This window comes from Pongo pygmaeus, chromosome 2, assembly GCF_028885625.2.
Source record: "Pongo pygmaeus isolate AG05252 chromosome 2, NHGRI_mPonPyg2-v2.0_pri, whole genome shotgun sequence".
Taxonomy (NCBI): Eukaryota; Metazoa; Chordata; class Mammalia; order Primates; family Hominidae; genus Pongo; species Pongo pygmaeus.
Window position 1 is genome coordinate 62276274 of NC_085930.1, and position 69245 is coordinate 62345518.

Consider the following 69245-nt stretch of genomic DNA (forward strand, 5'->3'; position numbering starts at 1 on the left):
ACGGCTTGGTCTGGTGCTGTGGCACCTCCAGGCAGACTGCAGTGCGGGGGGCATCAGTGGGCATCTCATGTCCATGAGCTGGGGGCAGGGGTGGGGGGTGTCTAGCATCCATGAAACCTTGGGCAAGTTACCTCCCTTAGCTGCAATGGTTTCTTTCCTTTTCAAAGGTGTTTAGTTTGAGGATGCTACATCAGAGATCCCCAGCCTCCTATGACCCTCAAAGGGTAGGAACCTCCCTCCTGCCCACAGCTGCCAGGTCCTCAGAGCCCCAGATAAGGATTATAGTTGGTTCATGGAAGGTGGCCACCTTCTGTGCTGAGAAACGACTCTGGAAACTAGAGATTTCCTCCATTGGCAAATACATTTCTAAACGTCAAGGAGGAACTGAATGTTAATCAGACATTAAGACAGGCTGTGGAATATTTAATGACATAGAAAGATGTTACTGACATATTGTCACATGGGGGAAAATCAGGTTGCAAAATGGTGTGCACACCCTGATCCTGAGTTCACTCCTCGGCCCCGCCCCATCCAAGCGCCCCATGCGGCTGGCGTTCTCAGAGACGCTCGCCACGAACGGTTAGGGCAGCTTTTATTTTCTTCACGCTTTTTGTGCTTCCTACATTTCTCTGGGAACCGCGTATTCATTCCAGAATCACACCCACCCCCCTCACCCTCAAAATGCTATCAAATGTGCTGATAACTTAAATTAGAAAATCTGCTGCTTAATAAGAAGGAATCAATGCTCAGAATAGAAAATGTGAAAGATAAAGACTATCTTTCCACACAGAAGCCACTGTAGGAAAACGCTATTTTTAAAGCAAAAGGTTGTTTACTGTTCTCCTCACTTTTCTGTTCTCATTAATTTTAGAAATGGTATTTGTGGGATTTTGTTTAAATTTTATGAATCTTTTGTCCTAGTTCTTACTCTTGATAAATACATATGTAACTATGTTTCCTTCAAAAAAGCAAGAAATTAAAGGGAGTTGCTGTACCTTTGGAGCTGGCTCTCGAGATCTTTCCCTGGGGTTGGGGAGGAGCCAGCAGGGCTGGAAAGGGGTGTCTGCATCAGGTTCTTTGTTCTTGTGGGCAGGGGTGAGGAACAGCCTGTACTGTGGGGAACAGAGTTTAGGGTTAAACTGGGCTTGGGGGTTAAACTGCCTGCTTCCTTGTCTGAGAAATGAGCTTAATGCTACGTATTTTTTAAGCTTGATGAGAAATTCAGGGTAAGTGTCAGTTCCCTTTCCAGGGTGGTCACCTTTGGCCTCCCCGCCCATTTTGGGGACCACTGTGGAGACTGGCCCAGAAGGAGCATGGGACCTGGTCCTCATTCTGTCCCTTCCTGGTTGTGTGACCTTGAGAAATGCCTCAGTTGCTGTGTCTGTCATACAGGGATGCTAGCACGTTCCTGATGGGCTTGTTAGAGACGAGGTTAGGAGCAGGGCCCACCCAGTTGCAGGCAGCACACAGCAGCTGTGAAATCTTCCTGGAGGTCCCGGGGTGTCCTCAGAGCTTAAGGAATGGCAGCTCTGTGCTGGGCCCACAGCACGCACGCAGCCTGCACCGTCTCGTTTCATGTCCTGGCCTCTGACTGCCTTCTCAGAAGCTAGTCAGGTGCCTGCCCAAACCTCAAGAGTGCAGCTGAGACAGGAAGGACGGCAGGCTCCCTCCCTCCTCTCTCTCACAAACTGGTAAAGAAACTGCCCATTCTCTCGCTTGGCTATCTTGGGACAAAGGCTGGAGCCCACAGTAGGTTTGTCCGTAAGGCTTTTATTATAAAGAAGATTCCAGAGTCCCGGCTGCCCCCCTCCAGCCCCCATGGGCTCTGAGCCAGTCCCAACACTGGCTGAGTTGGCTGCGAGGGGCCTGCATGGCCCATCGGCCACAGAGGGTCGCTTCTGGCAGGAACGGAATGGGTGGTGGTCTCAGGCGCCAGGGGCGCTCTGCCAGGTCTGCCCGCTCTCTGGAACAGTCATTTCCAGTGTTGCATGGGGAACCTCTCGGGACCCCTCCCCGGGTCCTCTGCGCAAGCGGCAGCTATTCACAGTTGGTGCATGATACGTTTTTTTAATATATAAAAGCTTTAAAAAAAAAAAAGTGGTGCTATCTTTAGAAACACTTTCAGCAAGATCAAGTAGCCCAGCTACAGCCTCGGTGCATCTTAACCCCTCTCCTTTCCCTGGAGACGGGGCTCCCAGCTCCTGTGCCCCTCATCCTTCCCCTCCACCCTCCCTGCTCCTGGAGAAGCCCACAGAGCACCCCATGGCGCGGGCACTGCCCACTCTACCAACAGCCGCCCAAACAACAAAAATCTGACACTACTTCAAACTGTCTGTGGCCAGGATCCTCTTTGGGTGAGGGGGAAGTGGAGATAACATTTTGGTGGTTGAAGCAGAAACCAATCAAAGGTCAGTTCAAGGAGGGCTCCCTGCACCAGTGTGGATGAGGTAGAGTTTCTGGGCTGCAGCCTCCGGGCTGGCGGCCTCCTCTCCCCCAGTTTGTGCTTGGCCGCCTGGATGCGCGGGGCTCTCGGCAGCAGGACCAGCTGGACGTTGTGGAGCAAGTGGGTGGGCACAGTGCAGGCCGTGCTGGGCAGACGGGGGAGCCTGACCAGCTCTCTGGCCTCCGTCCCGGAGACTGATCTGGGGACAGGTGGGAGGGGATGGAGGTGCCCAGGATTCAGGGCTGGGGCGCCCCTGACTGGCTGAGAGCAGCCCCTCCTCCTGCCCCCGCTCCAGCCGTCTCTGCTCAGTATTTCCCAGCCTGAGTCACAAGCACGGGGTAGAAGATCAAGTTGAGGCCCAGTGGGCGTCCGTTTCTCCCAGCAGCAGCCTGACCAGCTCTCCATGTGTCTCAGGCCTCGCTGTAGCACTCGTAGATGTTGTCCTCCATCAAAGCCACCACTTGCTCAAACTTGTGCTGCAGTTGTGTCCTCCGGGCCGTGGGGTTGGCCTCCAGCGCGGCCATGATCTGAGGGGAGCAGCAGAGTCAGCTGGGCCATGGACAGTAGCCCTGCCTCAGTTCGTGGGGGAGAACACACCCCTGAACGTCTACCACGAGTGACATCCGTCCATTAGGGGCAAGCACCCTTAGATGTGTGTACTTGAGTAGGAAGCTCACCTACCCCGAGGGCAGGTGCCTCACCCTGGGGCACTCACCTGTGGCCGATACCTCTTGGCGTACTTATAAATCTCTGCCATGGCCACATTGGTGTTGAACTCATTCTGGTATTTCTATAAGGAGGCAGGACGGGGAGGTGGTTAGCCCAGCGGTCAAAGCTGAGCCGAGCCCCAGCAAAGACAGCTGCTTGCACACAACCCCCCAACTCCCCACGGCCCCCACAGAACAGTTCAGCGACAAGGCCCCTCAAGTCCCGCGGACAAAGACGGCTTCCCGGACCCTGAAGTCCAATCTCCTCTCCATCCAGAGGGTGCTCTCCTGCCCCTGCGCCTCAAACTCTGGGAAAATGCATGACGAATTTGCAGGCCAGCAAGAGGCCACAGCCACCTCTGAAATGCCCCCTGCGCTCCCTGCCCTTACTCCAGTGGAGGCATTGAGGCCCAGCCCCCGACCCCCGATCCCTCAGCTCGTCAGGCTCCCACCCCCTCCGCCGCCGAGCCCCCGCACCCTCGACTCCTCGGCCAGATGGGCATTCATCTCTTGCTCGCTGAGCGGTGTCATGTCCTGGATCTGCTTGTAGTAGCGCTGCACGATCTTCCGGTACTCAGGAATCTCCTTGGCGTAGAGGAGCTTGTTGGTTGGCGAATCCTGGGCAGAGAAGAGTGAGGGTGTTAGATGGCTGCTGGAGAAAGGACGGATCTGGTCGTTTTCTGGATGAGCCCTCATCCCTCCTGCCACATAAGTGACCTTAGCAGGCCCCCAAGGCCCAAAGAGTGCCACCCGGTCACTGAACGTCCCCGCACTCAGCCGGCCCCAGACCAGGGGCTCCTCACTGTGCTCGGTCTGCCCCGCCTACTTTCCCCAGGACTGTTAGGACAATGATGTGGGTGGGGAGGGGCCCTACTTCTTTTAGGGGGAAAAGTGCACGGGCGTGCCAGCTCTTCACTGCATGCAGCCCATTCCACGTAACAAGGATATGTCCTTCTCAGGGTGATAGGTCTTGGTGGCTAGGATTCCTGGAAGCCTGAGTGCTGGCTCAGTGGAATATTTCCCACCACATGCTCCTAACGCCTGAAAGAAGTGCCAAGAACACTCCCAGTTCTTTGTCAGTCATGGGCACCCTGCCTTCGGAGGCAGTACGTGAGAAGCAGTGGAGCGATGGCATTTTCTCTTTCCCGTGGTCCGTCTCTGAAATGCATGGGCTAAATGCAGGGCCATGCACGACCTGGACCAATCCTGCAGTGCCAGCTTTAATGATACAATCTCATCCCTGCTCATAGCAACCGCGTGCTTTCCTGCCTCCCTGTCTTTGCCTGTGGCGTTCCCTCTGCCTGGAAGGCCATCCTCTTTCATCTTCAACCTCTAAAGCCAGACACAGCCTTGTGTGACCCCAACCCACCGCATGAATCTCAGAGCTCCCAGCCACCCATCACCCCTCTGCCCACCCCTTCACTGAATGCTCGCTTGAATGGCTTTTGACTTTCAGGGGCTGCTGCCCAGAGCCTGGCCCGGTTTTCAGATGATGATGTGCCTGACCAAGCAGGTTGTCCACGCTCATACTGGCTTTCCCACACCGGGTTCTCAGGCCCATGTTCAAAGCCAGTGCCAGGCACAGCTGCAGCAGGTGCAGTTGGTCTGCAGCGATACAGAGTTTCTGATGGAAGGTACTGGCTTCTAGGTGTCTCCCTGTCTGAATGAGTCACTCATCCCACATCCCCTAGACCTGAGCTCTTTTGGTTCCCCTCCCAGGAAGATCTCTGAGCTCAGCCTCAGAGAGTCGAGGAGGCCGCCCATGGTCGGCACCCCACTCTGGCCCTGTGCATGGGCCTGGCCTGGTCCTGGGAACAGCTGACCTTGCCCAGCTGCAGGTCAGAGATGGAGCAGGCGTCGATGAAGGCCTGCGCGATGACTGAAAGGCAGGCGTCGATGTGGTCTGTCTTGTCGATGTCAAAGACAAACTGGGGGTTCTTCAGGATGTTCACCCAGAACCGGAGAGGAAGGCTGTGGGGTAGGGTGACAAAGGCAGTGAGGGTAGGGTGGGGTAGGAAGCAGTCGAGGGACAGTTGTGGAGGAGAGAGCTGGCTTTGTCCCTCAAGGGCCTGAGGTTGAAGCCTTGTCGCAAGATGTGACCTTTGGGAACCTTAGTTTGCCTATCCCTGGCCAGCTGGGGTGGCAGTGGGGCTGAGAGCTGGGTTTCCTGCTGGAGCAAGGCAGGAGCTGCAGGGCTTAGCTGCACCCCCCAACCCCCTGCTGAGCCTCCAGCTAGGTCCTGGTTCTCATTAGAACCAGGTGCCGGCCCCCGGGCACCCCTGGCTCCTCCCTGAACCCTTGCAGGCAGCAGGAAGTCCGACATTAGCAGAGCAGCTGTGGCAGGGCTGTGGGGGGCAGGGCCTGGAGCTCTGGCCTTGTCCTCCAGAGGCCAGAGAGGGTGAGCAACACCCCTACCCCCACCTCAGGCCACTCAGTGACTCAGCAGCCTGGGCATGTATACCCCCAGAGCTCTAGGAAGCTGCTGCCCTGCACAGAGGCTCCTGGGCTGGTGGTATTCTTCCTGAGGGTCAGGCTGGGTTTCCAGCAACTTCTTGTGGGGGTGCATGATCCCAACAAGCTAAGGGGTGCCTCAAAGGAGGGCTACCAACTGGGTAAGAGATTCAGATAATGTAGGGCCGAGCCTGGCTCTACTGTCCCAGGCTGTGTGGTCTTGAGCAGGTGCTGCTTCTCCGAGCCTCAGTGTGCTCATCTGTGAAGTGGAGCTGATGGTGCCCGCCTGAGAGGGGTGCGGGAGAATGATAGTAAGGGCAACACCTAGACCATGCTTCTGGACACTCTTCTAGTTAATTCCCACCATTAACATGGGTCGCATTTTACATGGAGGGGAAACTGAAGCACAGAGAGGCTAAGTCACTCATCCGAGAACACACAGCTGGGAAATGGCAGAGGAGGGCTTGACCCCAAGCAGGCAAGGCCAGAAGACTAGGTTCTGAACCCCCTGCCACAGAGGCCCCAGTGGCACAGTGAAGTCCACACGGCGCCCCACCCGCCACCTGTTGGTCTTCCAGATGTGTAGGGTGTCAGGGTCCGAGATTCCCCTCTTCTCAGCCTGCTCCTCCAGGAAGTCGAAAAAGTACTTGACAGCCAGCGGGGGCTTGTCTTCACGGATACTCAGAATGGCCTTGAACAGGTCATCCAGAAACTTCTGCAGCGTGCCCTGCGGGGGAGTGGGGTGGCCGCCGTCAGCCCCGGGCCACGTGCAGAGGGCTAGTGGGCACCCTTGGTGGCTCTGCGGAGCTTGAAATGCCAGGCTGCTGAATAAGGAAGCCACGTGGCATCAGGCTGGTCACTGAGCCTCTCTGGCCTCACTTGCCTCCCAGAGGCGTTGAAAGGACTAATCAAGGCACTGGCACATGGAGTCGAGAACTGGAGGCGCCAGAGTATGGGCTGTGGGGTGCCGGCGCTGCCACTGAGCCACGTGGCCTTGGGGACATCACTGGTCCCTCTGGGCCTCTACTGTGCCCTGTTACATGGGCTGACATAGAAGTGTCTGTCAGGCATTTTTCCTGGCTGTGAGAAATGCCTCCTCAAGTGGGACCCTAAGCCTTCAGCCTCTTGCCCCTCCAGCCCCACAGGGGAAACAGGAAGAACTCACACCCCTCTCCCAGCCGCGTGTGCACAGCTGGCCCTGAGCAATGACCCTCTGGAGCTGGGGCTGGAGCCTTGTACCCACTGCACAGAGGGGAGACTGAGGCCGGACTCACCTTGGTGGAGAGCAGGCGGGTCAGGTAGATTTCCGGGAGCACCTTCTTGCGATGGCTCTGCCGGTGAGACTTCTTGGGCTCCGCCAGCTCGTCCGTAGGCAGCACCTGGGAGGCCAGACAGTGGTCAGTGTCCACACCAGGCCCCATCCTCGGCCGCCTGTGGGAGGTCTGGCTCTGCCATACTTCTTAGCACACAAGGGCTGTGGTTCCCTCCTGATTCTGGGCCCCATCCCTACTGCCCCACCCCCAGCCTTTCCCAGGGCCGGGAGCACTTTTCCCAGAGGCCCAGGGCCACAGAAAGCCAAGGCCACACCCACTGAGGGGCTGGATCCCCCGGGGCCGAGGTTGGGCACTCACCAAATGGAAATACTTCTCTGTGTCCAAGTCTTTCACTGCGAGAGGAAAAACACAATAAATAAACACGGGAGAGGAGAGGAGAGAAACAGAAATGAAGACAGAAAGATGGGGAGAGAGAAACAGAAACAAGACAGAAAGATGGGGAGAGAAACAGAAACAAGACAGAAAGATGGAGAGAGAAACAGAAACAAGACAGAAAGATGGAGAAACAGAAACAAGACAGAAAGACGGAGAGAGAAACAGAAGCAGAGACAGAAAGATGGGGAAAGAAACAGAAACGGAGACAGAGATCCAAAGAGACAGTCAGAGAGAATGAGACAGAGATGCAGAGACGCATGGGGAGACTGAGTCTGGGAGAGACAGAGAGAGAGAGATAAGTGAGATCCAGAGACACACAGCGAGCGAGACAGAGTGAGGCAGAGAGAGAAAGACACACACACAGTGACCACAGGGATGGAGGGACTTGGAGGGAGGGACAGCGGTGGAGAGGAACAGGAAGATGCCGCCACGGGGGAGGAGGGGCCCCAGGCAGGCGGGGGTGGGTGCCTTCGCCCACCCCACCCCTGAGCCCAGAGCTCCTGCCAGCCCAGATTCCCAGGCTGCTGGTAGAGACTGAGACTCTGCTCTCAACCTCAGAAGGGGACCCCGAGACCCAGAGGATCCCGGGCTCGCAGGCCTGGCAGCCAGGAGGCTGTGCCTGGGGCGTCTGAGGGTGTGGGAGGGGGCACTTGAGGCAGGGACATGGCCCAAGGCTGAGATGGGCATGCTGGCCCCCCTTCTGGCCTGGCTGCTGCCCAGACCTCCTGGAACTGCATCTCGCCCTCCCGGGGCCTCTCTCCAGCTGCTGCAGGAAATCAGCTTGAGGAGGCCTGGTGTGGGCCCTGCCCCAGCAGTACTGGGTCAGAGGAGGCTGGCCCCGCCCAGTCCCCACCAAGGAGGCCTCAGTTCAGGCCAGCCCTGCCTCTCGGAGCCTCAGTTTCCCCACTGGGGCATGGGATAGAAGCCCCTGTCCACACGCAGCCTAGACTCCCTTCCCACGTGCACCCGCACTACCTCGGCCCAGTGTGTTGTCCTTCTTGTCTATGAGACTCATGGCCAGGGAGGCACCTTCAGGGATCTGATGGGAGGGGAGAGGCCGAGGTCAGAGGCCGGAGGTCGGGGTGGAGGCATGAGGGTGGGGAAGTGGGGAGGGGGGCAGGGCTGCACCTTGTAATGGGCCAGTGTGTTAAGCTTCTTGCGGCCGTCTTCCACCACTGAGGTGTCATCCAGGTCCCGAAGGATGTAGCTCTGTGTGCTGGAGGCGAACCACTCTGGGGGACAAGGAGCAGGCCATCAGGGTCCGGGCAGGGAGCTGGGCCTGAGGGGTAGGTACCGGCCCAGCCACACAGGGAGAGGCCTCTCGCTCTCTCCATGTAAACTGAGGCAAGCCATACTTCTCTCTGAGCCTCCATTTTCCCATCTGTAAAATGGGGAGGGCAGGAAAGAGCTGGGGGAGAGTGTGAGGGTACAAAGAGAAGGTGCCAGGGTGGAGGGCACAGAGGAGGAGCTCTGGAAATGGCCTTGTCTGCAGGGCTGTTCATGTTACAATTGCTGATGAAACCCTTGGTCTAACCAAGACTCCTATAAAACCCATTCCAGGCCCCGCGTGGTGGCTCACACCTGTAATCCCAGGACTTCGGAAGCCTGAGGCAGGAGGATCGCTTGAGCCCAGGAGTTCAAGACCAGCCTGGGCGGCATAGCATGACACTATATTTACAAAAAGTAAAATTAGCTGGATGTGGTGGTGCACTCCTGTAGTCCCAGCTACTCAGGAGGCTGAAATGAGAGGATCACTTGAGCCCAGGAGGTCGAGGCTGCAGTGAGCTGAGATTGCGCCACTGCACTCCAGCCTGGGTGACAGAATGAGATCCCGTCTCAAAAACAAACAAACAAACAAATAAACCCTACTCCAGCATCCCTCCTTTAGGAATTAGGAAGCCTTTCCTGAAGGTTTTTTGCTGTTGTCTGTAGCTCACTCACACTACAGGACTTGTCTCCTACAGAGTAAGAGCTTCTTGCTGAGGGGGCCTCATTGGATCCTCTCAGTGTCCCCACATTCATGCACCCATGCCAGGTGAAAGGAGTGTTTCCCGTCAAGGCAGGGTCCAGCCCCAGCTGAAGCGCCTGACACGGGACCTCTGCCCCCATTCCCACCCACCGAGGTCGACGTCCTCTGCACGCGGCCACTGGGAGTAGGGCACATTCTTGCAGAAGGCCTCCAGGATCTTCTCCTTGACCTGCGTCAGCGTGTCGGTGTCCATGGCCCGCACGCTCAGTGAGTCCATGCCACAGCCCTGGAAGGACACGTTCAGGTTCTGCAGTGGGAGAGTGGGAGAGAAAGGTCAGTGAGTTGCTGCCATCACTATGTCGGTGCCCAGACAGCAAGGCCCTGCACAGGAAGGCTGGGTCAATGCTATAGGCTGCGACACACCAGCCCTGGGACCCTCCCCGCCCTGCCGACTTACCCGGGGCTTGGCCTCGATGTTCTCCCGCAGCAGCCACTCTTCATTGAGTGTGTAGCGGGCCTTGCCCGTGATGGCGTCGATGGAGCCCTTGTTGATTTGCTGCTTGATGGCACACAGCAGCAGGAAGAATGGCTCCCCCACTGTCTCCTGAGGGGCACGGGGGTATCAGGGCCAAGGCTCCCTCTGTATTCCAGCCCCCACGCCTTGGGCCAAACACCTTCACGCCCCCGTCCCCCAACCCCTCCAACAGTCTCCTTTTGGATCCTGGTGTCAACACTCTCCTCTCCAGGTTGTCTCCACGGACCCTAAGCTCGTGTTCATTAAACACCACCAGCTGTGGGTGGGTGCATTCACTGCATCATCCCAGCAACCCTTCTGGATACGGAGTATCATCCTTACTGTGCAGCCAACAGTGCCGAGGCTCAGAGAGGGCAAGTGACCTGCCCAAGGTCACCCAGCTGGGAAGCGGTAGGGCAGGAATCAGACCTGGCTCGGCTGACTCCCAAGCCTGTGACTTTCTACTAAGTGGGGGGCCCCAAGGGTGAGTTTAGGTGGACCTGGAACACCGATGTGGCCTCGACCCCACTCGCAGGCTGATGACCGTGGAGTCTCAGGAGGAATGGGGCTCAACGTCCCTGCTCTTGCCCATCTCCAAGGGTGGCCCTCCAGGCAGTGGCTCTGCTGGACCCACAGCCATGAGCTGATGATTCTCAAGGCCATTGCCCAGCAAGGGACCCAGGTGTTCCACTGGGATAGTTTTACTTAACTATCCACCAAAATTGATTTAAAGAAAAATTAAGTACATAATAGTATTAGGCAGATTTGGCAAAGATTACGAAGGCAGCCTGCCAGCCCAAGTCCTGGTCCAATTCTCCAGGTCTGGGGCGTGGGAGGCACGGATTCCCTGCTTTCTAGAGGAGAAAATAGGCTCATAGGGGAAGGCCTGGCTGAGGCCACAGAAAGAAGCCAGAGGAGTGAGGTCCAGGGTCCACAGTGGCCCTTGTGGTTCCTGATGGCCCACAGTGAGGCAGCCCGCAGAAGGTGGAGGCACCCCAGTGGCCCCTCCCAGGCCCTGCCTCTGCTCCACCTCACTACCCTCTTCCCCCAGGAGGAGCCGTGGGGCTCCCCCAGGCTACTTGGCCCTCAAGGCCCAGGCTCAGGGGCAGAGGCCCCATTTGACAGAAGGAAACCAAGGCCCAGAGAGGGCAATGAGTAGCCCAGAGTCACACAGCTGGGCTATGCCAAAGATCGGACTCAAGCCCAGGACATCCTGGCTGGGTGCAGTGGCTCACCCCTGTAATCCCAGCACTTTGGGAGGCCAAAGCGGGAGGATTGCTTGAGCCCAGGAGTTTGGGACCAGCCTGTGTGACAAAGCAAGACTCCCATCTCTTCAAAAATTAACAACATAAAACAGAACATCTGAGGCCCTGGTTCTGGGCTCCAGGCAGGCCTTTGCCTTTCTCCCACAATCCTCCAGGCAGCCCTCTAGCCTCTGCCACCATAGGGCAGCTGGATGGTGGGACAGGACAAGAGGCTGAGCAACCCTTGCTCTGCAGAAGAGAGCTTATGGGGGTGAATGCAGGAGGCCCTGGCTACCAGGCCTACCCTCTTCCTAGCCTCCGCTCTCATCCAGAAGATTCTTTGGCCTTCCTTCCATGAACACCCCCTCCTCCCGGCCTCTGCCCTCGTGTTGTACCCGATGCCTGGAGCACCCTCCCCATCACTCCTCGCCTGGCTCGCTCTCTTAGGTCTCAGCACAGGGTCGCCTGCTCCAGGAAGCCACCTTGAAGCCTCCAGACAGAGGGAGGCCTCATGAGCTGAGCTCTGCTGCGAGGCACTGGCACCCTGTATTTTGTTTCCACGTCTCGCCTAGCCTAGGGCTGGGAGAGCCTCAAGGGCCAGCCAGGGGCTGATTTCATCTCCTGAATCCAGAGCAGGGAAGGGTGGATGACTGAGAAAACCACGGATGGGACAAGGCCCCTGACACAACCTCTGTTATGCCCCAAGCATCTGTTGAGCCCTTGCAGCAAGCCAGCAAGGCCTCCCCGGGGCCATGGCTCCCCCCTCTGCATAACAGGTCCTACGGACCTGGCCTGTCTCATGCAACACTCCCTTCTGGCAGAGCTGGCCTGAGGGTGCCAGGGAAGGCCTGGGAGGCCGTGGGGTCACTGCCGCTGCGTCCCTGCCACGTCCCCCGCCTGGGCTCTGTCTGTCCCCAGGCAGCCTCACCCGCAGACAGCTGTACATGCAGATGGACATCCAGTTGGTGAGCATCTTCTCCACCACAGACTCTGTGCGCCGCAACATGAGCTTGGGGTTCTTGGCGGCCGAGGCGTCGATGAGGTCCACCAGCAGCTCCTTCATGATGCTGGTGTAGTACTCCAGCTTGCCGTGCAGCGCGATGGTCAGCAGCGAGGCCAGGCTGCACCTGCGAGCGGGAGGCAGGTGTCAGCTGCGCCTTGAGGCCCTAGGAGCTGTGGGTCCCAGGGTCTCAGTGCTGCCTCATCCCCAGCCCCAGCGATCCCAGGAGTGCCTGTGTGGGTGGGTCCTGCGAGGGGTGAGTGGGGCTGGAATCCTCCTGGAGAAACAGCCACCTTCTTCTATGTCCACAGCAACCACCGTGCCCCATAAGCCAAGGTCTTGGGCATCCAGGCCCAGGAAGGGCTGGAATATGGGGGTGTCAGGAGCCCCAGAGCCCCAGGACCCAATGCTGTGTGGCCTTGGACAGGCTCCTCTTCCCTACCCCACCCCAGTCCGTCACAGCCTGACCTGTCGCGCACCGCAAAGTCCTTCTGCTGCTCCAGCGCGTGGACAAAGACGATGAGGAAGTGCTTGTTGTTGAGTAGTGAGGAGAACAAGCTGATTCCTTCTTCCATGTTGGGCCGGCAGCTCTCAGGAATCTGTGGAAGCAACTGGTGATGGGGTGTCCAGAGGGGCCCAGTGTCCCTGCCTAGCCTAACAGCCAGTGCTTATGATGGCTGCTTGTATGCCTCCTGGGATGGGGAGCTCATTACCTTCCACGGTGGATGCCTCCTAACCTTTGTGACAGGGAACAATAGCTTGGTTGAATTGAAAAGTGGGGCTCAGAGAAGGGTAAGGGTGCCTGGAGGTAACCTGGCATCCCAGTGTGGGGCACTCTCACCTTCCATTTTCTAAGCAGGCGGAGTGGGTGTACAGGGGGGCCCAATCCTCTGTCTGTTCTACCTGGCCTGGGGGGGGCAGCACTTATAACACCCTGAATGGCTGCCTGAATGCCTCCTGGGATGGAGGGCTCAGTACCTTACAATGGCAGATGCCTCCCAACTCCACATGACAGGGATCAATGGATTAGATGAACTGAAAGGGGACCCAGTGGGGAGCAGGGTTGCCCTGAAGCAGCCCACTGTGTGTGGGTCGTGGGGTACTCACCTTCCACTCTCCCAGCAGTGGGTGGGTCTCCTGTGCCTGGGAGCTGCCCTGGGAGTTGAGGGTCTGGGAGGGCAGCACGTAACGCTCTTCATAAAGGGAGGAACACTGCAGAGGCAGACCCCCAGCATCTCAGCGGGGCTGGACACCCCCTGCTGGCATGCAAAGGTCACTCACACAGAAAGGGGCACTGGCTTGGGCTGCTGGGGGAACTGGCACAGAATTAGCTCCCCATAAAGGAATAAGAGGCAGTGGGCCAAGCCTGTGGAATTCCAGGGGTGTGGCCACATAAGAAGCACAAGGCTTAAGGGGAAGCAAAAGCAGCTCCATGTGCAATGGGGGAAACTGAGGCAGAAAGGCTGGGAGTCTGAGCTTTAGCCTGAGGCTGGGAAAAGCTACTGGAGGGTTTCGTGAAAAATGATGTAGTCAAACTTGGGCTTGCTTTGGCCACTGTGTGGGGAATGGTGTGGACGGGGAGAGAGGGTGGTGCCACCAGGAGGTGGAGCGGGGGTAGTGGACCCTGGAAGGCAAGGGGAGGCATGAGAAGCATAGAAGGGATGGGGCGGGAGTCCGGCGGACAGGAGGAGGGAGTGTAGAGACCAAGGGAAGCCTGGCTGGGAAGAGGCACAGGAAGGAGAGAGGCTGGCCTGGGACAGCCCTGGCCGCTTCTGCCCCACCTTGAAAAGGGGAGAGGCAGGCCCAGCTGGCCAGGACAGCGGGGCTGCAGCTGGCTTCCGTATGGACTGTTAAACATCAAGTGAGCAGAGAATGAAAGTGGAGAATCTGCCCCCAACCCTCCGCCCCGTGGCAGGCCAGGGCAAGTGGCCAGGACGGCTGCGGACAGCTGTGCAGGTTTGGCACTGCTCAAGGGACCCTATAGGCTGGCAGGGCTCAGAGAGGTCGAGTTGCCTTGAGGTGGCTGGCACAGGTTCAGGGGCAGGCTCAGGCTCGGGCTGACCTTGGGGAAGAAGGTACGGGTCACGAAGTGCTTATACTCCAGGAAGGGGATGCCCTGGCTGCGGTTCAGCTCCTTGGTCAGATCTGTCATGTCTGTCTGCAGCTCAGCGAAGCCTGGTGGACACATGGACAGCCGTGAGCCACCCGAGAACCCATCCCCCAGGAGGGAAAGTCGAGGCCCAGCCCTGCAGGGTCCCAGCCCACTACCTTTGCGGATTTCCTCTCGGATCTGAGATTCCATCTCCTCCATCTGCAGCAGCGTCTTCTGCCAGTAACGCTCAGCACGTCGGCTCTTGGTACAGAAGACGAACAGGGCTGCGGGCAGTGGAGAGGCAGGTCAGGCCTCTGGTGCCCTTTGGAAAGCCTTTATTGGCGCCTGCTGTACTCTGGCCTCCGCTCCAGCTCCTCTGGGCAAGGTGTGGGAGGAGGCCCTGCAGTCCTCCCCTCCTGGGCAGGGTTTGGGTGGGGGGTGGGGAGTTGCGGGGAGCTCTCCCATGGGCAGAGGGCTTGGGGAATGGCCAGCAAAGCAATGTCTGATGACCTGTTCTTAGAAAAAGAAGTGTGTAGTGTTACAGCTCTGTTAGAATTTGTCTAGCCCTGTTAAAAAAAAAAAAAAAAAAAAAGAAACAGGAATACGTCTGTGTGAAATAGTGGTTAACAGCGGCTTTCCTGGGTGGGAGGATTCTGGGTGACTTCTGTTTACTTTCTGCTTTTGAGCATTTTCTATTCCTTCTACAATGGCCAGGTGTTACTTGTAAATTAAGAAACTTTTAAAAGCAGATTACAAAGCAGTATTACATTATAACCTTTTCTAGGGTGGGGAGGAATATATATATAATGTATTAAAATATCTATTAATACATAGTATTTTCAGAAAAGAGACTGGGAAGGAAGATACAAAAATACACAGGGTATTAATGATGGGTATTTTTTCCTTTTATCATCTTTCAGTTTTTCCAAAAATTTTCTGCATTGAATATACTCACTTTAAAAATAAAACAGCTTTATTGTGATATAACGTACATACCATATAATCCAGTGATTTAAAGTGTATACTTCAATGGTTTCTTTTCTTTCTTTGTTTCTTTTGAGACAGTCTAACTCTGGCACCCAGGCTGAAGTACAGTGGTGCGATCACAGCTCACTGCAGCCTCCACCTCCCAGGCTCAGGTGATCCTCCCACCTCAGCCTCCTGAGTAGCTGGGACTACAGACTCATGCCACCATGCCCAGGTAATTTTTGTATTTTTTGTAGAGATAAAGTTTTGCCATGTTGCCCAAGCTGGTCTTGAACTCCTGGGCTCAAGTGATCCACTCACCTTGGCCTCCCAAAGTGCTGGGACTACAGGCATAAGTCACTGAGCCTGGCCTAATTCAATGGTTTCTAGTATATTCACAGAGTTGTGCAACCATCACCACTAATTTTAGAGCATTTTTACCGCCCCAAGAAGACCCATACCCATTCAGCAGTCACTCCCTATTCGTGTTCTCCCTAGCCCCTGGCAATCACCATTCAGCTTTCTGTCTCTATGAATTTCCCTATTCTAAACAGTTCATATAAACGGCATCATACAATATGCAGCCTTTGGTGAGTCTTCTTTTGGTTAGTATAATATTGTCAAGGTGCCTGCCCATGGTGGCATGGATCTGTACTCCACTCCTTTTTATGGATAAATAATTTTCCATTGTATGAATAGATCATATTTCATTTATTCATTTATTGGTTGATGGACATTTGGGTTGTTTTGACTTCTTGGTTATTATAGATAATGTTGCTATAAACACGTGTGTACAAGTTTTTGTGTGGCTATGTTTTCATTCCTCTTGAGCAGATAGCTAGGGGTGGAATTGCTGGGTCATAGGTTATAGAGTAATTGTATGTTTCACATCCTAAGAAACTGCCAAAATGTTTTCCAAAGCAGCTGCACTTTTTTGTATTCCCTCTAGTAGTGTATGACGGCTCCAGTTTCTCTGCTGCATCGAGTCTATTCCTTTATTGACCATTATTTTAACAGTGGTATAGCCCACCAGACATGTAGGTTAATTTTTCCTGAGTAACCCTCTCTTAAGTACCTTCAGTAGCTCTCTATTGACTGGAGAACATGGTTCCAAATTTCTCTGCTTGAGATTCAGGGACCTTGGCCTGGGCCTAGCATACCCCCTGGCCACCTAACATCTTCTACCCATTGGTGCTGGAGCCGGGGCACACCTCCCCCAACCTCTGCGTGCCTAACCTGTTCCCATGGCCAAGCCTTTGTTCAAGCTGTGCCCCATCCCATCCTGCCTTCTCCCATCTGCCAATCTTCAGAGGGGCTGGGGCAAGGTGGCAAGCCTGCCCTCCAAGGTGTCCTGAGGGTGGGGCTCCTTACCCACCACGGAGAGCAGCAGCAGGACGCTGCAGATGACGATGGACACGATGATGGCCGTCTCGCTGCCCCCCAGCTGCAGTGTGGCGATGGTCTGGTTGAAGTTCCCTACCTGGATCTGTGCAGAGGTTGGGGAAGGGAGTTGTAGCTTTCCTGGACTTATACTCTGGTTCTGCTCCTCACTTGCTGTGTGGCCCTGGGTAAATTACCTAACCTCTCTGAGCCTCAGGTGCCACACTGATAACATAGAGATAACAATGTCCACCTCCTGGGGACACTGGGAAGGCTAAATGAGGGCTTGTCAAGCCCTTGGTCCTGGGCCTGGCACAGAGGTGGCTCAATACAGGGGGCTGTGATTATCATTACAGCCTGGGAGGAGTAGTGAGTGAGCCAGAGGCAGCAGTTCACGGGGCCTGGCTGCTGTCCCCAAGTATCTGCAAGGCTGCCCTGGGACCAGCGGGTAGGTGAGGTATGAGGACTCAGAGTGCAGGACTGGGACTGAGGTGCAGGTGAAAGCAAGCTTTCCCAGTCAGAGCCATTCTGGGGTGGCACACGCTGCTTGGGAGAGAGTGAGCTCCCCATCCCAGGAGACGTGCAAGGAGATACAGTGTTCTGGCCTCTGTCTGCTCCTCCTGCTCCCCTGCTCTCCATGCCTCTACATGATGCCTGGCAGCCCCGGCTCTAGGATAGACGCCAAGGGGAACAGGGACAACTTCTTATGGTTTCTAATGGTCCAGGTCCAGATGGGGCCCATCACTGACCTCAAGCAAGTCACTAAGTTCTGGGGCCTCAGTTTCCTCATATGTCAAGTGGGGATGTAAAGCTCTGCTTTGCTGGCCTGAGCTGTTCAGCGTGAAAACGCTCAGTGAATTCAGGTGCTGGGTGAGGGCAGATGCTTGGCAGATGGGCCAGGGGTGGGGCCGGGTCTGCCCTGCTCCGGCACCCCATCCACTCACTGTGATGGGCAGCTGCCCCTCGGCAGCGCCCAGGGACTCGTTGACCGAGCAGTGGATGATTCTGTCAGAGACAATCTGGATGTCGCAGCTCACTTGGCCTATCTTGACCCGGTACTCGTGACTCTGGAGCCCCAGGCTGTCCTGCTCCTTCTGTGGGTGCAAAGGGGGAGGATGCTCGTGGAGAAGTGCTCCCAAGGCCCACGGCTGAGGCTGGCTCGCTTGCCCTCGCCTACCCCGGCCTCTTCGGTGCTCACGTGGATAACGAGGGTGAGAGGCTCCCCGGGGTGGTGCTTGATCCACTTCTCCCTCTTGGCCGTAGAGAACTGTGGGTTGGGGAGGTAGTCCAGGCGGAACCTGCTGCCCCGCTGTGCCTCCTCGGGGTCCAGTAGCTCCTCAGCCACGGCGACCTCGTCTGCGTAGGCCCGCCCATTGATGAAGAAGTCCACTGGCGCTGATGCATTGCTCAGGGCCCCGGGGGACGGGCAGGTGATGAGGGTGGAGTTGAGAACCTTGCAGAGCTGGTGCAGGAGGGCCAGGGGCCGAGGCCGGGATGCAGGATGGACAGATGGGCATGGAGAAACGGGGGCAGTGGGGTTTGAGGAGACACCGAGGCAGAGGGAGGAAGAGGGGACAGAGATGCAGTGGGAGGAGGCCTGGTCAGTTAGGGCCCTGGCTGTGCCTGGGCCACCCCCTCCCACCCATCAGGCCCCCAAATGCCTCACCGTGGGCTCCCGGCCAATGTGGTGGACGGCCATGGACACATTCTGCACCATGTGGAAACGCTCACCAGCCACCGTGATGGTCCTGCCGCCACTGCAGGGGACAGCAAAACCTATCAGTCCACCTGCAGCCCCAGAGAGTCTGGGGGAAGGGCGGGGTGCCAGTCTCACCTGACAGGGCTGCGGCGGGGACTGATGGCCGTGATGACCGGGTTCTGCATGTACCAGAAGGTGAGGTTGCCGTGCATGCAGCCCCGACGCTCGAAGCGCACACACACAGGCACCGGAGCCGGCAAGGACCCCTCAGGCATGGTGCAGGCGATGCTGGTGTCTGTGCGCCTGGGGGGAGCAGCAGGTTATCAGCAGGGCCTGCCTCCTGCTGCTCACCCACTGCCAATGTCCCGAGACCTGGGGCACAAGCCCATGCACTTGGCCCGGGGTTCAAGGCCTCCTTGACTGGTCCCAACTCATCTTCTGCCCTGTTAGTGCCCAGCTGTTTCCTTATACTTCCAAATTCCGCCCCATCCCACCTCCTCCAGGAAGCCTTCCCAGGTCTTCTCTCCCGCCTCCACCCCTGGTGAAGCCTCTCTCCCCAGATCCCTGAAGGCACTGACTTTTCTCCCAATCCTAGTCCCACTGGATGTTCCTACTTCCTGTGGGTATGTCTGCCCTTCCCTTGAGGGCTATGTTGTGCTCCTCTTGGTGTCCCAGCAATGCCCATTAGTGGGGTCTGGTACACAATAAGTGCATAATAAAGACAAAGGTGTTTCGCCAACAGACTCCAACCACACCCCTGTCACTCACCACACCCCTGGGCCAGCCAGAAGATCTGTGTGTCTGCAATCAACACCATTCTCATTACAGCTATCACTTATGGAGCAGCTACTGTATACCTGGCACAAAGCCCTTCTTCCAATTACTGATACTATTCTTACCAGCTGAGGAAACTGAGGCTCAGAGAGGAGAAGGGGCTTGGCTCAGGGGACACAGCCAATGAAGACCCAAGAGAGGCTTGGCTCAAGGATGTCACCTCCAGCCCGCCAGCCCCCAAGCCCGTTGATTTCTCTGGGCTGGAAGGGGTGGGCCAGGCCCAGAGGCTTACATGAGCTCTGTGCAGGGGTCTGTGTCGTTCACCAGGACCTGGAGCTCGGAGCCTACATGGAGGTCATTCCCGTGGATGGTGATCCTGGTGCCCCCGGCCTTGGGGCCCATGGTAGGCTCCAGGGAGTGGACCAGGGGCAGCTGTGGGAGGAAGGCAGGCGTTTGGGCCTCAGGCCAGCCCCCGGGAGCGTGTGTGCTGGGCGGGCCGGACAGTGGGCTGCAGCCCCCCTTACCACGTAGGAGAAGCGGTCCCGGGACTTGCCCTCCTTAGAGGCGTTCACGGTCACCACGTCTGAGAGTGGTCCTGGGGCTGGCCCTGTGACACACACGATCCTGAGGGGAGGTGCTGTGGTCAGCAGGAGCGGCCAGCGGTCCTCGGCCCCCACGGCCACCCTGGAGCCAGGCTCAGGGATCGCCCCATTCCACACCATGCCACACTTCCAACGCCTTCTATGTATAATTTACCCCATGAGTTTCCCACAGTTCTGCAACTATAAGACATGGGGGTGGGACAAAACGGTCTCTGATCATGAGAACGTCTGCTGGGCTGATACACGACGGCTCTTCCACACGCCTGACACACGGCCTCCCAAAACGAAAGCCAGCTCAGTCTCTGCTCACGCGTATTTCCTATGGCCCCTCTGGGCCAGTCACAGATCTCTAAACCATGCCAGTAGCCCCAGCCTTTTTAATTGCAAATGATTTTCCTCAGAGCAAGGCTTAGGTGGAAGAAGGGCTGGGCTACGGCAGCCTCTGAGGGCTTCCCAGAGGAGTGGGCATTAGAGCCAGAGCTGGAGGGATAAAGCAGATGCCCCAAGCAGAAATGGCAGGATGTGTGGTGGGAATGGCTTCGGCACAGGCCTGGAGGCCACGAAGCAACAGGCTTCCAGAAAGCAGCAGAGTGAGGACAGAGGATGGGGAGGGAGGAGTGAGGAGGACAGAGCAGAGGCTGGCACTGCTGGAGAAGGTAGGTGGGGGCACCATGGCTACTCACTCCTCCGACACCGTGTATCTGTCAGGCAGTAGCTCACAGGCCACACCACCAATCCACACGCCGTGGGCCACGTCACTGAGCCGCTGGCCCAGGTTCCTTCCTCGGATGGTCAGCAGGGTCCCGCCGTCCAACGGGCCACTCAGGGGCTCAATCTGTCAGGTGACCCGAGAGAGGGGCGAATGGGATCTGAGGCTGGAGGCCAGCAGGCTTCTGCCCATAGTCACAGGCACCCAGCAGGGCATAGCCGTGCGGACCCACTGCTTAGAGGAAGGTCTGGAGGCTCAGGTGGGGCTGGGACTGTGGCCACTTGGCAGGTCACTGTGCTGGCAAGGAGGATGTGTGTATGCGTTACTGAGCCCACGTGGGCCTGGGGATGCTACTTAGCGGGTCTCCTGGAGGATGCTGAGGTCAGCTTCCAGGGGCAATGTTTGGCCATGTCATTGGTGGCTTTAGTGATCATGGTATCCCCCAAAACTAACAACATTCAGCCCTCGGTGTCTCCTCCACGCCACACTTCCAATGCCTTCTATAATTTATTCATTTCCTTATTTATTACTGTCCACCTCCCCCACTGAAACGTCAGCTCTGTGAGGCAGAGCACTTCCTTTTGTTCACAGGTGATACTGCACCCATGTGCCCGTATATGTGCCTTTTGGGTCCCCAAGAAGTGGGACCCTCATGGGCGCTGCGCATGCGCTGTGCCAGAGTGCGGGTGCCACGTGCCTCCGCTGGGCATGCTTACCGCGCGGATCTCGGGGGCGGGGCAGGTGCCAGCCATGGGCTGCAGGGGCCCCCGCAGGCGGCAGCCGTCGCTCCATACGCACATGTGACCCAGGTCCTCGCGGCCCAGGCACTGGGAACAGTCGGGGCTGCCCATGGCACAGTTATAGACCACGACTGGGGAGACACGGGGCAGCTCGGTCAGCCCCGCTCTGCGGTGCATGCCCCATCACCACTGTCCCCTCCACACTCAACAACTGTCAAGAGGTCTGCGCCCCATCACTGTGGTGTCCCACCCAGAGGAAGTCCTGATTCTGGGGGTCAGGATCCCATGAGGTTCTTAGCCCCTTCCCCAAACCCCCAGGGCCTGTGCTGAGCACAGTGCGGCCCCTGCTTCATTGATTTCCTTCCCCTCACAGAGACTCCAGCTGGGAGCCTCAGGTCAGCCTCACTTTACAGAGAAGAGGCTGAGGCTCAGAGAGGAGGGACTCACCTGAGCTCATGAGGCCTGTGGGTGGTGAAGCCAGATCCCGCCCAGGCCTCAGTGGGTCTGATCACCCCCGGTGGGGCCCCAGGATGCTGGGGATCCCTAAGTAATGTGGACTATGAGTACTTGGGGGCTTCAAACCCTCCAAGTAGCCCAAAGAGGAGGGCAGGGAGGGTTCTCCAGGGCCTTAGGTGTGCAGGGCCGTTCTGGGAACTTCATGGTGGGAATCTTGAGGGCACCATGTCCACCAGGGATGCCTGAGACTCCCCATGAACAGAGGAGCCCCTGGAGAGTGGACCCAACAGAGACAGTCACAGCAACTGCACAGCCGCCACGTGAGGGGAGCTGACCACACCCCAGATGCCATGCTCAAGGCTGGGCGAGTCCCGCTCATCAGGTCCTTACAAGCTCTGCAGAGGGACTGTGTCCTGTTTCCTATGGGGACGATCAGGCCCAGGAAGGCAGGGGAAAGTATGCACGGAGACCCCAAGGCCTGGAGCCTGGCATGGCATGGCAGGGCTGGGATATGAGGCTGTGTGTGCTGGGAAACAATAGGGTGGGACATCTGTGGCTTTGGGGTAACCACTGGAATGAGTTGCACAAGGCTGAGCCCCACCCACCGCAATGAGGCCCCGAGGCCATGTGGGGTGGGTGGGGGTGCCCACCTGTCATGGGCTCAGGGCTGTCCAGGAATCGGGCTGGCCGCCCCTTTAGTTGGAGGCTGAGCGGGAACACCTGGCTCTTCTGGGTCGTGTGCAGCTGCAAAAGGGCAGAAAAGAGCATAGGGGGCATGGGCAATGCCTGGGGCTCTGCTGGGGATGGGTGTCATGGAGGCAGATGAAGTTGGGGCTGCTGGGGATGGGGGAACCAGAGGGTAGAGAGAGGCAGGGTGGGGTGAGGGGTACAGCATCTGGACTTACGCAGGCCCACCTTCCACCCATGCTGGAGTCACCCCACTCACCACCACCTGGTCACAGCGTACAACAGTCTCATTCACCCACACAGCCTCGAAGATCTCCTCCAGCCCAAAACTACACTCCAGGGCTGCACCCTGTGGGAAACAGGGAGTGGGAGGCGGGTTTGAGGAGAGCCAAGCCAGCATGCATCGCCCTCTAACTCCAGCAGGACACCATGGGCTCCTGCTGGGAAAGGTGGGCTTGGTTGAACTGTCAGGCCTTTGCATGGGCTGTCCCGTCCCCCAAAATCCCCTTCCCTGCCATCACGTCCAATGTTTGAGGGAGGCAAGCAGTGCAGGAATGCCAAGAACTTTGGCCTCACATGCTCAGCACCACTAAAAGCCTCTCCAGCATCCCCAGTGATCTAACCCATGGGCCTTATATTCAGCTCCTAAGGCTCCACTCCCAGTGGGGTTCCCCTGCTCTTTGAGCCTTCCCACCTCCCATCCTGCCCTACCAGGCCCTGCCCAGACGTGCCCCGATGCCCAACACGGCCAGACTCTCCTGCCCCGGGCTTTGCCTGAGCCCTCCCCTCACCTGAACACCTGTGTCCCTTTCCACCACCCAGCAAAGCTCAACACAGCCTTCAGAATCCAGCTTAAAAGACCTGTTCTGAAGCTTTCCCAGATGCTCCCCTCAAATCAAAGGGGTGTGCCTCACTCAATCCTCATTCATTCCCTCAGCAGCAACTATTCAGGTGTCTGCTGGGGCACTACGAAGCTCCTAGAGCCGCCCCCATCCCTGTGTGCCAGGCATCACCCTTAGCCCCTTGCCTGGCTGCTTACCTGTCCCCTCGCCAACCAGGGACAGTCAGGGCTGGGCCTCGGCCCCTCTGACACCACCCCCAGGGGTAGCAGAAAGCAGCTGGAAGAGCCCCAGCCTGGGTTCAAACCCCACCTCTGCATGTCCCAGCTGTGCGACCTCATGCAAGTCACCCCCCTTCTCTGAGGCTTGGTTTTCCTACCTGGACAACGGGAATAGGGTTGCTGGGAAAACTGGAGATTGTGTACCTCAAGGGGCTGCACACTGTAGGGGCCTAATATGTGCTTGCTATCATTAGCATGCAGGAGGTATCCAATAATGTTTGTGTCATGAGGCTCAGTTCCCCAGGCTCATCTGGCCTTCTCAGGAGCAGCACCAATACATATTTGCTGAGTAAACAGACTCAGGTTTTGTGTATTACGCCAAGCCCCCAGCCAGCTGCGTGGCAGAGCTTCCTGTTTATGTCCCTGTGGCTGGCAGATGTGACACCCTGAGGAGAGTGCAGGTCAACCTCCCTGCTTCTGGGGTCCCAGCCCGGAAGCTAACACAGGAAAGTGGCTGCTGACGGGGCCAAAAGCCTGTTTTGTCCCCTGCCATGCTGAGCTGGAGATGGGTCCCTCCTCTTAGTCCTCAGCCACCTCAGAACAGCACACCCGGCCTGTCCCAGGGCTCCCCAGGGTGTAGGCTCAGCAAACAGGCCCCCACTGCTGGGCCTGCCTTCAGTGTTCTAGGAGCAGGCCCTGGGGAGCAGGAGGGCAGGCGCCCCTGCAGCTCGGTCAGAGTGGAGGCTGCCCCACCACACAGCTGGGAAGAATCGGCAGGACTCAAGTCAGGCTCGCACCTCCCCATCCCAGGCGCCCACGGCCCAGGGGCAGAGCCATCCTGCCCACCCGCCCAGCCCCCTGGCTGCTCCTGGAGGCACTTGCCCCAACTCTTGCAGGGTGGGGCTTGAGGGCTAAGGGCAGGCCCCACCCTAGCCCTCCCAGAGCTCCAGCCCCTGCCACGAGGCTTCCCGACACATCCCAGATGCCCGGCACGTGGCCACCACGTGTGACAGCTCTCACGGGCCTCAGCTCCTCCACGGAAGTAACAGATGGCGAATTCCAGGGAGCTGGGGAGGGGGGTGGCTGGCATACCTCCAGGACTCGTCAACGCTTCCCACCCAGGACGCGCCTCCAGGAGGGGTCCAGAAACGAGCCGCATCCCCCACCCCCAGCCCAGATGGCGGGGGCGGGGCTAGTTGCAAAGACGAGCACTGGATGGGGAGTCCAGAACTAAGTACAAGTCCACCCCTGTGTTGTGTGATCTGGCGTCATCTACTTTTCCTTCCTGGGCCTCATCTTCCCCATGTGGACAATGGGGAATGCGGTGGCCAAGGGGTTCTCTGGTCATTCTGCAGGGAAGACATGGAAGCCACCCACAGGGCAGTGGGCTCGGCGGTGGGTGGGTGTGTCCAGGGTCACAGCTCAGGCTAAGGGAGGACAGGATAGGGCAGCGTCCACCCTCCGGCTGTGGCACAGGGCAGGAGAGCCTGGGGGCACTGGCTTTCCCTTGGCAGCTGCTGGCCCCCGGCTGTCCACCTTGGCCTGGCCCTCACCACTTCCTCTTCCTGCAGCCCCGTGCAGTCAGACTGGGGCTTCCTCATGCAGAATGTGGAAACTCAGAGAAAGAATGTGGAAACTCAGAGAAAGAAAAGAAAAGCAAAGCCCACACAGGTGCCAAAGCACTGCAGTGGGCCCAGAGCAGGGGTCACACCGGGACATGGGGGCAGTTAGTGGCCTGCGTGCTCCCCGGCCTCCTGCTGGCCCCACCCGGCGCTGGCCTGGCCTCTACTTACCTGGAAAAAGGCAGTGTTGGCCAGAGGCACCAGGATGTTCTGGGAGCCACCCGTGGGCACGGGCGCCAGGGGTGACAGCAGGGTCCGGGGGCAGTCCTGAGGGCTCTGCAGAGGAAACAGAAGGAGAGGGTGACACAGGGGCATTTCAGAGAAGAGGCAGGAGGACTCACTGCACCCCAGCCTGCCTGGTGCGGTCCTGCCTTCCTGAGGAGAAAACACTAGTCCTAACGGCCACCAGCCCCACCCCGTGCCTCCCACCCCACCCGCCACCGCCCTCCATCCTATGGGCAGGTCGCGTTGGCCCTGTTTAAAGATGAGGAAGGTGTGCACAGGCAGATGGGATAACCCGCCCAGTGGTGGGGCCAGTTTCCTCCATGAGTGCTCCCTGGCCTCAGAGGAGGCTGGGAGGCTGAGCTCCAGGCCCAGCTCCTCCTTGTCTCTGGGCCTCACCTTTCCTAGTAGTAGAACAGCGGGGCTGCACCCACTCCCTGAGACGCCCCCAGGGCTGAAACTCCAGCTTACTGACTGACCCGTGTTAAGCGACTCAGAAAAGAGAAACCCTGGGCTTCCAAACAGCCATAGGAAAGGCACAGGGAGGGCTCCGAATACCAGGAGGACATTTCAGAGGGCCAGGTACCACCGGTCTCCAGGGGACACCCCTCCCCACAGCCCCGGTATAAGTCACAGCCTCTGGGTGAAGGTGCCAGCCCCAGATACTCCCAGGAAGGGCCCCGGGCTCATGGGGGGACAGCACATGGTTGGCTCTTGTTTGGTGGTGGAGTCACTGAGGCCTGGCAGAGCAGCTGCTTCATGGAACGAAGGAAGGAGGGAGGAGGGAGGGAAGGAAAGAAGGAAGGAGGGATGAAGGATGGAAGGGATGGAGGGGAGATTGAGCCTCCAAGAGCAGTGAGCTGCCTGAGGGCAGAGGACAGGGCTGGCCCCTGAAGCCCCAGGTGCCTGACTCTGGGGTCCTCTGAGCTGGGGCGCATGTTAAGATGCAGAGGTCTAGCCCTGCTGCAGGGATTCAAGGCCTGGTTGGGAACTGCTGTCTCCAGGCTCCTGGGGTCCATGCTCCACTGTACAGAATAAGAAACTGAGGCCTGGGGGAGGGGCAGAGACCAGGGGCCTGGCTGTTCCCGCCACGTCCACCTTAGTGATTGAGCTGGGAGGTATGGACCACCCAACCTGCCCTGTGTCCTCCAGCTTTGGTGGCCCCGGTGAGCCATTCCTGCCTCCTCCTGCTCCCGAATCTGACCTGCTGGGACCATGAGCAGGGCAGGACTGGGGGACCTTGGAGCAGCCACACCCATGCCAAAGGGACTACAACCACCCTTCAGCCCAGGGACTTCCTACTCTGCCCTCCTTCCCAAGGCTGGATGCGGAAGGATCTGGGTTAGAATCAGGCTAGAAAGCAAAAGCGTCCATGGGCCACGTGTGTCCACGTGATGTCACCTAGCCAGGCCAAAGGCCTTGGGACAAAATATGAGATGCTTCTTTATTCTACACCAGATGAGGGCAGGACAGGGACTGATTCCCCTCAGGGACCCCAGCCCAAAACCGGACCTTGAGGGGATGCCAATGCCAACAACAAGAACTGATGACGATAATGCTAATAACAGTGGCAGCCACCAGCTCATCTACTCCTCCCTCTGCCGGGACCGTTCTGAGCACTTTGCACTCTATTAATTCACCAAATTCTACTCCCAACAACCCTAGGAGGTAGACACTATCATTATACCCACTTTACAGAATAGGAAACTGAGGCACACAGAAGCAAAGCAGTTTGCCTATAGTGGAATGAGCAACACAGGAATGCTCCAGTTGTCCAGACCATTTGCTGACCACGAGACCAGAGTGGTGAGTTCCCCTAGGGACAGGGCATGGTGCAGACCTCAGGGGCCTTGGCCAGAGAAGCAGCATAGCCAGGCCCGGGTGCTGCTGGCTCCCTGTGCCAGAACACACGAGCCACTGACCCTCTCCAGGCCTCCGTGTTCCTACCAAGGAGGGGCCCTCTCTAGGCAAAGCCCCCAGACGGAGTCAGCCCCGGGCCCCCAGCAGACCGCAGGCTGCCTTCCTGTGCTGTGTGTAAACCCCACGGAATCTGAGGGCATGGAATCCACATGTTTCCACTCAGGCCTCGGAGCCACTGCCAGGTCTGCTTTGCAGCTGGCTGGGGCCCAGCCTCTGTCCTCCTGGCCTCAGCCCACCCGGTGGGTAGGTGTCGATGTGGGGCTGAGGTGTGAGTCAGGGCAGGAGGCGCTCTCACAAGAGGGCCCCCACAGTGAAGGATGTGTGACCACCCTCGAGGGCCACCCCACTCCCCTTAGCCACTTGTAACCTGTGGCCAGGTGGATGCTCACCCCCATTCTAGAGAACTGAGGCTGGAGGAGTCCTCGCGGCTCTCACAGGGCCTCTCCTAAACTCCAGGGGAAGAACTGGTGTCCCAAACCATCAGGGCACTCAACAACCCAGAGACCCTGAATCCATCTGGCCTGGTCCCTCCCTACTTCTCTGTACCTCCAGGGACCCCCACAATTGCCCCCATGTTCCTACCACCCCACTCTCTCCAATGGCCCCCAGTGACCACCCACCCCTATGAGTGATCCTTGGGAAGCCACCCCCAGGGAAGCTACCTCATCCCTCAGGCACCCGCAAACGGGGCACACATCCACCTTCCTCCCTGCCTCCCCCAAAGCTGGAGCCCTCCTTCCAGCATCCTCCACTTCGCACATCTTTCATGCGGGGACCATGAGGGACAATGGGAACGTGACAGGAGACTCAGGCCCTAGCACCTCCCTTCCCACGGACACTTCTCCCAGCTCCCAAGGGGCCAGGTGGTGTGCAGACCCTGCTGCCCTCTGTCCACACAGAGACCACAGCACCACTACGACTAACTGGCACTTCATTAAATGCCAAATTAAGCATCAGTTCAGAGCCTCCTGCACGCCCGGGGCAGAGCTGCCTCTTCTGCTAGTTACTGTAATTCTCAGACAGGCTTCCTCCGTGCCTCCACCCCAGCTCCTGGCCTGAAGAACTGCAGACCTGGGAGACAGCCATCTGACGAGACGCTGCCATGGAACTCCCTCCCAGCTGGTGAGCTCCTATGCATCTCTCAAGACCCGGCACAAAGGTTCCCTCTCAAGAGAAATCCTCTCTCTGAAATCCTCACTCTGGCCCACCCACACAGAGTGGCCATCAGTTCCCAAGGTCCATGGTGGCTTTGTAGTGAGCATCTACTATGTGCCAAGTATAGAGTTGGTATCTTACGGGCATAATTCCAGATCCCCACCAAACCCTTCAGGCAGGCCCCATTTTATAGATGGGGAAACAGAGGCACAGAGAGATTCAGTAGCTTCCCTAAGATCATACAGCCACAGCTCACACCTGAGGCTCTTGGCTCGTGATGGCAGGACTAGTCCAACTCGGTTCTTTCCCAGGGCCCAGTACTGACTGAGGCATACAGCAGGCACTCGATAAATGCTGAACGGACTGTGACGAGGCTGGGTTCTCCTCGCACCCCCTAGGTTGGAGCACAAGAAGCAGGCTGCTGCCCAGTGTGATGCTTCCCACCACCATCACCGAGCCCCTGCTGTGTACACAGCCCTGGGCTGGGAGCTGGAAGGAAGAGATGTGATTGAGATGGGGTCCCCAGACAAGAGCAGGAGTCCTAGTGGGGCCCCAACTGTGGAATCTGGGGATCCAGGAGCAGCTCAGGGCTCCCGTATGGTTTAGCTGCACAGACTCCACTGGGCTCTCCTCCAGTGCTGGAAGCCCCCTGCTGCCAAGCCCCTCTTCGAATTAAGCATGGCCCCTGCCAGGCTCTTCTTCAAAGCAGTTATGGGGCTCAGGCGGGAGGTGCTGCGCACTGCGAGTGAGCAGGGGATTCCAGGCTGAGGCCATGGGGCCCCCCCCTTAGCACCTGCCGGGGTAGATAGGGCTTCAGGGATTCCTGAGAAGATTCTCTGAGCCCAGTGCAAAGAGGCTGGGGCTGCAGAGGCTCTGGGCGCTGGGGCTGCTTCCCTGGGATGTGTGCCCAGAGTGGGGCCCCAGTGACCTTCGGGAGGGAGCCAGGGCACCAGGTGCCATGTTGGCTATCTCAGTTGTGCCATCTGGAAAATGGGCAGGACCAGCCTTTTCCTGGAGAGATGAGCTGCAGGAGCGCTGGTGCCCTACCCCAGCCACCCACAGCCCTGATACGCGCCAGGTCTGAGAGGGGATGAGCTGTGATCTCAGGACCCTGGCACATCCCAGCTGGCTAGGCCTTATCACCCCAGCCAAGGTCCCAGGCATCCCATCTGGCCATCCTGGCACGGGCTGCGGTGGCCTTAAAAGCTTCCTGGGCAAAGGTGAGAGGCCACCTGGAAAGTGAACAAGTTTCAGAAACCAACCAGGGGCGAGGTATGTGGCATGTCCATTTTTACTTTATCTTTACACTAAAAAGCCTAGATTGATCCATTTTTACATTTCCCCCTCTTGCTTCCGCCCCATTTAGTTGATTAAACCCAGCCACCATGCAGTGCAAGGGCAGGCCTGGCCCCCGACAAGCATGGAGTCAGACTGCAGGGTCCTAGGGACTGACATGAGCAAGAGGACCTGCGAGCGTGCAATTTCTGAGGCCAGCCCATCCTCCCTGTCCAGGGACAGCTGTAGCACCACCCACCCTTGGGACGCCACTGCTCGTGCAGAAAACCAGGCAGGGCCCTTTCCACCCAGTTCCTGATTTTCACAAGATGGGAGAATATGGGCTCCAGCGGCAGAGGGACTTGGGTTAAGGCCCAAGTCTGGTACTGCCTGGGTGGATGACCTTAAGCGAATCACCTCCACAGGCCTTGAGGACAAATGCCCTGAACACCTAGGGTTGTTGAAATGGTCTTCCTACTGCAGTGGGGGTATAAACTGGCTCAGGGTTTCTGGAAGACAGTTGAGCTCAAGGTGTAGAACTATGGCCACACTACCAGCCCAATAGGTCATTTCTAAGAAGCGGTCTTCAGGGAATCATCAAGGATATGCATAGTGCCCTGGCTATATCAAAATGCTAAAAAGAGGAAATAATCAGTACGTCCAACTACAGGGGATGGGTTAAACGCACCGTGGTATGTGATGAGCCCCACATAGCTGTTAAAGCCAAAGCTAAGGAGGAATATGCAAAGGCATTGAAACGCTCTCAACATGTGAATTTTTTAAAAAACATAATGAAACAGCAGAGGCGGAGGGGCCCCCCAGCCTGGCTTACCGTGGGGTTTGGTGAGGCCTCGCACTGAGACTGGTTGGAGACACAGGAGTGCTGCTGGCTGCACCAGAAACAGGGCCACTGTGCTGACAGGCAGCTGGTACAGCTGGAAGACAAGGAGGCCCCTCAACTCCTGGTTCCCCACCCCTCAACTCATCCCTGTCCCAGGAACTGGAACCCAGAAGGCAGATCCCAGCACAGGGAAAGGTCTTTCTCATCATCGGGGTTGCCTAGGAAAGACTGGGTCTTTAAGGTAGTGAGCTGCCTGCTAACAAGAGGTATACAAATAGGAGTTAAAAGAGATGGGGTCTTTAGAAGACTAAACTGAGTATAATCAAAGCACTCTGCCCCATCCCACCTGGCTGTCCACAGAGGCTGGGCATCAGGCAGTATGCATTTATTGTAAAATGAATAAATGTGCTGGTGAATGAACAACTGAGGGGCCTGTCTACCTCTACGATGCTATGATTTTTCTTCTCAGGGCCCCCTGAAAGCAAAAACCCTTCCTGGGGATGTGTTCCTCCCCCCACCACCTGGAGGCAAGCCCCCCAAGCCACTCACGCTGTGTGGGGGTACACTTGTGCAGTGCGGCTGCAGTCGTAGATGGTGAAATTGGCCTTGACGATGTTCCGCCCATTGACCCTCACAGACATCTCGACAGTCACGTGGTCTGGAACGGATGGGGGAACCAGAGGAGGACATGGGAGCAGGGGATTGCCACCAACATCAGAAGCTGTGACCTCTGGCCCCCTGCCATCCCCATGCCTGACAGTCCACCGTTCTGCCCCTCTGGGGCTGTGCCAACAGCACAGCGTGCTTACCCTGGTTGGGGGGGAAGGGCGGAAACTGGTCCCTCGGCAGGAGGTTGCAGTAGGCAATCTGGTGACCAAAGGCAGGGCCCGGGACCCGAGCCACAGTGCGGATGTTGTTCCCATAGTCACAGGCCATCTCCATGCCACTGAGGCTGGGCAGGCTGCCCGAGATCTGCAGGATCATGCCCTGGGGGCAAGGAGCCCTCAGCTCTGGGGGCCCAGGCTATGCTCCTCACAGCCTGCCCCAGGGCTGTGCACCAACCCACGGTCTGGCACTGCCTGAATGTCCCCTGCGGGAAGGGGTAGTGGTGGCCAGGACTCAGGGCCAGAGGGCTATGCCCTACATGTGACCCTCTGAGCCTCAGTTTCCCCAGCTGCAAAATGAAACATCATCTTACAGTGGTCAAGAAGGCTGTGCATGATCTGGCCCCTGTGACCTCTGACCCCATCCCCTAATACTCTCCGAAACAGCTGATCTTGTTTCTACCTCAGGGCCTTTGCACTGGCAGTTCCCTCCACCCAGACACTCTTTCCAGATGCTCACCCTGGCTCCCCTCCTGCATATCTTACCTGACCTGGCCTGAGATGTCTGCACCCACAACCCGCTCTCCATCCCTGTTCTGCTTTCGTTTTCTCCACAGTACTTAGCATCACCTTCAGGTTTTATCTTGCCTATTCTCCTCCCGCATGAGCCTGGGGCCAGGGGTCTGTCTTGATCACTGATGTGTCCCCAGAGTCCAGAACTGTGCTTGGCACATAATAGGTGTTCCATATTTGTCCAATGAATGAAATGACTGAATGAATGAGGGAAGGACTCTGTGATGTGTGATAACGGCAGGGCAGGGCAGAGGAGCCCCAGATGCCCAGCAGCTACAGGCCAGAGCCGGGCTGTCAGAGCCCCCCAGGGTGAGAGAAGAGGACCCTCATCCTCAGAGAAGTCACTGGGAGCCAGATGCAGGAACTCCAGGCCTGTCTGACCCTCGGCTCCCACCCCTTGCCGGGGCCCAGAATCCCCCACCGCCAAGGCTGCCTGCCAGAGCCCTCCTGGCACAAGCTAGGGGGAGACCCAGCCCCCTGCACTGCAGGTTTATCTGTTTCCGAGAAGGAGAAATTTCAGTCTGGCACCTGGTGGTCCCTCCCCTCATCCCCTGTTCTGGGAAAAGGTGGGTGGAACTCACTGTCCTCCAAGCCTCCAACTTGTACCTTCCCTCCTGGGTCTCTGGAACCTGCCTCTTGAGTTTAGATTCCAGCTCTACCACTCCCTAGCTGTGTGACCTGCAACAAGTCGTTTCACCACTTGGTGCCTCAGTTTCCCCATCTGTAAAATGAGGATGTTAAAAGCATCTGCTTCATAGGGTGTGTGAGGCCTAACGGAGGTGGACGTCAAGCACAGAGCACGTGCCTGGCACTTACTAGTTGGTCAGGAAAGCCCAGTCCTTGTCACTATTCTCATTATTTGTCTTCAGGTCCTTGGGGCCCATGGGTGGGAGTCTCCACCTCTCGGGGCCTGGGTGCTGGGTGAAGGGAGGCTCCCCTCTGTGTCCCGAGCTGGGTCTTGCCTCCCCCAGGACTCACTGGGTACTCCTGGCGCACATCGATCTCGGCAGGCAGGACGGTCATGGCAGGACAGCGGCTGGGGCCCTCGCTGGCACTGGTCCAGAAATGCTGCTGGCTGGAATTGGCGCAGTCCTGCTGCAAGGTGCACCTGGGGCGGCACCGTAGGGTCAGGACCCAGGTCAGCTCCTCCCACCCCCACAGCCCTCCTGGCCCAGCTGTTGCTGGTCTCCAGCCTCACCGCGTCTCCAGGGCACACCAGCCGCAGTAGGCATCCGCCGCACCCACACAGTCCCCACAGGTGGAGTGCACGTTGCAGGCGGCGACCTTCACCCTGGCTATCTGGGGACAGAGGTGGGGGCCCAGCTCAATGGGACTGCCAGCCTCTCCCTTGGGGAGGTGGTACGGTCAGCATGGCGCGGGCTATGAGAGGCTGGGGAAACTGAGGGTCAACACTCTAATGGGGGAACATGGGAGACAAGGCTTCCCTGCAGAGGGAAGGTCGGTGTTGGGAGGCGTGGGACAAGGTGGAGTTAGCAGATAAGGGAGATGGAGGAGGAGGGTGCTCCCGGCAGAGGAACAGCGTGTGTAAAGGCCAGGCAAGCAAGAGGGCTCGGCTAGTGCTGGGATGGCATTGGGCTGGGGCTCTGGCCTCACCTGGTGGGATGTCATCAGGTAAAGGTAACCGGAGTCTGCTGGGTCAAACTGCATGACATGGTGCACGGGCTCCCCATACGCCACAGTCACCATGCGCCTGCTCACCACCTGCATGCTCTCATTCAGGTTGATCTGTGGGGGTAGTGGGCATCAGGGTGCTGGAGCCCATAGCAGGGGAGGCCAAACCCAGGGTACAACCTGAACCCAGGTCTGGGGGCTCCGCCTCCCCATCCTGTCTTGGACCCTTCAGGAGGGGTGGGAAATCACAGGCGTGCAGGGGAGGGCACAGGGCCGGGCCTCGATGCTTCTGCCTCTGCTGTGCCCCCACCAGGAGCTCCTTCTGGGCTCTTCTCCAAGGCATCCTGCCCTGTGAATGTGTGCAGGCTTTGCAGTTTACGAAATGTGCTCTGGGAGGCTGTTAGGCACCATGGCTAAGGACAGGGGTTTGGGTTTGGATTCTGGCTTTGACACTGAGGAGCTCTACAATGTGTAAGTTGTACAAGCTGCCTCCCCTCTCTGAGCCTGTTTCCTGAGCTAATGGGGCAGGCTGGCCACGAGCATTAAATAAGACACAGGCCAGGCTGATGGGGTCAGGCCCGGGGAAGCTGCTAGGCTGCACGTCTCATTCCTCCCCCCACACCCATTTCACCGAGGAGGAATCTGAGGCTGGGAGCGGCCGAGGGAGTTGGCAAGAGGCACAAAGTGAAGAGATCACAAGGCTACAATGCAATACCAGGCCCGCCTGACCCCACAGTCCAAGGCTTAAGGCTGGGGGTGTGGAACCAAGGTGCAGGGAGGAGGAAGACCAGGATTATCTGGGGCCTGGAAGCTTCTCTGGCTCTGAGGGACCCTCTGCGTGTCCTCCTGAGGATGACAATACCGGTCAGAGCCCCACCAAACTCTGCTCTTTTTTGCCTGGCCCTGCCTGTTCCCAGTGTGTTGTCTTGTCTGGGCCCTGCCAGGCCCCAGGCTGGGCATTTTGAGATGGGGCCAGTGGTCCAGACACCTCCCAGGCCAGTTCCTGCCCCAGCCTTCCTCCTGGGGCTCCCAAACCCTTCATGGCTCCCTTCTGCTTATGGAATGAACCTATTCTGGCACTCGAGGTCCTGGTGATCTAACCCGGACAACCCCAGCTTCATCTCCACCCCCTCAACCCTGCTCACACATTCCAGCCTCCAGGCATTTGCCTATGCTGTGCTCTCCTCTGGAATATTCCTTCCTGTTCCCCTTCTACCAATGCACACATGAGGCCCAGAAGCCTCTACACACCAACTCAAAATTACCTTCTCCCCAGGCTTCCACGGGCTTTGTCCCAGCCTGAAACACTCCTGTCCCAGGTGGCCTCTTGGAGGAGCCTTGCAGGGGCTCAGGCCACTGCCCGCACCCCACCCCTATGTCCAGGTGTCCAGTGGACATTCAAGTCATTTCCACTCCTTCAATCATTTATTGAGCAACTACTGTGCCCCAGGGCCTGTGCTGGGTGTGGCGATTTAAGGCCCGAGCAGGGCAGGGTTGGCTGGAGACAGAGGCCACACTGTGCAGGGTGGTGGTGAAGGGCTCCAGGCCGTGGTGGGGTGTGGGCCATGGGCCAGCTCCTGCTGTGCGACTCTGGGGCAGTCATTTCCCCTCTCAAAGCCTCAACGTCCTCATCTGTGGCATGGGAATCGTGCCTCTGCCTCCCTTGCAGGGGTGTGAGAATTAAGTGAGAAGATGCCCTTTAGGCTCTGGGTAGACAGTAGGCGCCTAACAACTGCAGCCTCATGGGCGTTGGGGATGGGGGAGAGGCCTGGCTCATGTTCCCAAGCCAGGACACTGAGGCTCGCAGGGGAGAAGAAACTGCCCCCAGGTCACAAAGCTGGAAGCAGCAGAGCCAGACTCCGGATGTGAGTATCTGACCCCAAACCACGAGCCCCACTGACAAGCCCCACCTCTTTCCTCTCCCCAGTCACAGCGGTGGGGTCCTGTGACTCCACTCCCCATGCCCACCCAGCCCACAGCATCTGCCCAGGCAGTGGGTTGGGGGGGACATGGGTGATCAGATCTCAGCAGTTAGGCCGGGCCTGGTGCATGATTAGAGTGGTGGCGCTTAGCTGAATCTGCCAAGAGGGAGCAGGAGAGATGGCTGGGTTGGGGGCAGGTCCAGGGCTGCAGCTGGGGGTCTGGCCCAGGCTCCGCCATGTCTGTCCTGCCCCAGAGCAGGGAAACTGGATTCTGCGCATCTCCTCCCAGCTCCAGGAATCTTGGGGCCATGGGCTGGGGTACAGTTAACTCTAGACACCAGTCACCCTGGGATGGTGTGGCTGACAGGGCTGGGGAGGAGAAATGAATGAGCATTCCTGCTTACCAGGCCATGGCCTTACCCTGCCAAAGCCCCACAACAGCTTATAGCCCTTAACAGACAGGGAAACTGAGGCCTGGAGAGAGAATATGTGTTGCCCAAGGTCAAAGGGCCAGCAAATGGCAGAGCCCAGACATTTGAACTCAGACCCATACAGTTTCAAAGCCCCGGTCCTAGAGCCTCTGAGAGAAGCACCCTCTCTGAGCCCTGGTTTCCCTCCTCTGTACGGATGCCACCTATATTATAAGCAGTAGTGGCAAAAACAGACTTGCAAAATACTTTGTAAACTGTAAAGTGCTAGGTGAATGGGAGAAAACAAAGGGTCAGGCTGGACCTGTAGCAGCCCTGTGTACAGACTGACCCCCTCAGCCAACTCCCAGGGGAGCCTCCCGCCCCCACCCCCTCCCCCCATCCCCACCCCATACCTACCTTGAGGAGCCTCCCGTTGACCGTGCCCAGGAAGACTGCTGTGTAGTTGTTGACGCTGGCCACGGCCACAGAGGTGAGGCCTGGGGCGCGGAACACGGGTGTGGCCTTCAGGGGCTGCAGGATGGACAGCGGGTGCTGCAGGTGAGCAGCTCCACAGTCCAGCTGCTCTGGCTGGAGCTGGAAGAGGAACGGCACGTCAGATCCCAGCTCCAGAACCTTCTCCGGCTCCCCGCCCGCACAGCTGGCTGGGATCTCAGGCCCTGGCATCAAAGCTTTCAAGTCTTGTTCCTACTTTATATCCCCAGTGCTCAGCTGAGGCCCAAACACAAACGGGACCCCATCCCCAAGCCCAGGCCTGCCCTGACCTCAGCGTTGGTTACGGAGCTGTCCCAAGGAGATGACGTTCAAGGTACATGAGAACCAGCAGGCGAGGGAACAAGGTCAGGTTTGATTTTAAAGAGTCCAGGGAGGCCGGCCAGGGTGAGAGCTACACCCCCACACCCTTGGGGCTGCCCCTCCTGGCCAGGCACAGCTGGGAAGAGCAGAGGAGTCCACACCAGATGACCGGAGGCCACCGTCAGCCTCAGCTTAACCCGCTGGCACCCAAGAGGTGTCCCTCTTGCCTCGGCTGTTTTCCTACAGCCCCGCTGGCTCTGTGTCTCCACAGCAACCATGGGCTTTCCTCCTGCCAGGTGTCTGCTCTGACCCCAGGACCACCACCCCAAAGCCGCAGCAGCTTGCAAGACTCCAGGCGGAGGCCTCCCTAAACTGCAGCCTTTCTTTCCCTCCCCAAGCACCTATCCCCTCATCTGCCCACATTACAGGGGGACAAACAGGCTGGGTGTGTCTGAATGCACAGTCCCATGTCCACATCAGCCTAGCATCACCCATGCCCTCCAGCAGGAAATCAGCTGTGGCTCACAGGGCAGCTGTGAGAGGTGATCCCATGTCCGGGCTGTTCCCTTAACTGGCTCCTACCTTCCCTCCCTTCTCCTGGGTCTTGGTATGTTCAAAGATTCCTGGTGCAATTTGCACAAAAATAGAAAACAGGCCTCCAGGAAGTGACCCTGAGACAATAACTGTGCAACTCCGCAAAGACGCAGGCAGAAGGGTGGTGCAGAGGAGTGAAAAGGGGACACACACATGTGTCAGATGGGACTGAGTGCATCCATCATGGCTTATCATCCAGGAGAGCAGCCCCCATCCCGCAGTGACACCATAAGCCCATACTGATTACAAGAAAAGTCACAGGATGTCATGGGCCCATTTTGGTAAAACTGGTGCATAAACAATAAATAGTCACAACAGTAAACATAATAACAGGCCACATTTACCGGGAACTGACACTGTACCAGGCCAGTGCACTGACTCCCAGAATCCTGGCAGCCCTGGGGGCCCTATCTCACAGATGGGGAAACTGAGGCTCAGAGGGGAAAATGGCTAACTGCAATGTCACGCCCCCAGGGCTGACCCAGGTAGCAGACTTGAGCCCATGCCTCAGCTGCATTTGGACATCAGAGGCTCAGAGCAGAACTCAGGGAGGTCACTGGAAGGCAGCATCGGAACTATCTTTAGGGCAAAGCTTTAGAGATTTTTCTTTTTAAATTTCTTGTCTGTGCTTTTTGCAAGCTTAAGCCACTGATGATGTGCCTGCCTCGTTTTTGCACAAAGGCTCAGCTAGTTTTCAAAAGAAAGCAATAAATAGTGGGTCCTTCTGTGCTCGGGCAAATAAACACAGTTGCGGCCGGATGGGCTTCTAGGCTGGAGCTGTTTTCAGCATGTTCCTGGGGGCCAAGCCCTGAGCCCAGAGGTGTGATGAGCTGGGGATGCCCTGGACCAACATACAGGAGGGAATGGTCTTCCGGAGGATGACGGCGGGTGACCCAGGCAAGGCACTTCACCTCTGAGCCTCATTTTACTCAACTATAAAATGGGTATATCCACAGTGTTTTCCGCTTAGAGGCTGGGATGAATCATTTGTTTTAAAGTGTTTGCACATGCCGGGCACGGTGGCACATGCCTGTAGTTCCAGCTACTCGGGAGGCTGAGGTTGGAGGATCACTTGAGTCCAGGAGTTCTGGGCTGTAGTGCGCTATGCTGATCGGGTGTCTGTACTAAGTTTGGCATCAATATGGTGACCTCCTGGGAGTGGGGGAATACCAGGTTGCCTAAAGAGGGGTGAACTGGCCCAGGTTGGAAATGGAGCAGGTTGAAGTGTTCGCACAGTACCTGGCCCACAGTAAGTGTCCAGGAAGTGTTAGCCGATACTATTGTGTTTCAGACATGACTGCTGCTTGTGTTATTATTATGAAATAAAAGTTACCCATGTTCAACTGCTGATCAAAAAAGAAAGAAAGAAAATTCAGGGCAAATCATGCCTACCTTAAAGCTTTTGAGCAGCCATCCTCTCACCTGGACAGCCCTCCCAGCCCTCTTCATTTTCCAAGACCACTCTTGCCCCCTACACTGACATTTCCTATCTGCTAACACAGCTGCCAAATGAGCCCTTTAAAAATGTAAAGCAGGTCTCTCCCGATTCAAGCCCTCCCATGGTTTCCAGGACACTCAGAATAAATCCTGAATCCTAAATCCTCCCATGGGTCCCCTGATCTTCTAACTCCATCTCACACCTCCCTTGCCCTTGCTCCTTCACCCCAGCCACACTGGCCTCATTTCTGTGCCTCAAATATCACAAGCTCGTTCCTGCCTCAGGACCTCTGGCCTGGCCGCTCCCTCTGCCCGGGAAGCCATTCCCCACCGAGAGCTGCATCATTGGCTCCTCCTCTCTCTCAGCGCCAGCCCTGACCTACCCGACCCATCCTGTGTGTGTTACAGTTGGGGACAGCCCTGGAAGGTGGGTGCTGAGAGGTCTCCCCAGCTGCCCCAACCAGGCCGGGTCCCACCCCTCAGCAACCCTGCAGCTGCAGGGAAGAGGTGAGGTGGGATCCTCACCACTGCGAGGGATGCTTTTCCTAGGGGCTAGGTAACTAAGTAACTTTTTTCACTGAATATGAATTACTTGCATCATTTAAAAATAAGTTGTTTACAATTAAAATTGTGAATCCCTCCCACCAAGGGAACATAAGTTCTGGAATGGGCCACCTGGGAGGCCCCAGATGACACCTTTGGGCATACCCTGACATCCAGCCAGGGTGGGGTCCTGGGAAAAGGCGGACCAGGCGCCCAGCTCAGGGTGATCTGTGGGCTAGGGCAGCAGGGAGGAGGGGAGCGGAGGGAGGGGAGCTCGCTGGGAGCCGGCTCCCCCCGCGCCTGCCGGCCCTGACTTTCACAAGCCATTAATTCTGCACCGAAGGAATTTTCTAAAAAGCCTTTCCCCCAGCTTTTTTTTCCCCTTATCCTAAAATAAAATTTAAAAATTTTTTTTAAAGAAGTAAGCCGTCGGCCACTCCGAATGATCTGTGTTCCGAGGGGGAAGCTGATTCCCCAGCTGCCAGGGGAAATCACAAGGCAAACCGGCTCAAAAACGGAAGCCCAGCCTGGCGGGAAGTGCCGCCCCTGCTGGGGGAGGGGGATGCAGGCCGGGGGAGGGGGACACAGGACTCAGGGACTAGACGTCCTGAGCATGCTGGCCTTGGCTGAACTCGGTCTCCAGGGGCAGTTAGCCTCACAGGCCCAAAATATCCCCCGACCCCAGCACCGTCCTCCTTCAGGGCTAATGAGCATGAGTCTTTCAAAACTCAAGTTCTCCTGAGAGCAGGGAAGGCTCGGCTATCCCTGCAGCGCCCGCCAAGACACAGGGCCATCTTTCTCTCACACAAAGCTGGTCAGACCCTCCCTACCTATACAACCCGGCTCCCGGTTGTCCTCGGGATCAAGCCCCAGCTCTCCAGCCTCGCATTCAAGGCCTTCGTGCCCCAGCTCCTGCCAGCTCCCAGGCCTCCAGTCTCGCTCCTCCCTCTGCCCCACCCACTGCGCCCACCACATCAGTCTCTACAGGTCCTGGAACGTGCCCACACCTCATACCCGGGGCTCTTGTACCATTGTAAATGTCCCCTCAGCAGCCAATGCCCATCCCATGCCTCTGAGCCATTCGTACTCCCCTTGGCACTTCAGCGCCCCCCGTGTCTGCACCCATGCTCTTCCCTCTCCAGGCATGCCCAGACGGCAAGTTTTCAAGATGTGGCTCAGCCCCCCAACTGCTGTGATGACACTGTGCTGGTGACCCCTCCCACACTTCCCATGGTAGCACATGCATGACATTCTCCAGCATGGAGCCTGTGCTCTGGAGGGAATGTTTACAAAAGAAAGGAACCTAATTTTGACTAAAGTGTGAATGACTGTATTCAGCTGCTTTCTCTCTAAGTCGAGTGATTGAGAGCAACACGGCCATGCTAGGTGCTGGAGAACTGAGGGAAACGTATGCCTACTCTGCGTGTGGCAACAAAGGGAGGCGGGTATTCAGGCCCAGGCAATACTGGCTGCTAGCTTCAGTTCCGGTAAAAACCTCACTTTATCCCTCTCTCACATGGGATGAGCAACCGCCGCTGGTTTCGGCCCCGTTTTGAGAGCAGGATGCCCCCTCCCCCTCCAGCTGGCTCCCTCCTGGGGCCAAAGCTCAGCTCTGCCCACTCTCCCATTAAAACTCTGACATATTGATTTTACTACCAGCTGTAATTGTGTTGACTTTCTCTCCCCAGGAAGCCAGTTGGAAGGAGCGCTTCAAAAGCCCGGCTTCTCAGGCCTCACATCCTGCCGCAGACCCACCACAGGTGGCACTATGAAAAGGATGCGGCATTAACAGTGGGCGCTGCGGCAGGTTGCAAAATCCAGCGGTTCCGTCGCAGGTACAGACTACACGGCTACTACACCGGCTGCGGAGGCTTTGCACTTGAGAAGTGAGGGCACCTTCCTGCCTGAAGTGTTTGATTGTTTATGATCCTGGGAAAGTCAGGTTTCCTAGCTGAAATTTGCCACAGAGCTGAAAGCACACGATCACTTTGGGGCATTAAGACTGCAGGGTGGGCCGGGCGCACCATGGCTCATCCCTGTAATCCCAGCACTTTGGGAGGCGGAGGTGGAAGGATCGCCTGAAGCCTGGAGGTCAAGGCTGCAGTGAGCTATAATTTCACCACTGCACTCCAGTCTGGGTGACAGAGACCCTGTCTCGAAAAAATAAAAATAAAAAGACTGCAAGGTGACCACGGCTCACTACATCCTGGCCGGGGACTGAGCTGTCTGGACCCCCCAGCTCCTCCCAAAGCTGGGCTCCTTCCCATTCATCCTTCACGGGAGCCAAAGAGAGCTTTTAAAACTGCAAAGCGCTTGATGCAATGTGGGCTCCTGGAAAAGAAAGCAGACGTTCACGGAGCGCAGTCTGGAGTTTAGTTGGGAGTAAAGAACAAATGTTGGCTTCTTAGTTTTGACAAATGTACCACGGTAACGGTAAGATGTTAGCAATGGGAGAAACTAGGGGACGGGTATACAGGAACTGTCTGTACTATCTTTGTAACTTTCCTGAAAATCTAAAATTATTCCAAAGTAAAAAGTTTATTTTGTACAAAAAACCCCGCAAAGCAGGTCACATCTCCTGTGCAGCTCAACAGCTTCCCATGGTTCCCTAGTGCTGTCAACACAAACCCAAACTTTGCTCCTGGACCCTTGAAGCCCCACTCAATCTGGCCCTGACCTCTGTGGCCTCTCTCAGCCCCCGTCCCCGCCAACTCCTCCCTCAGCTTGGACAGCCCAGGTAGGGCCAGTCCTCCTGGGCTCCCCTGAGTGGAGCCCATGTGGCACAGGCTCAGTGGTGGCCCATGGACTGTGTCCAGTCTCAGTCCAGCAGCCTAGCCGCACACAGCCAGGCCACGGTATGAAGCCACACCTGTGACTCCCAGACTCCAGCTCCTTCCACTTTAGCATGCACCGCCTCTCAGAACACTGTGCAAGCTGACACCTCTGCTGACAGTAAACTGAGGCAAGGAATGAGCCACGGGCCCACTGTGTGCCAGCCCTGGGAGGGGGCAGGACAGACTCAGTCCTGGGTGGCCTCTGGCAGCAGCCCCCATGCCAGGGAGGAGACCACCTGCTGCTGAGAAAGGAAATACCAGCACCTTCAGGGGTGACCAAGAGGCTTCCTGGAGGGGCTGTGGGGAAAAGATGGCCAACCAGGCCTAGCACCATGGTCAGGAAGCCTGGCCTTAGCCACAGAGGAAAAGCAGCCTGGAGGAGCACGTTGGAGAAACCAAGGCACAGAGAGGAACAGAGGCTTCAGACAAACGGCAAAGGACACAGCAGCTCTGGCAGACCCTTCGGGGAGGCCTGCCTTGGTTTCCCTGACCCCTCTGGAAGAGGTGGGTCCACCCAGCTCCAGGGCTCTGAGATTATCCAGGCCAGCTGGACACCATCTGGAAGGGCTGGAGCCAGCCAGCCAGGCCGCCCTGAGGGCCAACACACAGCCTGGGCATGATCTGCCCACCCACCCCAAACAGGCACGGCCTGGAAGGACAAGCTCCAGGCTTAGGTCACAGACCTGGCTGGATTAAGGACCTACTGTGTGACACTACAGCTACTGGGGGCACCTTACAGCCCTGGGGGTGCCTGCACACATACACACATACACACACAGACACACTCTTGCTGCGTATCCATTTTACAGATGAGAAAACTGAAGCTCCTGACTGCTAAGTCTCACAGCTCTTACCTCACTGTGGGAGGCACCATCCCCTCTGAACCTCAGACTCCACATCTGTAAAATGAGACAGCAATAGCACCCACCACCTGGGGCTTATGGAAGGATTGAGCTCATAGGAGCCTTCAGTGCTAAACACTGTAGGTGCTCAATAAATGTTCCCAATTAGCTATGCAGGCCACGGAGCAGAGGCTCGGGAGCTCCCGAGGACAGGGACAAGCCACTCCACTGCTTCCTGAAGTCAAAGCATCCGAGGCTGGATGGGCCACACCGCCCTCACCAAGGACGCGGTAGTGGGAGCTCTGGCCTCAGCCTGCTCTGCCCTGGCGCCTGGGAAACACCGCCACAGTCGCTGACTCAAGCAGCCATTGTTTAGTTAGCTGGACGCAGCCCCCAGACACCCAGCTCCCCCTTCTTGAAGCTGTTTCTCATTCCGGCCCGGCCTGGCCCCATTTCCAGCTCCCCTCCCCCTGAGTCCCAGAGGAGCACAGTGTGGGATGGGCAGCCAGCGGCTCTTCCCTGGCCCAGGGAAAAGGCTTCCCTCCCCCCAGCAGGAGGGGCAGAGCACGAAGCCAGTCTTTCCAAGCCCTGGAACAGTTTCCCTCCCAGCTTCCTCCCCTGAAGGGACTCCAGGCCAGGAGCCGAGAAATAGTTGCCTCTCCAGGGAACACTGGCAGTTCCCTCCTGGGGCTGGGGGGACTTGGGAGGTTCAATCTCACACCCTCCTCCCCAGCCCCTGGTCTCCTTGGGGTCCAGCCTGTATGCCTGGCTGCAGGCTGTGCTCTGCAGCAGGACTCTACCGCTGGTCCCAGAGTCATCGCACGACCGCTGTGGACACAGCCAAGAAGACAGGGCTGCTTAGAGCCTTGCGCAAACATCTCCGGGCTGGATTCCATGAGCTGGGGACACAGAGGTGACAACGGGGCCCTCTCTCCAGCTGCCCACATCCCAGCTCAGAGGCCCAGCCCCAGGAGGGGGAGGGGCAGCTTTATCATAGTAACAGTACAGTAGAGTGACAGTAGCAAGCAGCTGTGTGCAGTCTGCTTTGTGCTGAGACCTCTTTCTGTATTATCTCATTCAACCCTCATCACACCCTGAAAGAGTTGATGCTGCTTTACAGTAAAGGAAACTGAGGCACAGAGAGTTGAAGTGATTTGCCCAGGGGCACACAGCCGGAACGGCCAGATCCAAGCCTCCAGTGCAGGCCGGCGGGCTCCAGATCCCCGCCCTTAACCACAGCCTCCTCACCCGCCGCTCTGCTGGGAGCCACCAATGGTTGCCGGGAAATCAGCCACTTGGAGCTGGAAAAACCCTGGGTTTTCAGCTGGGGAAACTGAGGCCCATCAAGGTGATGGCTGCTTCTAGAGAGCTCAGTCACCTCAAACAAAGATAGTGGGCAGAGGCTGGAGAAGGGCACAGGCAAGGGGGTTTGGCCACTTTCCTGGGCCTGGCCTCCACTCCAAGGCCTCTGCCTGCGGGCCCCCCCTCCATTATTTACTGATCAGAGCATAAAGTGCTACATGATTAACGCCCCACTGGGGCCTTGCCGGGCCTCGTAATGGAGCTGCGAGCTTCCCTCCCCCTCCAGCGCATGATTTATCAAGTTTCAGGGTAAAGGACGGTGGACTGGGCAGGGAGGGCCCCCGCTGGCGCTGGCCCCCAGATCTTGACTGCATCGAGTATCAGCCGAGCGGGGTGGAGCAGGGCCCCTGCCACCGGACGCCTGTCTGGGCAGTCTGTTTGGTTCGGCCCTGGCTCAAACATGGCCTTTGGAAAGAAGAAAACGGCTGTACTCTGGGGGCAGTGAGGATCCAAGTCCACGTGGCTGGCACTCGGAGACTTTCTGGGCCTGTCCCTACTTGGGAACCGGCTAGTTTCCATGGCAATCCCCACATGGCTGTCAGAGCTGGAGAGGCCCTTGGGAGTTACCTGGTCTAGCCACAGTGGGGGCTCTGGGTGAGCGCCTCCGCCTCTGGATCCTGCCAGCACCTGGCAGGGCCAATACAGACCAGCAGCCACAGGGTCCCTTCCGTAACCAGATCAGCCATGTCTCTCCTTTCCTCAAAGCCCTGCTGGCTCCCCGCAGCCCACAGGACAGCATCCAAGTCCTTAGCCTGCAGGCAAGGCCCAGCACACTCTCAGCTTCCCCTCGGCCTGCTACCCAAGCCACATTCCAACATCTCTGAGCCTTTGCCCCTATCGTGTCCTCTGCCTGGAATGCCTTCCCCAGCCCCATCTGTCAAGTGCTGCTCCAACCTCCCCTCCTCCTGGAAGCCCTCCCGCATTCCTCTGATGAGCTGGTCAGCATGTGGCACCTGTATGATGTCATGACCTCCTCCCTCACCATTCTGGGAGCTCCTGGAGAGGGTCCAATTTGTCCCCCTTGGGGGCTGTCCTGTAACAAGCTGAGCCTCCTCCCGTACTCACACACTCTAGAGAGCTCCCCACCCAGAGCCTGGACGGGCATGCGATGTTACCAAGGAGGTGCTGGCCTCTGGTGTGTGAGGGTGGAGACAGCTACAGGCCCGGTAGCAGGAGTCCACACCAGGGGGTCACCCTAACCCCAGCCCGGGACCATGATGGGCGCTGGGGCTGGGCAGCTCTGCAGGCCACCCTGAAAGGCCCTCACTGCTTCTCACAGGGGCCTCAGCGGAGGCAGAAGTTCCCTGGGTCTCAGTTTCCTCACCTTTAACATGGGCCCATTCACCCCTTCTGACACCCTCTGGCTCACACCCCTTCGGTCAAAGATTTTGGAGGAATGAGGGGTCACAGGCGCTGCAGCCAGAAGCCTGCTCCACCTGGAGCACCACGGTCACACACCACGGTGTGACCTCCGGCAAGATGCTTAACCCTTCTGGACCTCTGTTTCCCCTTCCGTAGACTGGGGATAACACTCGTTTCATTCAGGTTCTGGGGAGATTAAAAGATATGTAAAGTGCTCTGCAAAGGGCTAACACAGAGAAAGTTCTCAAAAACAACCACAGTAATTATGACATGATGGGGCAGTTCTGGTGTCAGAGGGAAGGCTTCCTTGCCACTCCATGGCCCAACTCCGGGGTCGGAGAACGGAGGCCCAGGAAGGGGAAGGGACCACTCTCTCCCGGGGCTCCTGCCCTCCCGCTCCTGTCCCAGTACACGCCACGTGTCTTTGTTCATGGCAGCAACCAGGACATGGAACCCAGCTGGTTTCCTTAATCTCCATGGAGACCGGGAGTCACAGGCGGGCGAAGCGGACTTTGCAGAGGGCGTTTCTGCCGGGCCCGATGCAGCGTGGCCCTTGCTGAATGCCGCCAGGCCACTCCAGTCCTCCCTGCGCTGAGCCCACTTTATAGATGGGGAAATGGAGGCTCCGAGAAGGGATGGGACTTTCCACAGCTAGGAAGGGGCAGAGGCAGGATTTGAATCTGGGAAGTTGGCCCCAGGGTCCTGCACTCACCTAGCGATGTGCGCCTGCCTGGCTGTGGAAGGCCTCACTGTGGGCGTATCCAGGGCACTGACAGATCCTCCACTCACACTCCTGGGTGGACCATCATTCACACTGACCATTGAACCCACATCTCTCATTTGCATACCCAAAGGGCCAGGGGCTCACTCCTTCCAGAGGCTGATGATCGCATTTTCAGACAAATCCAACTAGAAGTTCCTGCCTCCCCTGACTTCCTCAGGAGGCTGGGTCAGCCCCCACCCCCAGCATGCGGCCTGGCCTCTGCAGATGCCCCAGCCCGCCTGAGTCACTGCTATCACAATGGGCCCTGCCTGAATCTCTATGGCCCAGCCAGAGGGGGAAGTGCAGAATTCCCCACCACGGAGAGCTCACAGCTCACCAGCCACCAGGAAGAGGACTCCTGCTTCTATCTGCGGATCCAGACCCTCACTCCCCAGCTGTGTGAGCCAGGGCAAGTCACTTCCCCTCTCTGGGCCTCAGTTTCCCCTTCTGTAAGCTGGGGATGATGATGACGCACTATCTGTCTGACCAGGGGAGGGGCAGCCATGAGGTCAACCATGTAGGCACTTATAAAAGGCCTGCAGAGCGTGAGCTCGGCGACGGTTTTTATTCACTCCAGGGAGCCCACAGGTCTCTTGCCTTCAAGACAGTGCTGCCCTGGACGCCTCAGCCCGGGCACTAGAGCCCATTCTCTCCATCTCAGCCTCTGTGCTGGGGCTGGGACAGCACCCGACACACCCTCGCTGCGCCCGGGCGTCTCACCCACCCCTGCCTGCCTTCAGGCCCTATTTGATCTCATCTCCTCCAAGGCCCTGACCCTCCCTCCTCTGAGCATCCCCTGTCCACTGAGGCCAGTTTTTTCCGGCGTCTTTTCTCCCTCTTGATACTAATACCTGTGCCTGCCATTTCCTGGGCACTGCATGTGAGGTTTTATCTTATGTATTTATTTTTTATTATGGGCAGCCCCCTAAGCCAGAGTAGGCTGAGAGGGACACCCCTGAGATTTTAATCTACCCACATCCTAGGAGGGAGGCATAAGACCTGTTTTATAACGAGAAAGAATGAGGCTCAGAGAGGGTAAATGACTGGCCCTGGGACACACAGCTTATGGACTGTATGCCCACGTACCTGGGGGTCGAGACATTCTCAGGGCTGGGAGGGATGTCTCCTGGTCCAAGCCCTATCTGTCTCTCCAGGCCAGAAGGTCATCTCAGCCAGTCCTCCTAGAACCCCCTCTCCTAAATCCTGCCAAGTGTCTCTGCTTGCACCCTTGGTCACTGGGAGATCACTCCCAGCCCCCAGCCCAAACCCAAATGTAAAGCCCATCTTGGAAGCTCTCTCTCCCTCCGCCCCCACCTGGCATCTCAGCCCCTAAATTGGTGCAAAAAAAAATGTCTTCTTGACGACGTGCACCCACCCACTGCATGCCAGTTTAAAACTGCCTGATGGTTTTTTTTCCACCTTTACTATAAAAAGACACCTTGAAAATGCTGCACTGACATTGGCCTGTCGGTATTCCTTTTGTTTTAAAAATACAAATATTATGGTCATTCATAGGCTGGGGAGAAAGACTTGGGGAAGGAAGGTAGACTCAGCCTGCCCCACCTTGTTGGGTGACACTGTGCCTCAGTTTCCCCCATCAGTGGCACTCAACAACTTCCCAACTGGCTTGCACTCCAAACAGGCTGTGATTTGAGGAAAGGGATCCAAGCTACATGCAATGGAGACTAATTTCTTCACTCAGTTTCTCTCAAAATATCTTAACTGCCCCAAATACGTTGAAAACAATCAGAGACAAAGTTGGGGACTTCTGAGGGCTGCGGGGACCGAGGTTCTCTGCCTCTGGCCTCACACTTCAGCAGCTTCTCCCTTTGGGTTCTCGGGAAGAAGGCAGAGGGCAGAGGGCAAGTCCTGCCAGCTGGGAACCTGGAATGTCGGGAGGCCATCCTGACCCAGGCTCTGGAGTTGTGGGCGGCTCGAGGGATTCCTGCCAGGGCCCAGGGTTCTTCATGAGACCCTCAAACAGGAGCGAGAGGCTGGGTTTCCAAAGGCCTGGCTGAGCTGCCCCACTTGCAGGTCATTTGGCCCTGGGGTCCTGCCCCATGTGCAGCCCCACCCAGGCCACCTAGTGCCAATGCCAGAGAAATCCAGCCAGATGGGACCAGGAGAAAAAAGGATTCTAGGCCCCTGGTTCTCCCCAGACCAAACTCATCCTCTTCCCCAGAGGTACCCCATCACATGCCCCACCCCATGGGCACCAACATCTATCCTGTTGCTGAGCCTGACTCTGGGCAGCTTTCTGCTCCTCCATCCCATCACTCCCTACCACTGGGGCTGCATCCCAGCCCCCAAATCTGTCCAGAGCCCACCTGCCACCCTCCAAGCCCTCAGCACTGCTGCAGACCAGGCCAGCCATGTCTCCAGAGAACAAGGCCGGCCCCATCTCCCCACTGCCACCTGGCACCCACCACACAGCCTGGCACACAGTAAGTGCTCAAGATATATTTGCGACTGAGTGAAGGAATCTATTCCCGGGAGGTGGCCTCAGCCTCTCAACCACTCTCCCTCCTCCATTGCTCCTTCTCACCAGCTACTTAGGGGCTAAAATAATATGTAGAAGAATTACAGTCATTGCAAACAGGCGCCAGGTACATAAATGATCTCATTTAATACCCCCAACAGCCCTAAGAGGCAGGTATTCACGAGCATTCCCCTTCTGCAGTGGGGAGACTCAGGTGGAACATTCCCCTTCTGCAGTGGGGAGACTCAGGTGCCCGCTGAGACCATTCCACTTCTCTGGCTAAAACCCTTCACGGCTCCCACGGCCCCAGGATAAAGTCCAGACTCCCCAGGACGGTCTCCCCGGGCCTCCCTGGCCCTTGTGTCATGTGCTTCCCACTCTACTCGTCTGGCCACGCAGACCCCCTCGAGCCCGCTCACAGCCTTCGCACAGGCTGCTCCCTTTGCCTGGACCCCTTTCCTCTTCTCCGGCCTCACCCGGCTGCCTCCTGCTCCTCCGCTCCCTCCGCTGGGCTCCCTCCACCCTCATTCTCCCTTTGCAGCACGCATTGCCCTGTGTATAAGGGCCTGGTCAAACATCCGTCCTTGGCTCACCTGCCCAGTCCACAAGAGTAGAAACAAAGTGAGTTGTCCTTGGCTCCCCAGGGCACAGCATGGGATTGGGCTCACAATAGGGACTTAGTAAATGTCTATGGAGGTGTCATCTGGGGCTAGAAGTAGGAGATGGTGGGGTGTTGACGGCTGCAGAACAAGCCAGATTAGGCAACTGCTCTCCAGGACCAAGCAGAGACCTGTGCTAATAATGCCCCTTAGAGTAATAACAAGAAGAGCTGCCATCTGCTTGGTGCTTACTGTGTACTGGGTACACTGAGCTGCATTTATCAATTCATCTAGTCCTTAAAACAATGCTTTGGGATAAGGATTGCTTTTACTGTCCCCACTTCACAGATGAAGAAACTGAGGCCCAGAGAGGTTAAGTTCCTTGGCCAAGGTCACACAGCTGGGAAGTGACAAAGTGGGACTTGAACCCAAGCAGCCTGATGCAAAGTCTAGGTTCTGAATCTGTTGCTGCATAGCTGGCAACAGGCTGGAGCAAGAATAATGATCCCTCCCCCGCCCCTGCCCATGCTAGAGGCCCAGACCGGGGACCTTGAGCACCTCTGGGAGATACTGCCAAGTGGCACTGGCCTGTGCCCACAGCGGGCACGGCAAAGAGGAGAAGGGTGTGGAAAACACAGGGAGGGTGACCAAGGAAGGCTGCAGCCGGAATCTGTGGCCTTGGGGTAGGGAAGAGGCCCTTGGCCACTCTGTCCTGGAGCTGTGTCCCTGGAGAGGCCCTGTCCCCTGAGGTAGAGAAGCTCCAGCCCCCCTCAGCTGGGTGAGTCACTGCACTGAGGGACTGGACCGTGGGAACCAGAATGGTTCTTGCCAGACGGGGAGGGAACCTTGGGCTGGCCTGAGGAATCCCACAGATCAGCTCACACCAAAGGGCCGGGACACAGGGCCTGAAACTACTGGAGGAAGGCCCTCAGCCCACAGGACACTTCTCTTCGTTCAGCGACTCCCCACTGAGACCCCCAATGCCAAACACAGTTGCTTGGGAGATGAAGCTCTGGGGTGGAAATGGTGGATGAACCAACCATGGCACTGGGCAAGCAGCCCCACCACTCCTTGGACTGTCTGCCCTGCTCACCCACCGTCACCTTTACTTTCAGGGTGGCCGGCCAGATGGTGGGCAGCCGTGGGAGCCCGACCTCGACCTCGGGAGAAGGAATCTGCATTTTCTCAAAGCCCCAGTGTTGGGCCCGCCCACAGGGTAATGGTTAATCTCATGAAATTCTTGTCACAGCCACAGAGAAGGGACAGGGTGGGGCCCCAAGGAAGGCTTGGGATCACCACAAGAAGGCTGAGTTCTGCATTTTGCTGATGGAGATGCAGCTTCTTAAGGGAATGGCAGGCAGTGGAGCTGAAGTGGGCTCCCCAGACTCAGATGGGTGGAGGGTGTGGGAAAGGCCCCAGTGTCATTCTGGGGCCTCATTCCTCAAAGTGAACCATGGGGATCAACAGACCCAGCTCCCAAAGCCAGTGTGAGGAGCAAACCCTTGCCATGAACTTCCTTTAGGGGAACCACACCAAGTCCCCTCCCACACCCTTGTCATGTCAACACACATGCTGATTCCCTCAACCTGGCCCCCCTTGCTACTGCCCAACCCAGCCTCAGACACCTGGGCCCCATACCCGCCTGTACTCCTCCTCATTCCCCACTGAGCCCCACGGCCCTCTCCTGCCCCCAAAACACCCCTGTTCACATCCCTCCATTCTCCTGGCCCTGGCATCTGCCCACCCCAGCTGCCTGGCACTCCCCCAAAACACACACACTCTGAGATCCAAGTCCAGAAGGCAGCAAAGGCTGGGCATTAAAAACACAGATGCTGAGGCCAGACAGGCTGGATTCAAATCCACCTCTGCTAGTGCCCAACTGTGTGATCCTCAGCAAGTTACTTAACCTCTCTGTGCCTGTTTCTTCATCTGTAAAATGTGATGAGAATAGAGGCTACCTGAGAGGGTTGTTCTGAGAACTGAGAATTGTGACATGTGATGCCCCTAGCTGACTCCACAAGTGCTACTGTTTACCCCAGACTCCCACACCTGGTACATACTAGGTGCTCAGGAAATATTTGCATAATAGGTGAATAAAAGTTGGCCTCAGGCACACACCTGTTTGCCAACCATGCAGCCTCCTCAGAGTACTGACTCATGCCCAAATACCTGCGTCCTCTGCCACGCACATCCCACTGCACACCTAGCCCTGTCCCGTTGTACCAGTGTCTGTGCAGTACACCTGTCTGCCCTATGCGTCTTCAGGCCCCAGCTTGCTGGCACACAAGTCCATGCAGACATCTGCAGGGCCCTGGTGCACACCAGTGTGCCTCCTTGCACACCTGCCACATCCGTGCATGCATCACCGACGTGCAATGGTGGCTCTGACAGGCTCACGCAGTGGCCCCAGAACACACCTTTGGTCAGGCATGCAGTCACTGCGCCCTCAGCATGCACTTGTGACCCCTACGTGCATACCTGGGCTTTATGCGCACCTGGGTACCTGTGGCAACTTGGACCCCTCCCAGTACGCCTAGGTATGCGCGCCCGTGAGCCGACACTCACTTGAGTCCCTGCACATGCCCACCTGGGCCATACAGGCGCCAGTAGTACCCCTCGGGGGACACCTGTATTCTCGCGTGCACACCTGGGTTCCACGTACATCTGGGTCTCTGCGCGCTCCCACCTGTGACCCGCTCAGCTCACGACCCGCTCGGTTCCCGCCCGCCCCCTCCCCAGCCCCCGCCGCCGCCGCCCGGGTGTACCTGGATGTTGAGCTTGCGCTCGCAGGCCGGCCCCGTGCCCTGCACCACGCTGTCGAGCACCGCCACTACGTCGGGCGCCGGTTCCACGAAGCAGGCGGTGCGCGCAGCTCGGATGGCGGCTAGCACGTCGGCGAAGCGGAAGGCGCAGAGTGCGGCCGGAGCAGCGCGGGTCGCGGGGGACCCCTGGGGCCGCTCGAAGACAGCAAAGAGCCGTTCCCGGGCTGGGAAGACCGACACCAGGCGGCTATAGAGGTCGCCGCGGCCCGCGCCGCCTGCGCACTGCAAGCCCAACTGGATGTAGGACTCGGTGAGCTTCTTGGCGTCGCCGCCGGCGCCGTGGGGCAGGCAGATGCGCGCCAGCAGGCTCCGCGCCTGGCTCTCCTTGTCGCCCGCGCGCGCCTCGCTATTGAGCGCCAGGTACGCGTAGGACTGTGCACCCGGCGGCGGGTCGGACGGGTGCAGGAAGGCGCTTACGAAGCCCAGCTTGTGCTGCTCCTTGGCGCCCTGCTTGATCTTGAGGATGTTGTCGTCGGAGGGGTTGAGGTCGAAGGTGAAGAGCTTGGCCAGGTCGCCGCGCGTGTCCAGGGAGCGGATGGCGATCTCGGGCGTGTTCTCGAAGCGGTGGTCCTCCAGGCTGCGGTTGCGCGGGAAGAAGGAGCTGCCGTAACCAGTGTACGTGGCGCCCACGAGCAGGCGGCTGCCCCCGGCGCCCGCGGCGGGAGGCAGCACCAGCCCCACGGTGGACGCGTTCGGGTGGTTGGCCGCCACGTTCAGCATGCTGGGGAACACCGTGACGGGCTCGGCGGGCGGCGCGGCGGGCGGGAAGCGCACGGCCACGGCCGAGATGTTGCCCCGGCGCCGCAGCTGGCAGAAGCCCTGGTAGATGGACCCGCACACGACCACCAGGCCCTGGCCGGGGTCCAGCTGCAGGATCTTGTTGTAGTTGTCCGTGAGGCGCCGCGGGTGCTCGCACGAGGCCTGCGGCAGCTGCGGAGCGTGACACAGCGGGCTGTCGGGCACCGGGCCCACAGCCGCCTCGGCCTCCAGGCTCAGGTTGGCGCCCGACAGCTGATAGAGGCGGTTGACGGCCGCCAGGTACACCGTCCCCGCCGCGCCGTCCAGGGCGAAGTTGTTGGTGGGCGTGGGCGAGGGGAACCGACGCTGGATCTCCAGGGCGCCGGCCCGCGCCGCCCCCAGGAGCAGCAGCAACAGCAGCGGCACCGGGCACCGCGGCGGCGTCTGGAACGGCGGGGGGCTGGCGGCGGCGGCCCGGGCGCTAAGGGGTGCGCCGCCCGCGGCGCGAGGAGCCATCCGGGCGTGCGCGGGCTGCGCGGCGCGGCGAGTGCATGGGGCGCGGCGCGGCCGGGAGCCGGGTGCCCGGAGGCGGCGGGAGGCGGGGGGCGGGCCCGGGCCGCGAGGCGCTTCCTGCCCGCGCCAGCCGCCCCCGGCCCCGGCGCCCGGGCCCGGCTCAGCCTCGCCGCGCAGCCCGGGGGCGGGGCGGGGGCGGCTCCGCTGCGGACACGCCCTCACTCCCCGCCCGGGCCCCGCCCGCCCCGGGGACCCCCGCCTGCCCCTGGCCGCCCCTGGCCCCGCCCCGCCGTCCGCGGGTCCAGCCGCCCGCGCCCTCCAGGACCCGCCCGCGGCCCCAGGGTCCCTCCCCGTAGCCGCCGCCGCTGCCGTCGCTCGCTCTCCTCGCTCTTTCCTCCCACTTGGCCGCTTGGCCTGCCTCGCTCGCGCCTGTTTTCCGTTTTCCGCCCTCTCCCCCACCCCGTCTCTCCCTCTCTCTGCGTCTCTCGGTCTCTGCGTCTCTCCGTCTCTGTCCCCACCCCAAACTCCGCGCGTGTGGCGCTTCTCCGGGTTCTGCCTCTGCTTCTCCTTCTCCCTCCGACTCCGCTTCGCTCTCCAGTCCCTGGCAGCCCCGCCCCTGGCCCTCTCTAGTCTTCTTCTCTCTCCTGCTCCGTTTTTCCGTCCCTGACGCTCGCTCCCTCTCTTCGTGGCTCCCTCTGCCTCCCCCTCGGACCCTCCGTCCCTCTCCCGGTCCCTCTGAGCTCCCCATTCCTTCTCCCTCTGCCTTCCCGAACCCTGTGTGTCCCCTCCACACTCAGCCTCCCTCCACCACCTTTCTCAGGCACTGTCCAGGCCTTCACTCCCCCAGTGCCGGCCAGTCGGTCCCCCCAGACCCCATAATCTGTCCCCCAAACCCCAGACCCATAAAAGGGATTTACAAGTGGCAGGGCCAGAGGGATCAGTGCTCAGAGGTCAGATATATAAATGAGGAAAACATGGAGAGAGGAAATATTTCCAGCCAGTGGCCCACAACCGATAGCCAGAGCAAGGCCTTGGTCCTGGAGCCCGCAGTTGCCGCCTCTGGAGACCCAGCCGCACCCCCACCCCTGGCACCCCCGCCAGGCACTTTCCCTAACATCCTCCCAGGCTTAGTGGAAGATTAGTCCCACACAAGCCGGCACTGGGCAGGGTTCTTGATCTCAGAAGCAGCGTTAGGGGCAGGCAGCCTGGTTCCAAGGTCACAGCCCTGTGAGGACCATGCGCCGCGGCTGCTTTACGGGGGTGCTCACACAGGGCTAGCCCGTGCCAGACACTGTGCCAAGCACTTGCCATGTACGGGCTCTCTTTTTCCTCACAGATACCCCTGAGGCTAGCGCTATTGGTAACCCATCTTCCAGATATGGAAACCAAGGCTGAGGGGAAGGGACTGGCCCAAGACGCACAGCTCATGAAGAGCAGAGCTACAGTGTTTGAAAGCAAAAGCCCTTCAGCTCCGACCTCTCAGAACGGGGCCTCCCATCAGACCCCCAGCTTCCACAGGGTGCCCGGTGGGCCTCACTCAGAGTAGCGGGACCTCATTTTCCTCTTTCCCACCCAACCAGGAAGGAAGGGCAGGGGTGTCTGTGCACCATGGGGCAGGCAGGAAAGGCTGGGCCTGCAGCCACCCCCGACTTCCCTCAACACCCTCGCCTTCCTGCCATCCTGCCCGCCTTGCTCCAGACCCCTCAGCCCTGGTCTGGCCACTGCTTTGATGGCCGGGAGTGTTGAGCTGCAGGAAATTGGAGGCCCCCTCCCAGGCCCATCCACCCACCAAGAGCCACTCAGGGGACTTCCCGTGGGACTGTGTCCCTGTCTTCCTCTCTAGATGGAGAAGGCGCACATCGTGCCACCCATGGGAGCCAACTGCAGAGCCCAGCAGGGGTGCGTGGGGCCTGCCTCCATGCCCCTCCTCCCCACTCGCATCCTCAGTGCCCCCACCCCGGTCCATCTGCTGGTCTCTCTGTCTTATCTGTCTCTCTCCTGCCCCCACCCATCTCTGTTCCTATCTGTCTTGCTCCTCCCGTTCACTCTCTTTGTCTCTCTTTCTGTCAGTGTCTTGCCCCCTTCTCTTTCCACTCTTCGTCTGTCTCTCTGTGTGTCTCTATCTCTGTCTCTCTCTCTGTCTCCCTCCCTATCCCTCACCCCCGCTCCCTCTCCAGCCCCTCCTCTCTTCCTTCCTGTCTCCCGCTCATCTGGCTCATCTTGCTGCATCCTGCAGCTCCCCCCACTGAGCCCCGAGGATAATGCTCAGTGTCGTCTTAGACCAGCCTGTGGTGATGATCCTGGGCACTTGGGACGCAAGCTCCCTGCCAAGCTGAGCAGTGGGGTTTAGGAGCTGTCTAGGCGAAGGGTATTCGGGTCTGAGTATCCTCACATCAACTGGAGGTGAGAAGTGCTGTGTGGTCTTGTGCAAGGCACTCACCCTCTCTGAGCCTCAGTTTCCTCAACTGTAAAATGAGGACAATCGTAGCAGAACACCTGCCCCTGGGAGGGTGTGAGGCGGAGAATATAACATAACAGCTGTCAAGCGCAACAAGGCTCTTAGCAAACACCAGTTTCTCCCCACCTTGTGGCAGTGAACCATGACCCCTGAAGCCCATGTTAGAGCCAGGAGTCAGGGTGGGGGGCATTGCAACAAAAGACCAGGGCTCCACCTCCTGTCCTGAGCTCCAGTGTGGCTAGCAGAGGCACCAGACAGTGAGAGTGAGTCCTGTGCCCAGCACTGCCCTACCAGATCTTACACCATCCTTGCGGCCAGCTGACTAGGCTGGGTCAGCAAACCCATTTCACAGATGGGGAAACTGAGGGGCATTAGCAAGGTAAGGATTCAAACCCCGATCTGCCTCCACATCTTATGATTTCTCCCTTCTACCCATTAGCTGGGAGCACCATCAGGCCAGGATGGCTCATGGTGGCAGCCCCTATACCCCTGGCTGGGCAGAGGAGGTGCTGACAATTACTGGCTGAATGAATGAATAAAGGAAGGAACAAACCACACCTTCCCTGGCCTTACTAAGATGCAATGAGGTGTTCTTCCAGAGGGGATTTTGGAGGGAACCAGGGAGAGATGAAAGGTACTCAGGAGTGGGGATTAGGTGGGACCCAGCAATAACTAACTTGGAATGAACTAACCCAGAATAGCCAGCCCTAGTTGGTTATTCACACTGCAGTTTGGGCCTTTTTCAGTTTTTGTTCAAGTCTGATTATATCAAGGAAAAGGTCTTGGTTTGAGGCTAACATGTCTTTGATGACTGTAACATTTGTCACTGTCTCTTTTTAATAGAGAGAAGGTCTCAAACTCAGGGGCTGTTGACACCAGCGTGCTAGAATGTACTGATAGCGCTTTGTTTTCTTTGTACTTGCCATTACTTTCTTGTTTTGGCAAGTGCTACTGGTTTTCCATGTACAGTAATGATGTAAAGCTTCCTTGATAAATGCATTGATTGAAGTCCTTTAAAAGTGAGTTAAAGACAAATGTGAAATAGGTGATAATCCAGATGCCACCAAAATGCCTGAAATTTGGGAAATGTCCAGGAGTGTCTTTGAGGATGAGGACCTGGTGGCCAAGTCAGGGCAGTCTTGCTTGGGGCACGGTGGTCAGCGGCTAGGCTGGCTCGGAGAAGGCGGGCCTGGGCCTTCCACCCCACTGGGTGGGCTTCCCACCCTGTCCTGTCCATTCTCGCCTCTGACTGCCCAGGGCAGAGCTGTGAGGAGACAGAGGAAATGTTTTTCTTCTTCAATTGGAAAAAATAACAGTGGGGCCAGGGTTGCGCTGGGAGGAGGGGGCTTCTGCCCTCCCGTCCCTTGGGCCTGGCCTCTGAGAACGTTTCCTTGCAGGAAATGCCCCTGCAAAGTTAACGCTTCAGAGCACTGCCTCATCCACAGGAAGGTGCTGGAAACAAGAGTCCTAGGGACGGCTCGGCAATCCAGCCATGGGCCTAGGTGGTACCGGGAGCCATCACTGCTGCTTCTCCGGGGCTGGACCCATCTCATTTCCCCGTGGGAGCAACCCTGCAGGGGGGTCTTATCAACCCCCCCCTTTTTAAAAAAATTATACTTTAAGTTCTAGGGTACATGTGCACAATGTGCAGGTTTGTTACATATGTATACATGTGCCATGTTGGTGTGCCTCACCCATCAACTCGTCATTTACATTAGGTATATCTCCTAATGCTATCCCTCCCCCTCCCCCCACCCCACGACAGGCCCCGGTGTGTGATATTCCCCATCCTGTGTCCAAGTGTTCTCATTGTTCGATTCCCACCTATGAGTGAGAACATGCGGCGTTTGGTTTTCTGTCCTTGCGATAGTTTGCTCAGAATTATGGTTTCCAGCTTCATCCATGTCCCTACAAAGGACATGAACTCATCCTTTTTTATGGCTGCATAGTATTCCATGGTGTATATGTGCCACATTTTCTTAACCCAGTCTGTCATTGATGGACCTTTGATCAACCCCCTTTTGCAGATGGGGACACTTAAGGTCAGAGTGGTGTGCCACTGGCCTGCAGCTGCACAGCCTCTGGGCGTCCAGGCCCTGCTCTCAGCCGCTGCATCCCTGCGCCCCTTGCTTGGAGCTGAGAGGCCTGACCCTAACCACCTGCGTGACCATGGCGGCGCCACTGCTTCTGGGGCCTCAGTTTCCATATGTGGAAAGAGGAGCACCATCTGCCTCTGTGGGCCGCTGTGAGGATGGGGCATGTGTGTGTCATCAGGAAGTGTGAAGTCTGCTGACTTCCTGCCCTAGAGCCTCAGCTCCCATGTGGGCTTCTCCAGCCTGTCCTCTGAACCCCTCAGGAGGGCTCCCGCCACCCAGATGATGATTATCAGGGAGATCACCTCCTTTAATCACCCACCCAAGGGTCTTGAGGGCCTGTGTGATCATTCCTTCCCCTCTCCTCCTGAGCATGGACACTAAGTCTCAGAGAGGCCTAGAGGCCTGCCCGAGGTCACACAGCAAACAGGTGGCAAAGTGAGCCCTGCCCCACTGCCCCTCCACACTGCATCTCCTGTCTTTGCCATAGTGCCCCATTAGTGTGTCTCGGGAGGGGCGGGCTGACCCTCCAGTGGTGGCACCGACAGGAGACAGTACCCCTCTTGACCGTGTTTCCAGATAGCAGTGCTGTGGCTTCTCCACTGTGGATGCCACTGGGGAAACCTTGAGGCTTTGCCACCCTTCACGTTCTAGGGGCCCCTCCTAGCCCCGGGAGTGTTCCCTCTCTGCCTCTTCTGGAGGAGGAGGCGACCTTCCAGGTCTGGTTTCCGGGCCCAGGAGCGGTGGCCTGCCCTGGCCCTCAAGCCCAGCCCCCAGGGTGGTTCCTCTCATCTCCGTGTCCCCGTGGGGCTGGAGGAAATGGTTCTCATTCCTGCGTGTGAACGACGCCCTCTCCCTACTCTGGGCAGGTCCTTGCCCTCTGTGCTCAGGGGACTCATGGGCCGGGGTGGGGACCCGGAGCCCCGTGTGCTCACTAGGGGCGCCTGGCTTGCCGCGCCCCCACATGGCCCCTTTGTGCTCTGTGAGTTAGATAATGGGCGGCATTCTCAGACGTCCAGTCATGGGTCTGGGCCCGTGAAAGGACCCGGGCAGCTCCACACTGAGGCCTCTGTCCAGCAGAAGCCGCAGAGGGGCAGGGCCGCCGCGGGGGCCCCCACCCACATTCCCTGGCTGCCATCTCCAGGCGACAACCGCCTGAGTGGGCTGGGAGGCGGGCGCTCCCTGCACAGACAGTAGGTACTTAATGACTGCATCCCCAATGACAGGAGCCACAAGGAGCAGGGAAAGCCGAGGTCTGATGAGGACTGGGCGTTGTGTGGGTTGAGCACCTTCTGTGTGCTAAACATTTGCTAGCCAGTCCTTACAAAAGCGGTCAAACAGCTGTGCTGCTGACCCCATTTGATAGGTGCATAAATTGAGGCTCAGGAGATGAGGCCTTGATCCTGGATTTGAACCGGTGTCTGACCATGACCAATCCAGTGGATGTTGAGTGAGCACCTACTGTTTGCCTTAGGGGCACAACAGTGACCACACCCCGCGGCAGGAGGGCTGAGGGAATACACAGGGGCAGAGCAGACAGCCAGGCCAGCAGGAGCACATGGGGCAAGTTTATGGCCATGTACAACGTCACTGAGAATCCAGCATGAAGGCCGTCTTCACAAGGGAGGGACTGTGAGGCCCGCCTACAGAGGAGGGGACTGAGGCCCCACAGGAAGCGACTTGCCTGGGGCCACCGAGCCGCCCAAGTTGGAGCTGGAATTTTCACTGAGGTCTGGCTGTTCTCTGTTCTCCAGGGGTGGGGCCCGGTGAGGGGACCCCAGTTGAGGCTGTGGAGTCGTCATCCTGTGGCCCTGGATCTGGGTTCAGATCCCAGCCTCGTGCTGCCTGTGTGACAGGTGAGTCTCTTCCCCGCTCCAGGCCTCCATTCCCACACCTGTGTAATGGGTATGACAGCCACTGCCTCTGCAGGCTGTGGGGATGAAATGAGGTCATCCTTGTAGGACATTTAGCCAGCACCTGACTCATGGCAAATAGTCAGTGACATTTTCTTCTTCCAATCATTGGAGGGGGAGGCGTTGCTGCTCCCACTGTCCCCCAGCTCTGACTTCCCAGTGCCTCCCTGCCCTGCCCTCGGGATGGACGGAGCAGGCCTGGCTCGTGTTTTATCAGATGCACACAGGCCAGCTCTTCTGCCCCCGCCCCCATCAGGGCTTCACATCAAGACCCTTCCTGCCCCCTCCAGATCTGCACCCTCCTCTGGACCTCAATTTCCTCTTCTGCAAAATGAGATGAGGCCTATGGCTTCCAACAGAGTTGGCTGATCAAGTTTGGTCTTTGCCGACAGCAGGGGCTGGGTCTTTCCTCAGTGGAAAGACTCCGTGGAGTCTGTCACTTATTGGGTGCTCCCCCAGGTACCTCAGCCTCCTCAGTGCCCCCTGACCCCCACCCCGGCAGAGCAAGTGCATGAGCTTATGCTTCATAGCAGGTACCAAAACAACGGACACTTCTAGTGCCCTTGTATGGGCTAGGCCCAGTTCTAAACACCTTGCATATATTAATATATTTAAACCTCACAATAACCCTACTGTGAACAAACCTATTTACAGGTAGGGAAACTGAGGCAGGAGGTGAGGTGACTTGCCTGAGGTCACCAGCTAGTATGTGGTGGAACCTGGTTTCCAGATTCCTTGTTCTTTTTTTTTTTTTTTTTTTTTTTTTGAGACAGGGTCTTACTCTGTCACCCAGGCTGGAGTGCAGTGGTGTGATCTCAGCTCACTGCAACCTCTGCCTCCCGGGTGCAAGCGATTCTCCTGCCTCAGCCTCCCGAGTAGCTGGGATTACAGGCACACACCACCACACCCGACTAATTTTTGTATTTTTAGTAGAGACAGGGTTTTGCCATGTTGGTCAGGCTGGTTTCGAACTCCTGACCTCGTGATCTGCCTGCCTCGGCCTCCCAAAGTGCTGGGATTATAGGTGTGAGCCACCGCACCCGGCCCGACTCCTTGTTCTTAATGAACTTGAGTCTCCATGGCCGCAGACCCCAGTGCCAATGGGCCCCAAGGGGTTCTCTTAAGTCTTGGGCTGGCACATACACCCCACTTCAGACCCGTTTCCACCCTGTAAGGCTTCCTGGTCCCCTTTATGCCCCAGTAAACTTCTGAGAACTGTTTTGTCACCTTCGATGCTTCCTGAGAGACCTGGATGGGAATGAAGCCATCCTTGGAAGCCTCAGGGAAGCCGGGCAGGTGTGGGCTAAAATCCAGGTGAGCCTGCTTCCCGACTAGGCCTCTCCCTTCCGGTGGTTCCAGCCAATTCAGTGGAGACTGACAAGGCCCCACTCATCTTTTGAAACTGCTGCTGGGTCTGGAGAAGGAAGGGCTGCCTGCAGCGGGGTGAGTGCCTGTCACGAGTGTGCAAGCAGCAGGCCCTAGACACGGCCCCACCTCAGACCCGCTGCACCATTCTGGGAGCCCACTCCGACCAAGCACTCGCTGTGTGCCGAGCACACTCCCCACTGACACAATCCTAACCGCTCTAGGATGGGGCAGTGGAGGGGCCCGCACCTATACAGTCACACACAGGGCGTACAGGAGAGGCTGGCATGGGTGAGCAGGGTCCCGGAATACTGTGGTCTTACTGGCCTGTTGGCCTACATGAGCCCCTAAAGAGAACCCAGTGTCCAGGAAAGGTGTTTCCTCTCTTGTTTTCTGAGTGAACTTTTTGCATCCCTCAAGACCCAACCCAATTTCACCTTCTCTGGAAAGTCTTTCCTAGTGAACTCCTAGGCATCCCTCAAGACCTAGTCTAAAGACCTTCTGAGAAGACTTCCTTGAGCCTCAAAGCAGTATTAGGAGTTCCTCCACCCACTTAGAGCTCCTCCCATCAAACCGCATATCACCCAGTGCGAGGGCACGTGTCTTCCCCAGTGCACTGGGAGCGCTTCCAGGGTGGAACACACGATCACTACTAATAAATGTTGGGCTGGGCAGATGGCTGCCAGTACCACCCCAGGACATGCCTCCCCAGCAGGCAGGATGGTCATGTTGGCTGCTGGAGACCACCTCCCTGGGCAGTGCCAGGCAGATGCTGTCAAAGCGACCTCCCTGTCCCCACTGTCCATTGGCCCTACTGACTGCCCCTCATAAGAGCAGGCCACGTCAGCCCTCCTGCACCTCCTGCCTCACCTGGGACACCCACTGGCCCTCAAGGTGACCGCTCACACCTGATTCCTGGTGGAGTTCTGAGGGTCCTGTCCCTCATCTCATGACACACAAGCAAAACCCTGGGCGGAATAGAACACTGAGGGTCATTCTTCCCTCCCTCCCTCCCTTCTTCCTTCCTTTCTCCTTCCTTCAGAAAGAACCCTTAACTAAGCACCTACTATGTGCCAGGCACTCGGATATCATAGTGAGCCCACAAGCATGGTCCTTGTCTTCAGCCCTACCCCAGGGGGCAAATAATCTTTAACCAAATAACTCAAATAATTACATAATCACAAAGAGCCACCCATCTTACAAAGGAGCCATACCAGGTGGTTCTGGAAAAGTTTCTCCCAAGGGGACTCCAGCCCATCTTCCTCGGGCCCCTGGGGCTGAGATCTGCAGGATGCAGCGGAGTCAGGAGGGTGAAGAGAGCCTTCCAGGCAGAGCACAGCAAGGGCGGAGCCCTGGAGGTGCGCCTCAGCAGAGAGCCCTGGAGGACAGAGGCCCGTGTGGGCAGAGCAGAGGAGGGTGGGAGGCCAGCAGCAGGCTGGTGGAGGATCCAGGGCTCGTTCTTGGGGGTGTTAACTTTGAGAGGGTCCCAACCACCAGCCCAGCCTCTGGGCACAGGGGCTCCACTGGGTGCAGGTTCCCCTTGGCAGCCACCACAGGGATTATCTGTGCACGCTCACAGAAGTGGGAGCTGCCACCCCAGGCTGATGGCTCTGAAAAGGGAAGAGCCTTCCCAGAGCTGTCCAGGAAGGGCAGGGGCCACAGCACACGGGCTGCAGCACACTGGCCCAGCTCCCAGCCACCGAGAGAGGCATTAGGGGGCCTGCCCTGTAGTGAGCTTCTTGCACAGCCTGCACCAGCCTGTGAAAGCCCCTGTCTCAGGGATACCCCATTGTGTGTGTGCATGTGGGCATGAGGGGGTGGTCTGTGCAAAGATGGGGTGCCGTGCATGTGAGGAGGGGTATAATGTGTGTTCGTGTGCGTGGGGTGCATATTGGGGTCACATGCACACACATGGGAATTCCTGGTATGTGGTGGAAGTGGCTGTACAAGCCAAGGTCCGCACGGGCAACAGGCTCATGGGAGTGGACTTGCATGAGGGCTGTGGCTGGGAGCCAATGCCTGCCGGGGCCCAAGGTCTGTGGTTCACGCTGGGGATTTGGGCCTTGGAGGCTATCGGGACCTTTTCTGTCAAGGCCTCTGACTGGTCCTGATGCCCTGTGGCTGAATGAGGGCTTCTTCATGAAACACGCATTTTTATGGACAACCTCCAAGAGCCTGATCTCTGCTTTGGAGGCTTCAGCCTGACCTTGGGTGGCCCTGGATGATCCAGTCTCTGATCTGAGGTGGTCTAGCCTCCGACCTTGAGTGGTCCAGCTTCTGGCCTTGGGGTGATCAGCCCTTAAGCTAGGGCAGCCCAGCCTGTGAGTAACACTCACTCTGGATTTCCCTGGCCAGAGTCCTCTCTGTGGAGGAACTTGGGACCAGTTCTTTAGGGACTTTTGGGTGACATCATCCCTCCTTACTCAAGAGCAGCCCTACAAGAACCACAGCTGGGTATCTCAGGATGAGCCACCCTCTTTCCCCTGTGGTTTCCCCTGTGACTCCCCACTCCTACTTAGACTCTGAGTCGTGAAGGTCCAGAAGTCCCCGAGTCCCCTAGTCAGTGTGGGATTCAGTCCCACCAGGCCCCTGAACTTCCCTCCTGCCTTCTCCCCCTGGATAAGTCTCCTGGTGTCTCCAAGATTTGGCTGTGGCTGCTCCTCTTCCAGGCAGCCTTCTCAGCTCTTGCAGGCTGGGTTAGGCTTCCTCCTCCTCTACCCCCACAGCTCCCTAGACTTCCACCATCCAAGAACCCACACCAGGTGACGCTGTCTCTGTTGCTCTGGCTCCTCTGCCAACCAGGAAGCATCTAAGAGCTAAGTCTTTTGGGAACATACCTATGTCCCCCCATCACTAGGCAGAAGGTTAAACTCTAAGCAGGCTCACGAGGGTGAACGAACGCATGAAGGAACGAATGAGAGAGGAGATGAATGAACGTCCTCCCAACATCTTCTGGGCTGGAGCCCACTCCTGTGTAGCCTCCAGGGCAGCCAATGGGGAGGCAGCTTTGACCTTCTCCCCTGGCCTTCTGCGGTATCCCCACCTGCCACTCACCCACCTGTAAGGGAAGGTGGCCACCCACACCCTGGCCAGAGAAGGGTTTGTGTCTCTAAAATACAGGTTTTCCAGGGAGGACGTGACTTAGCTGGGATGAGATGTACAGGACAGTCATGCCAGTCTCCCCTCCATTCCCCCAGCTCACAGCCCCCAGCGGGCAGGAGGAGGCACTTTGGGGTCCCCATGCAACATAGGAGGCTGTGGAGCCAGAAGGATCTGGGTTCAAATCCAGCTTTGCCCCCTCTGCATGGTGGGACCTTGGACAGAGCCTTTTTCCCATCTGCAAGTCTGGGGTGAGGCTGCACCTTGGCGGCTCACAGGAGCCCAGTCATCCCTGGCACAGCCCCCAGTGCATGGCCGAATCAAGACTATGAGGTCTGAGGTGGAAACATACTTTTGGAGTCAATGCAGCTAATGCTTCATGAGGCCACTGTGAGGACCCTGACAGTCACCCTCAGTGAGATGGGGGCCAAGGAGGGTGCTGGGCTGGGAGCTGTTGTCCCGGCACATGGTGGGAGATGCTGTGGGAGGGGGAGGCGGAGGCAGGAGACCCCAGGAGGGCAGGTGAGACAACCATGAGGGTGGTCAGGCAGAGGAGGGCATCCTTTCACCACCACAAGTCCTGTGGCCTCGGGGGTGGCAGCTCCTGGGGGCTTCTGAGCCCGCATCAGTGTCTTCCTCGATCCCTTGTAAGTTGTAGATGGTGTTCTGTCACCTGCAGCCTGCCGCCCACCCCAATGTGTGTCCCCCAAAATGTGAATGGGGGGCAGTGGCAGGGCCAGAGGCTCAAATGCAAGTAAGTGTCCTAAACCGAGGCTGAGATCCCCTACAGTCCCGCCCTGCATGTCCCCAGCCCACCGCCCCACCCAGCTGCCCAAGGCAGAACCCGGGAGGCACCTGGACGCCCCGTCCCTTCCTCCCACCTGTCCAGAGGTCGCTTCCCAATCACCCCTACTTAGACTCTGAGTACCAAAGGCCCAGAAGTCCCCGAGTCCCCTAGTCAGTTTGTCCCTTTTAGCCCCAAGACTACTGTACCCGTCTGAGCTGTCACCTCCCGCCTGGACCTCCCCTCCCACTTCCTCTCTCTGCTGCCCTCCTCCCTTCCTCTCCTCAAATCACTTTTCCTGTGGGACATTTTCAAGCTGCAAATCTGGTTGTGTTGTTTTTCTCCAGCTTCAAGTCCTGCAAACGCTCTCAGGGTAAAGCCAGGTCCCTTTGCCCAGGTCCCCATCTCCATGGCAGCCCCACCCACTCCAGTCATACCTGCACTCCCACTGCCTCCCACCAGGCCTTCGTCATTACTGTCCCCTTCGCCTGCGACCCCCTGTACTTCCCCCCAGCCCATGAACACCCCATGCATCCGGCTCAGCTCGAGGGTCCTCCGGCTGAGGGCTGCACCCCACCTGCCCCGGTGGCTCAGCCATCCTCATGTGTTCTGCGCGGCAGCTGTGTCGTTTGATTAATGTCTGCAGATGGCACAGGGCAGGGTCCTCCTCTGTCCTGTCCACCGCTGGGACCTGGGGGCCAGACACTGCAGGCGGATGCTTCTCCACCTGTGAGCACAGGGTGGGGGTAGAGCCCCCGGCCCGTCCCACCATCCAGGGGAGGCTATTTCCAGCTCCCAGAAGTAGGAAGTGAGTCAGAGCAGGGGCAGGCAGCCGCCGGCACCATGGGCGAGACGGCTGAGGCCTGTACAGAAGGCTGGACCACCACCCAGGGTGGCAGGAAGGAGGCCTAGAGGAAGAGGATAGGAGGGAAGACCCTCTCCCCAGCAAAACAGGCAGCCCTGTGGGGCCCCTGCGGAAGCCGGTGACGTCAGCACAGATGCAGCCACCAGGCCCATTGTCCTGCCACACCTGGGGCCCACCAGGGACAGCCTCCAGCCCAAACCCTCCAACCACCCAATGGACACCCGTCCTGGGCCACTGCACAGGCCGGGCCTGCTGTAATCTCATTCACTCTCCACATGAGCACATGAGCAGAGGCTCTCCCTGGCCCCGTTTTCCAGAAGGCCAAAGAGAGGCCTTGAACCCAGCTCTGTGTGGTCATGGAGATCTCTCTGGCTTCTAAGCCTCAGGGGGTACAGGAGGCCCAGGGGACTCCAAAACTGCTCCAGAGGCAGCCACCACCAAGTCTGGAGCAGGCTCAGGGAAGGGGGCACAGACCTGCCAGGCCAAGGTTCTAGTCCTGGCTCAGTCTCTATCTGAAAACAGGGCCAGCCAGATTCCCCTTCCCCACCAGGCCTCAATTTCCCCATCCTCACTCGAGAGGCTTGGCTGGGCAGACTGAGTCAAAGCCAGGGGCTGCCTGGGCAGGGGGCTCAGGGGAGTCTCTGGGGACCAGGGTCCCTCTTCTTCCCTGCATCACAACCCGGGGCTCCAGGGACCCCAAGGATAGAATTGGCCGGGCAGCAGGGGAGCAGCACCCAGGGAGCCTCCATCCCAGAAAAGAGGCGGCGCAGGCCAGCCACGGGCAGCCCAGCTCAGGGGCACCTTCACATTCTCAGCTGTGACCCATGTCACCCCCACTGCTGCCTCTCCATTCTCACTTCCCTTTTGGTGCCAGAGCTGGGAAACCTCTGCCTCAAAAGGATCTGGGCTTGGATGGGCTGTGCAACTAGATGGGCACCCTGAGGCCTGGCCACCGAGGGTGGGCAGCCCCAGGACATGCGGCCAAGGAGAGGCAGGATCACACAGGACAGACCCACAGGAGCATTGTTGGGTTATGACCTCTAGGGTAGGGTGGCTCGGGGGTGGTAGAGTTTGTTTTTAAATTTTTAAAAATTTTGTGTAGAGACGGGGGTCTCATGATGTTGCCCAGGCTGGTCTTAAACTCCTGGCCTCAAGTGACCCCCATCCTTGGCCTCCCAAGGTGCTGGGATTATAGGCGTGAGCCACTGCACCCAGCCAGTTTTGAAGTTTTTCTTTCTTTGTGTCTGAATTTTCTAAGTTTTTCTCAAAGAATATATATTATTTCTGTTAAAAAAAACATGGGGGCAGAGCGAGGTGGCACATGCCTGTGGTCCCAGCTACTCAGGAGGCTGAGGTGGAAGGATTGCTTGAGCCCAGAAGGTCCATGGTTCAATGAGCTATGATCGCACCACTGCACTCCAGCCTGGGTGACAGAGCGGGACCCTGTCTCCAAAACAAAAAGCAGAGGGGAAAGCGATGGGTTGGGGGACCTGGATTTTTACAGGGAGGTACAGCTGTGACCCCGGGAAACGTTGGCCACTCTCTGATGGACATTGGTCTTAGTGTCAACACATGCTGCGGAATGATGGAGAAGGTAGGGGAAGGGAATACCCTGGTTAGTGTCCCCATCTGCAAGTTACCCTCCACAGTGCAAGGTGCTTATCCCCATCCAGACAGAAGCGTGCAGGTGCTGAAGCAGGAGCTGCCTCTGCCTGCCTCCTCTCACCCACTCTAGCCCCAGTCTCCTCACCAGACCTCAAGGCCATGCATGGGGCTTGGGCATAGGAAGCCCAGGACGGAGCCCTGACCCCTGGGACCTTCTCGTGCCCACCCAATGCTAGGCCCAGCGTGACTGGGGAGGAGCTGAGAGGTTAAATGACGAGCCCTAGAAAAGGCTCTTAGAAGCTGCAGCCACACGTGATTTACAGCAGGTCTGAATCTCCACTGCCCATAATTCACTTCCATTTGTGTGACCCCAGGCCCCACAGGGAGGATGCTGGGAGAAGGCAAGAGTGGGGGGGTGGCGCTATTTTCAGCACCGGGAGTTGAATGGTGGGGGATGATTGATGCAATCTGTGGGTCTGCTTGTGCTCCTGTGCCCTAGACCCTCCCAGTCATGAGACCCCACCCGCCCAGCACCAACCCCAGTTCCTGCCCTTGCTAAGCAAAGGCCCACCAGGCCTCACGCCGGGACTGGCCGGGTCAGTTTTGCCAGGCGGTGCTGTTATCCCCATGTAACAGAGAAGGAAATTGAGGCTGACAAGCAAACTCACTGCCCAAGGCCACACAGCCAGAATCATCCGAGTCCAGCCCTGTGTGCTGTCCCATCCACACTCCCTCTGTGCCACTGTCCCCCACCCCCTGGCCCTCCTGTGTAAGTTTGACTCTCCCCTCTGCTTTCTCCCCATCTGCACCTCCCACCCCCAGATGGAGACTCCTGAGCAGGCAGTGAGGACTGTGGAGGGGTCATCACACTAGTGTCCCTTTCCATGCTCGGCTCAGCTATCCACTAAGGGCCGTCTTTCAGCCCGGTGCTGGGTGCTGGCTCAGCAGAGGAGGGGGCCATAAGCCAGTATGCCCAGTGCACAGGGGAAGATGGAGTGCAGCTTCATGAGAGCAAGAAGAGGCCACCAGCAGTTTAGCCTCGGTGTGGGGAGGTCAGAGAGGGCTTCCTGGAGGAGGTGATGCCTAATCTCAAAGAGGCACTGGAGCTGCCAATGGAGGCAGGAGTTCAGGCAGGGAGAGGAGGAAACAGCACGTGCAAAGACCCAGAGGCAGGAAGGAGCACAGCACATCAGTCTTTCGCTACTGCTGGCCCTGCCTTGCCTGACCCCTCCCCTCCCCATCCGTGCCCTCCCTGACCTCCCCTACCCACACCCATCCTCTCCAGCCGGCTCCTCTGCAGACTGGAAGGCGAGGTGGAATCCAGTCCCACAGCTCTCAATGAGGAGAAACTGCTTGGAAGGAAAAAAAATAACATTAATTTCATTGTCTCCACTCCCAGATCCTGCCTGAAAAACAAAAACAAAAATCAAACCCCAGCTGGGGAGGCTTTATCTGGCTATCTGGCAAGGCTTTCAAGGAGGGGGATTGAATGGTGGACACAGGCCCGGACCCCCGTGGGTGGTGGAGAAAGCAGGCCTGGTTTCCCTGGGCGGTGGAGTGGGCAACCCTTCCATGCTCCTGCCAAATCCCTGCATGCTCCCACCTCCTAGCTCAGCAGGTGCTGGGCGGTCGCTGCTGCTGCTGGGGTGGGACAGTGGTGCTGACCGTGCTGTGTGTGGGTGCTCTTCCCTAATAATTTCAGTTAGTTCCCTGCCAGCCCTGGAGGCAGGGTGTCACCGCTTCACAGGCATCAAAGGGTGCGCC

The 69245-nt window shown here is 57.9% G+C and overlaps 1 protein-coding gene across 2 annotated transcripts; it reads right to left on the bottom strand.

Moving 5' to 3' along the window:
* Window positions 1–1750: 1750 nt before the first annotated feature.
* Window positions 1751–53459, bottom strand: PLXND1 (plexin D1). Of its 2 annotated transcripts, XM_054482213.2 has the most exons (36): window positions 51992–53456; window positions 36016–36192; window positions 33249–33380; window positions 32833–32933; window positions 32613–32742; window positions 31047–31224; window positions 30787–30895; window positions 30229–30331; window positions 24996–25100; window positions 22402–22491; window positions 22106–22199; window positions 20976–21130; window positions 20234–20385; window positions 19473–19572; window positions 19241–19380; window positions 18310–18477; window positions 18142–18232; window positions 17674–17937; window positions 17420–17569; window positions 16467–16581; window positions 14306–14413; window positions 14100–14212; window positions 13145–13249; window positions 12506–12636; window positions 11966–12164; window positions 9737–9883; window positions 9430–9586; window positions 8439–8542; window positions 8286–8349; window positions 7233–7267; window positions 6876–6980; window positions 6165–6328; window positions 4974–5121; window positions 3628–3768; window positions 3159–3233; window positions 1751–2970 (listed from the first exon to the last, which is right to left on the bottom strand). In XM_054482213.2, the coding sequence occupies exons 1-36, from the start codon at window positions 53300–53302 to the stop codon at window positions 2854–2856; spliced, it is 5778 nt and encodes a 1925-aa protein (XP_054338188.1). In that variant the 5' UTR covers window positions 53303–53456; the 3' UTR covers window positions 1751–2853. The 2 variants fall into 2 exon arrangements, with proteins under 2 accessions (XP_054338188.1, XP_063517778.1); XM_063661708.1 differs by lacking the exons at window positions 1751–2970; window positions 3159–3233; window positions 3628–3768; window positions 6165–6328 and having other exon boundaries at window positions 51992–53459.
* Between the last annotated feature and the right edge of the window lie 15786 nt (window positions 53460–69245).

What these genes read in the sequence shown, in the direction of transcription:
- PLXND1 (XM_054482213.2), bottom strand. Translation starts at nt 53,302, where the DNA reads ATGGCTCCTCGCGCCGCGGGCGGCGCACCCCTTAGCGCCCGGGCCGCC. An exon ending in TCAACGGGAGGCTCCTCAAG is followed by an intron (nt 33,381 to 36,015) that starts GTAGGTATGGGG and finishes CTACCCCCACAG; the next exon opens with ATCAACCTGAATGAGAGCAT. An exon ending in GCCCTTCCCCCCCAACCAGG is followed by an intron (nt 30,896 to 31,046) that starts GTAAGCACGCTG and finishes CATCCGTTCCAG; the next exon opens with ACCACGTGACTGTCGAGATG.